The sequence below is a fragment of the Eleutherodactylus coqui genome, chromosome 8 (assembly GCF_035609145.1).
Source record: "Eleutherodactylus coqui strain aEleCoq1 chromosome 8, aEleCoq1.hap1, whole genome shotgun sequence".
Classification (NCBI taxonomy): Eukaryota; Metazoa; Chordata; class Amphibia; order Anura; family Eleutherodactylidae; genus Eleutherodactylus; species Eleutherodactylus coqui.
Genome location: NC_089844.1, coordinates 28276433 through 28348521, shown reverse-complemented (window position 1 = coordinate 28348521; position 72089 = coordinate 28276433). Strand labels below are relative to the sequence as shown.

At 48.4% G+C, this 72089-nt stretch overlaps 1 protein-coding gene across 2 annotated transcripts; it reads left to right on the top strand.

Moving 5' to 3' along the window:
* The first annotated feature begins 15709 nt into the window (after positions 1-15709).
* On the top strand, positions 15710-48402 carry LOC136576242 (putative methyltransferase DDB_G0268948). Of its 2 annotated transcripts, none has more exons than XM_066575361.1 (7): positions 15710-15756; positions 34221-34373; positions 36976-37139; positions 37233-37446; positions 43357-43457; positions 44891-45028; positions 48167-48402. In XM_066575361.1, exons 2-7 carry the CDS (start codon positions 34221-34223, stop codon positions 48252-48254), a joined length of 858 nt encoding a protein of 285 aa, XP_066431458.1. In that variant the 5' UTR covers positions 15710-15756; the 3' UTR covers positions 48255-48402. The 2 variants fall into 2 exon arrangements, with proteins under 2 accessions (XP_066431458.1, XP_066431457.1); XM_066575360.1 differs by lacking the exon at positions 15710-15756 and adding an exon at positions 19847-20003.
* Positions 48403-72089: the final 23687 nt, after the last annotated feature.

Genomic DNA, 72089 nt, shown 5'->3' with positions numbered 1-72089 from the left:
CACCCAAACATGGCAGAGTTTCACCCTGCCAAGAGCCTCAGCCCACATTTCTACCCTAGTCAGTCAGTGTATTTGTGCCAGACAGGTAAAACACCACAATGGGAAGTCTTTGTGCACCCACAGCATAGGCGAGCCCCTGGGACCCAAGGAAAGTATTACACATAAAGAACTTAGAGCGCCCAAACATGGTAGTTTCACCCTGCCAAGGACCTCGGCCCACACCCTCATTAATCGTGGCCATAAAGCAGACTCGGATGCTAGTGCAGCTGTGAGCGTCTCATTAATGCTCCTTTTGTTTGGCCCAAACCACTGTCTCAGTTAACTGTTGTAACACGAGAGAAAATACATGTTGCCCAGCGCTGATCCCCAGACCCCAAGCAGGAGGAGGAGGTGGCATAACAAGGCCAAGAAACCATGACCAAGGTAGGACCCGCAATACTCTGTGTGGGAAGTACATGAACGGGCCCTGGGTCAGGCTTGGTACTAGCCTACACCTTGTGTGACCCAAGGTGCCGTGAGTTACATAGCTATGGGAAATCCATGGGTCCCCACACACTTCATTCTGTGTAGGTGTCAGATAGCTCATCACTGCAATGGGAAGTCTTTGAGTTCCTTGGACTCGCCTATGCTGTGGGTGCACAAAGATGGTATTACACAGGAAGAAATCAAGGTGCCCAAACATGGCAGAGTTTTACCCCGCCACAGACCTCGGCCTTGGACCACATTTCTGCCCAAGTCAGTCAGTGTATTGGTGCCAGATAGGTAAAGCACCACGATGGGAAGTCTTTGTGCACCCACAGCATAGGCAGACCCCAGTAAAATATCTGTAGCAAAAGTATAGGCGGAACCCAGCAACATTTTTTATAGCAAGAGTATAGGCGGACCCCAGTAACATTTCTGCAACAAAAGTATAGGCGGACCCCTCAAACCATTCAGTAGAAACTGCATAGGTGGACCCCTCAAACATTTCTGTAGCAAAAGTATAGGCAGAGCCCAGTAACATTTCTGTAGCAAAAGTATAGGCAGACCCCTGTAACATTTCTGTAGCAAAACTATAGACAGACCCCTGTAATGTTTCTGTAGCAAGGGTATAGGCGGACCCCAGTAAAATTTCTATAGCAATAGTATAGGCAGACCCCAGTTACATTTCTGTAACAAAAGTATAGGCAGACCCCAGTAACTAGAGATGAGCGAGCACCAAAATGCTCGGGTGCTCGTTATTCGGGACGAACTTTTCGCGATGCTCGAGGGTTCATTTCGAGTAACGAACCCCATTGAAGTCAATGGGCGACCCGAGCATTTTTGTATTTCGCCGATGCTCGCTAAGGTTTCCTTGTGTGAAAATCTGGGCAATTCAAGAAAGTGATGGGAACGACACAGCAACGGATAGGGCAGGCGAGGGGCTACATGTTGGGCTGCATCTCAAGTTCACAGGTCCCACTATTAAGCCACAATAGCGGCAAGAGTGGGGCCCCCCCCTCCCAAAAACTTTTACTTCTGAAAAGCCCTCATTAGCATGGCATACCTTAGCTAAGCACCACACTACCTCCAACAAAGCACAATCACTGCCTGCATGACACTCCACTGCCACTTCTCCTGGCTTACATGCTGCCCAACCGCCCCCCCTCCCCCCCACAGCGCACACCAAAGTTTCCCTGTGCAGCCTTCAGCTGCCCTAATGCCTCACCACCCTCATGTCTATTTAGAAGTGCGTCTGCCATGAGGAGGAACCGCAGGCACACACTGCAGAGGGTTGGCACGGCTAGGCAGCGACCCTCTTTAAAAGTGGCGGGGCGATAGCCCACAATGCTGTACAGAAGCAATGAGAAATAGAATCCTGTGCCACCGCCATCAGGAGCTGCACACGTGGGCATAGCAATGGGGAACCTATGTGTCACACACTATTCATTCTGTCAAGGTGTCTCTGCATGCCCCAGTCAGACTGATAATATGTACCTTAACAGTAACCGTGTTGGTGGTAATGTGGTGGTGACTGCAGACCTAGTAGCGCGGTTTTATTTTGTTGGTTTTCGGAATGTGGCCAGGATTAAGTGGGCCGTGGCGGGGGGATGGTGGGGGGTCTCTCTTGTAGTGTCGGTAAAGGTGAATTTCTTGGACTGCCACCAGACGAACCAATGCAAAGGCATTTGCCAAGAATGTTTGTTTTCCCTGTTGGAGGAGGAGGGGGATGTTTTTGAGGCACTACGTGTCCTCTACACGTGTCCGTGGTTATATGCACCTTTACAGTAACCGCGTTGGTGGTAATGTGGTGGTGACTGCAGACCTAGTAGCGCGGTTTTATTTTGTTGGTTTTCGGAATGTGGCCAGGATTAAGTGGGCCGTGGCGGGGGGATGGTGGGGGGTCTCTCTTGTAGTGTCGGTAAAGGTGAAATTCTTGGACTGCCACCAGACGAACCAATGCAAAGGCATTTGCCAAGAATGTTTGTTTTCCCTGTTGGAGGAGGAGGGGGATGTTTTTGAGGCACTACGTGTACTCTACACGTGTCCGTGGTTATATGCACCTTTACAGTAACCGCGTTGGTGGGAAATGGCCTCGCCGCCATCATGTCTTTGGGAAGCCTCTGTTTCCACACCCAGAGACATACCATTAGCAGCGGTATAGGCAGAGCCCATAATTCGTAACATTTCAGCCGTAGCATTAGGACAGGCCCCACTAACATATCACTAGCAGCATTATAGCGGGAGCGCAGTCTTCGTTCCATGTCAGCAATAGTAGCACTCAAGACAGGCCCCAGTAACAATTCCGAAGCAGCATTATAGCGGGAGCGCAGTCTTCGTTCCATGTCAGCAATAGTAGCACTCAAGACAGGCCCCAGTAACAATTCCGAAGCAGCATTATAGCGGGAGCGCAGTCTTCGTTCCATGTCAGCAATAGTAGCACTCAAGACAGGCCCCAGTAACAATTCTGAAGCAGCAGTATAGTGGGAGCGCAGTCTTCGTTCCATTTCAGTAGCTGCAGTATAGCCAAGGCCCAAGTTACATTTATGTAGCTAAAGTGTAGGCCAACCCCACACACCTTTCTGTACCATGAGTGCAGGTGAAGAACATACAAATTGCTATGATTACACTGTAGGTGAGGGCCCCAAAAAATTGGTGTACCAACAGTACTAATGTACCTCAGTAAAAATTGGCCATGCCCAACCAAGATGGCAGGTGAAACCCATTAATCGCTTTGGTTAATGTGGCTTAAGTGGTAACTAGGCCTTGAGGCAGCCCAGTTTAACGAAAAATTGGTTCAAGTTACAGGGGCTGTCCCGCGCCGAAACGGGGTTTTTTTTTTTTTCAACCCCCCCCCCCCGTTCGGCGCGAGACAACCCCGATGCAGGGGTTAAAAAAGATCACTGGACAGCGCTTACCTGAATCCCCGCACTCCGGTGACTTCTTACTTACCCGGTGAAGATGGCCGCCGGCATCCTCTCCCTCCGTGGACCGCAGGGCTTCTGTGCGGTCCATTGCCAATTCCAGCCTCCTGATTGGCTGGAATCGGCACGTGACGGGGCGGAGCTACACGGAGCTACACGGAGCCCCATTGAGAAGATAAGAAGACCCAGACTGCGCAAGCGCGTCTAATTTGGCCATTAGACGGCGAAAATGAGACGGCAACCATGGAGACGAGGACGCCAGCAACGGAGCAGGTAAGTGAAAAACTTTTTATAACTTCTGTATGGCTCATAATTAATGCACAATGTACATTACAAAGTGCATTAATATGGCCATACAGAAGTGTATAGACCCACTTGCTGCCGCGGGACAACCCCTTTAAAGTTTCAACGCTTTCAAGAGCATTGAAACATATAAAAATTGTTTCGAAAAATTAGATGAGTGAGCCTTGTGGCCCTAAGAAAAATTGCCCGTTCAGCGTGATTACCTGAGGTTTCAGGAGGAGGAGCAGGAGGAGGAGGAGGAATATTAGACACAGATTGATGAAGCAGAAATGTCCCCGTTTTGGATGGTGAGAGAGAACGTAGCTTCCATCCGCGGGTGCATAATACGTATTGCTTACGTATCGCTGCTGTCCGCTGGTGGAGAAGAGAAGTCTGGGGAAATCCAGGCTTTGTTCATCTTGATGAGTGTTAGCCTGTCGGCACTGTCGGTTGACAGGCGGGTACGCTTATCTGTGATGATTCCCCCAGCCGCACTAAACACCCTCTCCGACAAGACGCTAGCCGCAGGACAAGCAAGCACCTCCAGGGCATACAGCGCTAGTTCAGGCCACGTGTCCAGCTTCGACACCCAGTAGTTGTAGGGGGCAGAGGCGTCCCCGAGGATGGTCGTGCGATCGGCTACGTACTCCCACACCATCCTTTTACAGTGCTCCCGCCGACTCAGCCTTGACTGGGGAGCGGTGACACAGTCTTGCTGGGGAGCCATAAAGCTGGCCAGGCCCTTAAAGACTGTTGCACTGCCTGGGCTGTACATGCTGCTCAATCTACGCACCTCCCCTGCTACATGGCCCTCGGAACTGCGCCTTCTGCCACTAGCGCTGTCGGATGGGAATTTTACCATCAGCTTGTCCGCCAGGGTCCTGTGGTATAGCAACACTCTCGAACCCCTTTCCTCTTTGGGAATGAGACTGGGAAGGTTCTCCTTATAGCGTGGGTCGAGCAGTGTGTACACCCAGTAATCCGTAGTGGCCAGAATGCGTTGAATGCGAGGGTCACGAGAAAGGCATCCTAACATGAAGTCAGCCATGTGTGCCAGGGTACCTGTACGCAACACATGGCTGTCCGCACTAGGAAGATCACTTTCAGGATCCTCCTCCTCCTCCTCCTCCTCCTCAGGCCATACACGCTGAAATGATGACAGGCAAGCAGCATGGGTACCGTCAGCAGTGGGCCAAGCTGTCTCTTCCCCCTCCTCCTCATCCTCCTCCTCCTGAACGCGCTGAGATATAGACAGGAGGGTGCTCTGACTATCCAGCGACATACTGTCTTCCCCCGGCTCTGTTTCCGAGCGCAAAGCGGCTGCCTTTATGGTTTGCAGGGAACTTCTTAAGATGCATAGCAGAGGAATGGTGACGCTAATGATTGCAGCATTGCCGCTCACCACCTGGGTAGACTGATCAAAGTTTCGAAGGACCTGGCAGATGTCTGCCAACCAGGTCCACTCTTCTGAAAAGAATTGAGGAGGCTGACTCCCACTGCGCCGCCCATGTTGGAGTTGGTACTCCACTATAGCTCTACGCTGCTCATAGAGCCTAGCCAACATGTGGAGCGTAGAGTTCCACCGTGTGGGCACGTCGCACAGCAGTCGGTGCACTGGCAGATTAAAGCGATGTTGCAGGGTGCGCAGGGTGGCAGCGTCCGTGTGGGACTTGCGGAAATGTGCGCAGAGCCAGCGCACCTTTCCGAGCAGGTCTGACAAGCGTGGGTAGCTTTTCAGAAAGCGCTGAACCACCAAATTAAAGACGTGGGCCAGGCATGGCACGTGCGTGAGGCTGCCGAGCTGCAGAGCCGCCACCAGGTTACGGCCGTTGTCACACACGACCATGCCCGGTTGGAGGCTCAGCGGCGCAAGCCAACGGTCCGTCTGCTCTGTCAGACCCTGCAGCAATTCGTGGGCCGTGTGCCTCCTATCTCCTAAGCTGAGTAGTTTCAGCACGGCCTGCTGACGCTTGCCCACCGCTGTGCTGCCACGCCGCACGACACCGACTGCTGGCGACGTCCTGCTGCTGCTGACACATCTAGATTGCGAGACAGAGGTTGAGGAGGAGGAGGAGGAGGAGGAGGGTGCTTTAGTGGAGGAAGCATACACCGCCGAACATACCACCACCGAGCTGGGGCCCGCAATTCTGGGGGTGGGTAGGACGTGAGCGGTCCCAGGCTCTGACTCTGTCCCAGCCTCCACTAAATTCACCCAATGTGCCGTCAGGGAGATGTAGTGGCCCTGCCCGCCTGTGCTTGTCCACGTGTCCGTAGTTAAGTGGACCTTGCCACTAACCGCATTGGTGAGGGCGCGTACAATGTTGCGGGAGACGTGGTCGTGTAGGGCTGGGACGGCACATCGGGAAAAGTAGTGGCGACTGGGAACTGAGTAGCGCGGGGCCGCCGCCGCCATCATAGCTTTGAAGGACTCCGTTTCCACAACCCTATATGGCAGCATCTCAAGGCTGATAAATTTGGCTATGTGGACGGTTAACGATTGAGCGTGCGGGTGCGTGGTGGCGTACTTGCGCTTGCGCTCCAACACTTGCGCTAGCGACGGCTGGACTGTGCGGTGCGAGACATTGGTGGATGGGGCCGAGGACAGCGGAGGTGAGGGTGTGGGTGCAGGCCATGAGACGGTTGTGCCTGTGTCCTGAGAGGGAGGTTGGATCTCAGTGGCAGGTTGGGGCACAGGGGGAGAGGCAGCGGTGCAAACCGGAGGCGGTGAACGGCCTTCGTCCCACCTTGTGGGGTGCTTGGCCATCATATGTCTGCGCATGCTGGTGGTGGTGAGGCTGTTGGTGGTGGCTCCCCGGCTGATCTTGGCGCGACAAAGGTTGCACACCACTGTTCGTCGGTCGTCAGGCGTCTCTGTGAAAAACTGCCAGACCTTAGAGCACCTCGGCCTCTGCAGGGTGGCATGGCGCGAGGGTGTGCTTTGGGAAACACTTGGTGGATTATTCGGTCTGGCCCTGCCTCTACCCCTGGCCACCGCACTGCCTCTTGCAACCTGCCCTGCTGATGCCCTTGCCTCCCCCTCTGAAGACCTGTCCTGAGTAGGCGTTGCACACCAGGTGGGGTCAGTCACCTCATCGTCCTGCTGCTCTTCCTCCGAATCCTCTGTGCGCTGCTCCCTTGGACTTACTGCCCTTACTACTACCTCACTGCAAGACAACTGTGTCTCATCGTCATTGTCCTCCTCACCCACAGAAAGTTCTTGAGACAGTTGGCGGAAGTCCCCAGCCTCTTCCCCCGGACCCCGGGAACTTTCGAATGGTTGGGCATCAGTGACGATAAACTCCTCTGGTGGGAGAGGAACCACTGCTGCCCAATCTAAGCAGGGGCCCGAGAACAGTTCCTGGGAGTGTTCCCGCTCCTGAGCAGGTGTCATTGTAGTGGAGTGAGGAGGCTGGGAGGAAGAAGGAGCAGCAGACAGAGGATTCGGATTTGCAGCACTGGACGGCGCAGAACTGTGGGTGGATGATAGCTTGCTCGAAGCACTTTCTGCCATCCAGGACAGGACCTGCTCACACTGCTCATTTTCTAATAAAGGTCTCCCGCGTGGACCCATTAATTGGGCGATGAATGTGGGGACGCCAGAAACGTGCCTCTCTCCTAATCGCGCAGCAGTCGGCTGCGACACACCTGGATCAGGAGCTCGGCCTGTGCCCACACCCTCACTTGGGCCTACGCGTCCTCGGCCACGTCCACGTCCACGTCCTCTAGGCTTACCCCTACCCCTCAGCATGCTGTATTACCAGTGATTTGATTTCCCAGGCAGGAAATAAATTGGCGCAAGCCTGCAGGCCAAATATAATTTGTTGTCCTTTTTAGCAAAGGGAAGACCCCACTGCATATATTCAATGAACAAGAAGTTTAATATCTGTGGTGTGGCCCTCAAAAAGTGTCACACAACTATAGTGTAGCAGAGTTATTAACTCTAGCAGAGCAGGTATTTGCCAGTCAGGAAAGACAATGGCGCAAGGCTGCACTCAACCGTAGCTGGTTGCGTCTGATTTTTGTACGTTGTCCACGCAGCACACACGTACACGGAGACCTTAGGACTGACACAGGCAGGCCAAATATAATTTCTTTTCCTTTTTTGCAAAGGGAAGCACCCACTGCGTATATTCAATGAACAAGAAGTTTAATATCTGTGGTGTGGCCCTCAAAAAGTGTCACACAACTATAGTGTAGCAGAGTTATTAACTCTAGCAGAGCAGGTATTTGCCAGTCAGGAAAGACAATGGCGCAAGGCTGCACTCAACCGTAGCTGCTTGCGTCTGATTTTTGTACGTTGTCCACGCAGCACACACGTACACGGAGACCTTAGGACTGACACAGGCAGGCCAAATATAATTTCTTTTCCTTTTTTGCAAAGGGAAGCACCCACTGCGTATATTCAGTGAACAAGAAGTTTAATATCTGTGGTGTGGCCCTCAAAAAGTGTCACACAACTATAGTGTAGCAGAGTTATTAACTCTAGCAGAGCAGGTATTTGCCAGTCAGGAAAGACAATGGCGCAAGGCTGCACTCAACCGTAGCTGGTTGCGTCTGATTTTTGTACGTTGTCCACGCAGCACACACGTACACGGAGACCTTAGGACTGACACAGGCAGGCCAAATATAATTTCTTTTCCTTTTTTGCAAAGGGAAGCACCCACTGCGTATATTCAATGAACAAGAAGTTTAATATCTGTGGTGTGGCCCTCAAAAAGTGTCACACAACTATAGTGTAGCAGAGTTATTAACTCTAGCAGAGCAGGTATTTGCCAGTCAGGAAAGACAATGGCGCAAGGCTGCACTCAACCGTAGCTGGTTGCGTCTGATTTTTGTACGTTGTCCACGCAGCACACACGTACACGGAGACCTTAGGACTGACACAGGCAGGCCAAATATAATTTCTTTTCCTTTTTTGCAAAGGGAAGCACCCACTGCATATATTCAATGAACAAGAAGTTTAATATCTGTGGTGTGGCCCTCAAAAAGTGTCACACAACTATAGTGTAGCAGAGTTATTAACTCTAGCAGAGCAGGTATTTGCCAGTCAGGAAAGACAATGGCGCAAGGCTGCACTCAACCGTAGCTGGTTGCGTCTGATTTTTGTACGTTGTCCACGCAGCACACACGTACACGGAGACCTTAGGACTGACACAGGCTGGCCAAATATAATTTTTTGTCCTTTTTAGCAAAGGGAAGGACCCACTGCGTATATTCAATGAACAATAACTGTGTTGTGGCCCTGCCTACACAATTCTGTCCCTGTAGTATCAATGGAGGGTGCAATGCTCTGCACAGACGATTTTTAGAAGAAAAAAAAAATGCAACACTGCTAACAGCAGCCAGCACAGTACTGCACACACTTCAATTTGGCCCTAGAAAGGACCGTTGAGGTTCTTGAAGGCTACACTCACTCCTAACACTCTCCCTGCCTATACACCACTTCTGTCCCTAATGCCGGGTGCAATGCTCTGCACTGCCGATTTTGAGAGAAAAAAAAAAAAAACACTGCTAGCAGCAGCCTGCACACAGGTAGATGTGGCCCTGAGAAGGACCGTTGGGGTTCTTGAAGCCTACACTGACTCCTAACGCTCTCCCTACAGCAGAACCAGCACGATAGTACTTTCCCTCAGCTAACTCACAAGGCATGTGTGGCGAGCCGCGGGAGGGGCCGACTTTTATACTCGGGTGACATCTGATCGCCCCAGCCACTCACAGCAGGGGGGTGGTATAGGGCTTGAACGTCACAGGGGGAAGTTGTAATGCCTTCCCTGTCTTTCAATTGGCCAGAAAAGCGCGCTAACGTCTCAGAGAGGAAACTGAAAGTAACCAGAACACCGCGTGGTACTTGTTACGAGTAACGAGCATCCTGAACACCCTAATATTCGCACGAATATCAAGCTCGGACGAGTACGTTTGCTCATCTCTACCAGTAACATTTCTATAGCAAAAGTATAGGCAGACCCTAGTAACATTTCTGTAGCAAAAGTATAGGCAGACCCCAGTAACATTTCTGTAGCAAAAGTATAGGCGGATCCCAGTAACATTTCTATAGCAAGAGTATAGGCGGACCCCAGAAACATTTCTGTAGCAAGAGTATAGGTGGCCCCCAGTAACATTTCTGTAGTAAAAAGTATAGGCAGACCCCTGTAACACTTCTGTAGCAAGAGTATAGGCGGAACCCAGTAACATTTCTGTAGCAAAAGTATAGGTGAACCCCTCAAACCATTCAGTAGAAACTGTATACGCGGACCCCAGTAACATTTCTTAGCAAAAGTATAGGTGAACCCCTCAAACAATTCGGTAGAAACTGCATAGGCGGACCCCAGTAACATTTCTGCAAGAAAAGTATAGGCAGACCCCTGTTGCATTTCTGTAGCAAGAGTGTAGGCGAACTCCTGAAAACATTTGGTTATCAAGAGTGTAGGCGAAGGCCGGAAAAATTAGTTAGATAACAGTATAGGCGAGGGCCAGAAAAATTGGTGTACCAAGAGTACAAGTGCACCCTTGAAAAATTGCTCAACCCCGACGGCAGGTGAAATCCATAAACATTTTTTAAAGATACAGCTCGCTATTGCTTAATTTGTAACAGAGCCTGGAGGCAGTCCTGTGAAAAAAATTGGTGTCTGTTAAAGTATCAATACTTTTGAAATGTTGAAAAATTCTAAAAATCTTTTAAACAGAGCCTTTTCGGCTGCAGAAAAATTGGCAGTTCAGCGTGATGACATGCTGTTTTAGCAGGACTAGTAGTAGTAGGAGGCGTAGTAATATCCAAAAGTGATTGACAAAACTAATTCCCCCTTTTTTGTGGTGATAGAGGATGCATTTTTCTCCTGTTGCAGCGAAAAGAATCATTTGGTTCCGCTGCCTTCCGCTGGTGGAGAAAAGAAGTCTGGGGAAATCCAGCCTTTGTTCATCTTTATGAATAATAATAATAATCTTTATTTGTATAGCGTCAACATATTCCGCAGCGCTTACATAGACAGGGGGAATACAAAAAGACAAAAGTACAAAAAATTACAGAACCACGGTTACAATCGTAATCAGTTGATGGAAACAATAGGAGTGAGGGTCCTGCTCCAAATGAGCTTACATACTACAAGTAATGGGGAGATACAGAAGGTAAAATGGCTGGTGATGTGCACAGTATGGCAAGGTGAAGAGTGAGGGATGCTATATACAGACAATGGTCAGACATTTCGCCATGTGACGGCAGGATCAGTATGACTGCAGGAGCGGTTTATGACAGCTAGCAGGGATTGCAGTCAGTAGATCAGGGAGCATGTTATTAGGCAGCATATAGAGGAGTTTGTTTAGAGAATGCGGTATGCCTCCCTGAAGAGGTGCACGCCTAAAGTTTTTCAAGTCCTGGATTGCCCGGGTATCCTTTGGTAGTGCATTCCAGAGGACTTGTGCTGCCCTGGAGAAGTCTTGGAGGCGGAAGTGAGAAGTTAGAATTAGAGGGGTGTGCAGTCTAGTTTCGTTTGCCGAGCGGAGAGCCCGGGCTGGGTGATGGATTGAGATGGATTTATGAGTGTAAGCATGTCAGCACTGGCAGTTGACAGGCCGGTACGCTTATTCGTGATGATTCCCCCAGCTGCACTAAACACCCTCTCTGACAAGACACTAGTGGCAAGGCAGCCAGCACCTCCAGGGCGTACAGCGCAAGTTTTTGCCACGTGTCCAGCTTTGACACCCAATAGTTCTATGGAACAGAGGCATCACGGAGGACGGTGGTACGATTGGCTACGTACTCCCTCACCATCTTTTTACAGTGCGCCTTGACTGGGGAGTGGTAACACGGTCTTGCTGGAGAGCCATAAAGCTGACAAAGGCCTTGGAGAGTGTTCCACTGCCTGCGCTGGACATGCTACCTGATCCCTGCTCCTTCCCTGCTACTTGGCCCTCTGAACTGTGCCTTCTGCCACTAGCGCTGTCAGATTGGAACTTTAGCATCACTTTTTCCATCAGGGCCCTGTGGTATTGCATCACTCTCGTACCCCTTTACTCTTCGGGAATGAGAGTGGAATGGTTCTCCTTATACCGTGGGTCGAGAAGGGTGTACACCCAGTAACCGTGTTGGCCAGAATACATCTAATGCGAGGGTCATGGGAAAGGCAGCCTAACATGAAGTCAGCCATGTGTGCCAGGGTACCAGTATGCAAGATATGGCTGTCCTCACTAGGAAGATGACTTTCAGGATCCTCCTCCTCCTCTACAGCCCATACACATTGAACAGATGAGAGGCAATCAGCATGGGTACCCTCTGCAGTGTGGCCAGCTGTCTCTTCTCCCTCCTCCCTCCTCCTCCTTCTCCTCCCCCTCCCCCTTCTCCTCCTCCTCCAAAACGCGCTGAGATATAGACATGAGGGTGGTTTGGCTATCAAGCGACATACTGTCTTTCCCCATCTTCTGTTCCAACCGCAAAGCGTCGGCCTTTATGCTTAGCAGCAAGCTTCTCAGCAGGCAAAGCAGCGGGATGGTAACGTTAATGATTGCCGCATCGCCGCTCACCCTTTGCGTAGACTCCTCAAAGTTTCCGAGGACCTGGAAGATATCTGCCATCCATGCCCACTCCTTAGTAAAGAATTGCGGGGCTGATTACCACTCCGCCGCCCATGTTGCAGCTGGTATTCCACTATTGCTCTACGCTGTTCGTACAGCCTGGCCAACATGTGCAGTGTAGAATTCCAGCATGTAGGCACGTCGCACAGCAGTCAGTGCTCTGGCAGCAGAAACCGACAGGGTGGCAGTGTCCGTGGTGGACTTGCGGAAATGTGCGCAGACGCGGCACACCTTGCCGAGCAGGTCAGACAAGTGGGGGTAGTTTTTCAGAAACCGTTGAACCAGCAGATTGAAGACGTGGGCCAGGCATGGCATGTGTGTGAGGCTGCCGAGCTGCAGAGCCGCCACCAGGTTACAGCCGTTGTCACACACGACCATGCCTGGTTGGAGGCTCAGCAACAAGCCAGAGACTGGTCTGCTCTGTCAGACCCTGCAGCAGCTCGGGGGCCGTGTTCCTCTTGTCACCTAAGCTGACTAGTTTCAGCACGGCTTGCTGATGCTTGCCCACCGCTGTGCTGCCACATCACGCGCTACTGATTGCTGGCGACATGCTCACACTTCTTAATTGAGAGGTAGATGTGGCAGAGGAGGAAGAGGACGGGAAGGGTTTGGAGGAGGTGGCATAAAACGCCGCAGATACCAGCACCGAGGTAGGACCCACTATTCTGGGTGTGGGTAGGACGTGACGGGTCGCAGGCTCTGACTCAGTCCCAGCCTCCACCAAGTTCACCCAATATGCCATCAGGGAGATATAGTGGCACTGCCCACCAGTACTTGTCCACGTGTCTGTGGCTAAGTGGACCTTCTCAGTAACCACGTTGATAAAGGCACGATTAATGTTGTGGGAGATGTACTGGTGTAGGGCTGGGACGGCACACCGGGAAAAATAGTGGTGACTGGGGACTGAGTAGCCTGTACGGCAGCATCTCCAGGCTGCTAATTTGACAATGTGTGGGTGGGTGGCGGCGTATTTGCACTTTCGCTCCAACGCTTGTGTTAGTGACAGCTGAACACTGCGCTCAGAGACATTGCTGGATGGAGTGGAGGACCGTGGAGGTGAGAGTGAGGGAGCAGACCGGGAGGCGCCCATGCCTGTATCCTGGGAGGGGAATTGGATCTTTGTGGCAGGTTGAGGCGCAAGGGAAGAGGCAGTGGTGTGACCCAGAGGGTGTGAATGGCCTTCTTCCCACCTTGTGGGGTGCTTGGCCATCATATGCATGCGCATGCTGGTGGTGCTGAGGCTAGTAGTGGTGGCTCCCCGGCTGATCTTGGTGCGATACAGGTTGCACACCACTGTTCGTCGGTCATCCGCGCTCTCACTAAAAAACATCCACACCTTTGAACACCTAGCCCTCTGCACGGATGCTTGCCACGAAGGGGTGCTTTGGGAAACAGTTGGGGAATTCTTCGATCTGGCTCTGCCTCTACCCCTGGCCACTCCACTGCCTCTTCCAACCTATCCTGCTGCTGCATTTGCCTCCCCCTCTGAAGCCCTGTCCTCAGTAGGCTTAGCAATCCAGGTGGGGTCAGTCCCCCCATGGTCCAGCTTCTCTTCCTCCGAATCCTCTGTGTGCTCCTCCCTTGGATTTACTGCCCTTACTACTACCTCACTGACAGACAACTGTGTCTCATCATCCTAATCCACAAAAATCTCTTGAGACAGTTGCCGGAAGTCCCCAGCCTCATCACCCGGACTCCGGGAACTTTCCAAAGGTTGAGCATCAGTCACGGCAAACTCCTCAGGTGAGAGAGGAACCATTTTTTTCCCACTCATGGCAGGGACCCGAGAACAGTTCCTGGGAGTCTGACTGCTCAAAATATGTAATTTTCATGGAGTGAGAAGGCTGGGAGGAAGGAGAAGCAGCCAGAGAATTCAGAGTTGCAGTCCCTTGGCCGGCGGTAGTCGTTTGCGTAGAAGACTGGGTGGTCGATACATTGCTGGAGGTGTTTTCTGCCATCAACGACAGGACCTGCTCGCACTGCTCTGTTAGTAATAATGGTCTACCACGCGGACCTGTAAATTCTGATATGAAGCTGGGGACCCCAGAAACTTGCCTCTCTCCTAATCCCGCAGCAGCCGGCTGTGATTCACCACGGCCAGGAACTCGGCCTGAGCCCACACCCTCACTTGGACGTCCGCATCCTCAACCTCGACCCTTACCTCTACTCCTCATCATGGCGGATTAAGAATAGAGCATGGCCCAAATAAATTACCCAACTGTACAGCACGGAGAACTGTAGCTTAATTCACTGCACATAGAGACTTGTAGATAGCGGAGGCTCTATGCTGTGACTTGAAAAAATTAACCCGCTGTCTTGAGCTGATACCTAGGGGTAATTTACCGCACGCAGAGACTTGTAGATAGTAGAGGCTGTGTGGAGTGGGAGAAGACTCTAAAGCCAGTGGATAGTGCTGGTAGCTGCGGCTATCTTAACCACACCAAGGAAAGTATATTGTGAGATACTCTGCACAGCGGAAGAGCTGAAATACTTTGCAGTGGACCAGGAAATATTACAGTACTGTTTAGCGGTGAGACCTCTGTCTAATGCACTGCAGACACAGGACAGTATAACTAAAGTAGTTTGCAGTAGTCTAGGAAATGTTAGAGTGCAGTTTCATGGTGAAAGCTGGTTGTACGGCACTGCAGGCTGAGAACGCTATTACGGAAAGGCTGGGAACAGGCCTAGATGCGTAATATAAAAATTGATGCACTACTGCTCCCAGCCAGCCACAACTGTAAAGCACACGGTCAGATGTAGCCCTAAGAAGGACCGTTGGGGTTCTTGCACGGAGGATCAGGACTGTATAACTTTCCGTATAGAAGTGGCTGTGTCCCTAAACTCTGTGTTATGCACAGCACAAACAGAACTGTATAACTGAAGTAGTTTGCAGTAGGCTAGGAAATGTTAGAGTGCAGTTTCATGGTGAGAGCTGGTTGTACGGCACTGAAGGCTGAGAACGCTATTACTGAAAGGCTGGGAATAGGCCTAGATGCGCAATTCAAAAATTGATGCACTACTGCACTACAGGAAAGGTTTTGCCACTGGCTGGCATCTGTTGATCATAATGGTAGTGGGGGGGTCCATGTCTGCCCAGATTGCTCATAGTTTAGATGCTCTGGAGCTCCATGTCACCTGACTGCCCATTGCTTCAGTCCATTTGTTAGTAGGACTGCAGTGCAGATGGGCACTGGCATGGTTAGTCTGCACCTAACCTTTGGAAGTAGACAAAACTATCCCAGTGGTAGGAGCCCCTTTTTTCTTCAGTGAATGGTCTCTCCATTTAATCCCTAGCTGCTGCTGTTTCCTAGCCGCTCTTCTTCTACACAGAAGGTGATTGCCTCTTCCATCCTGTGAATATGTGTACATATGTAAAAAATGTGTGTCAGCATACCTGTGTATGCCTTAGCTGTTATTGGCTGCAGTGCCTGTGACGTCCCGCAAGCAGGGCAGGACCGAAGCTTGTACACAAATAAAGCAGCAGAGGACTGAGAGGTATTGCAGAACATAGCAGAGGTGGAGAAAGGTGCGTATATGCTTGATTATTATGTTAGTGCATAGGGAACAGGGTTTAGAGAAATATTACAACTCAGAAAACACCTTTAACTCTATGTCTACATGGGAAGTCTTCTTTGAGTATCCCCCACAGATTATCCACATACAAGCCAGTAAAAAATCTGCTGGCTCTGTGGATATAAAACCTGCACCGTAGGCCAATTTATGCAGAAGACTTTTCCAGCAGCGCGTGGGTGAGTTTCCTGAAATCTCATGCACATTGCTTACTCTGTAATATGCTGCATATTTTCTATATAGGAAATCCCAATTGGAAAATACACAATGTATATACTGGGCGTAGAAGTACCCTAAAAGCATGTCTGTGTGTTTATAAGATGCTGTGTTGTGTGCTAATACATGTACAGTTAGGGCCAGAAATATTTGGACAGTGACACAAGTTTTGTTATTTTAGCTGTTTACAAAAACATGTTCAGAAATACAATTATATACATAATATGGGCTGAAAGTGCACACTCCCAGCTGCAAAATGAGAGTTTCCACATCCAAATCGGAGAAAGGGTTTAGGAATCATAGCTCTGTAATGCATAGCCTCCTCTTTTTCAAGGGACCAAAAGTAATTGGACAATGGACTCTAAGGGCTGCAATTAACTCAGAAGGCATCTCCCTCGTTAACCTGTAATCAATTAAGTAGTTAAAAGGTCTGGGGTTGATTCCAGGTGTGTGGTTTTGGATTTGGAAGCTGTTGCTGTGACCAGACAACATGCGGTCAAAGGAACTCTCAATTGAGGTGAAGCAGAACATCCTGAGGCTGAAAAAAAAGAAAAAATCCATCAGAGAGATAGCAGACATGCTTGGAGTAGCAAAATCAACAGTCGGGTACATTCTGAGAAAAAAGGAAATCACTGGTGAGCTTGGGAACTCAAAAAGGCCTGGGCGTCCACGGAAGACAACGGTGGTGGATGATCGCCGCATACTTTCTTTGGTGAAGAAGAACCCGTTCACAACATCAACTGAAGTCCAGAACACTCTCAGGGAAGTAGGTGTATCTGTCTCTAAGTCAACAGTAAAGAGAAGACTCCATGAAAGTAAATACAAAGGGTTCACATCTAGATGCAAACCATTCATCAATTCCAAAAATAGACAGGCCAGAGTTAAATTTGCCGAAAAACACCTCAAGAAGCCAGTCCAGTTCTGGAAAAGTATTCTATGGAAGGATGAGACAAAGATCAACCTGTACCAGAATGATGGGAAGAAAAAAGTTTGGAGAAGAAAGGGAACGGCACATGATCCAAGCCACACCACATCCTCTGTAAAACATGGTGGAGGCAATGTGATGGCATGGGCATGCATGGCTTTCAATGGCACTGGGTCACTTGTGTTTATTGATGACATAACAGCAGACAAGAGTAGCCGGATGAATTCTGAAGTGTACCGGGATATACTTTCAGCCCAGATTCAGCCAAATGCTGCAAAGTTGATCGGACGGCGCTTCACAGTACAGATGGACAATGACCCCAAGCATACAGCCAAAGCTACCCAGGAGTTCATGAGTGCAAAAAAGTGGAACATTCTGCAATGGCCAAGTCAATCACCAGATCTTAACCCAATTGAGCATGCATTTCACTTGCTCAAATCCAGACTTCAGACGGAAAGACCCACAAACAAGCAAGACCTGAAGGCTGCGGCTGTAAAGGCTTGGCAAAGCATTAAGAAGGAGGAAACCCAGCATTTGGTGATGTCCATGGGTTCCAGACTTAAGGCAGTGATTGCCTCCAAAGGATTCGCAACAAAATATTGAAAAAAAAATATTTTGTTTGGGTTATGTTTATTTGTCCAATTACTTTTGAGCTCCTAAAATGTGGAGTGTTTGTAAAGAAATGTGTACAATTCCTACATTTTCTATCAGATATTTTTGTTCAACCCTTTAAATTAAACGTTACAATCTGCACTTGAATTCTGTTGTAGAGGCTTCATTTCAAATCCAATGCGGTGGCATGCAGAGCCCAACTCGCGAAAATTGTGTTACTGTCCAAATATTTCTGGCCCTAACTGTATGTAAAAGCACATTGCACACGCATTACAGGAGCATTTTACAAAGGAAAGCAAAAACAATGTTTGCAAAGCTACTGCAAAATGTGTCCGATGTCATAATTCTGCTGTAGTTCTGGCTGATATTGCAGTCTATAGTTGTGCCAAACAGCCTGCACTCCAATTAGACTGAGCACTGCTGAGATCACATGGTCCTGCAGGAACATCCAGCGTAATAGATGTGGCCCTGGCATCCCCATGGTAACAACATTTGTCCAATGCGTAGGATCATTGACAATGAAATGCAGAATAAACAGATATATAAATAAAAGCAAAGGCAGAAAAAAAAATATCTGCTCAGTGCAGGATTCACTAAATCATTCCAGACAGATACTTGTCTAGCCTTTGTTTGAACACTTCCATAGTGGGAGAACTCACCATCTCCCATGGTAACCTGTTCCACTCATTGATCACCCTCACTCTAAGAAAGTTTTTTCTAATATCTAATTTGTGTATCCTCCCTTTCAATTTCATCCAACTGCTTCTATACTTTTCTTGTGCAAATGAGAATAGGCATGATTCCTCTGCACTGTGACAACCTTTCAGCTTTTAGTAGACAGCTATTAAGTCTCCTATCAGCCTCCTTTTTTGCAAGCTAAGCATTCCCAGATCCTTTACCCGTTCCTCATAGGACATGATTTGCAGACCGCTCATCATCTTGGTAACTCTTCTCTGAACTTGCTCCAGTTTCTCTATGTCTTTTTTAAAGTGGGGTGTCCAGAACTGGACACAGTATTCCAGATGAGGTCTGACTAAGGAAGAGTAGAGGGGGATAATTACCTCACGTGATCTAGACTCTATGCTTCTCTTTTTGGCTGCTGCATCACGCTGTTGACTCATGTTCAATATGATCTATTAGTATACCAAAGTCTTTTTCACATGTGCTGCTTAGCCTAATTCCTCCCATTCTGTATGTGCTTTTTTTTATTTTTCTTGCCCAGATGTAGGACTTTGCATTTCTCCTTGTCAAATACCATTCTGTTAGTTGCCGCCCACTGTTCAAGCTTTTCTAGATCTTTTTGAATACTCTCCCTCTCTTAGTGTTACACAGAAGAAATACAACAGAAAAAATTCATCCCACGCTCCTCACAGCAGAAGAGCATAAAATTCTTTCATCAAAAGAAGACTCTATAATGGTGTAGACAAATCCAGAATCCTCGCGGTACTGGTGAATGGCTTAGTCCATATAAGCAACAAACAAAATGACAAACAACAAATAAAACCTTTTGATGGGATAGGTGCAACGCGTTTCAGGGTCCTGACACTCTTTTCTCAAGCTGCCTCTTATTGACAGATCGCTCCTTAAATAACTGTAGTAATCTCCGCCATTAGTGACATCATCACGTCAAAACGTGATGACGCACAACATGACTGCAAAAGCACATTCCATGTATTACGTTCTACAGAGGTTTCATTGCAGTTCAAAGCTAAATGCAGGCACAATCCTAATCTTCTCACAGTCAGGGGGCTGGAGACCCATCAATGGCAAAGGGAGAGGGACAATTAAAGTACAACTCATTTTTAGACCACATAGAGCTCTTCTCCCTAAGATAAAAATTTTATATTCAAACTTGTTTTTGTTACTTAAAAGATTAAAAACACATCTAACGGCAAAACATCTAAAAACATGTCATTATTTTGGAATATGAAAAAAATATATATATATTAAAAAAAAAAAACATTGAATAATTTCAATTCATTATTAAATAGCACATTATTTACTATTTATCAATAAATAGTACTATAGCAGCAGGAAGAGAACATATACTAGTGGCTTACTGCCTTGTCAATTCCATATTTGGTCATTTTTTCAAAAAGTATGCTATGAGATACTTTGTCAAATGCTTTACTAAAGTAAAAAAAAAACTATATCTACCACATTTTCTGATCAACCCAGTCCGTGATTCTGTCATAGAAGGAAATTATACTTTTCTCGCATGACTTGTTTGTTACAAACTCATTCTAGCTCTAGTTAATTACTCCATTCTCATCCAGGTTTTTGCAGATATGCTGTTTAGTAATTTGTTTAAAGATCCCGGTACAGAAGTCAAGCTCACAGGCCTGTAGTTTTCTGGATCCACCTTGCCGGTTTTGAAGATAAGGACAACATTTGCCCTCTTCCAATATTTTGGGATTTCTCCTGTTCTCCAGGAATTTTCAAAGATTATGGCGAGTGGTTCAGCAATTACCTCTGCTGCTTCTTTTAGTATCCTAGGATGTTATTCGTATGGATCTGGAGACTTGAATTAATTACGTTACCTAAGTGTTCCCTCACCATCTCTCTGTTTATAGATAGCTTGCATTCTTTTATTCCCCCAATAGCACAAAAAAAGATCAGTTGATGTTACGTCTGCTTTCTGAGAAAAAAACAGAATTAGGGCGCCCACCCACTGGCGTTTGCGATTTTCGTGCGTGAAAAACGCAGCGTTTTCGGCGCGTTTTTGCTGCGTTTTCCGTGCGTTTTGCGGCGTTTTTTGCGGCGTTTTCGCGGCTTTTTCGTGCCTTTTCCATTAATTTCCATTGACATTCATGGGTGCATTAGGAGAAAAATAAGGACACATATGCAACTGACAGTTCCTATGTTAAAAATCGCAACGCACCGCAAAAAAAAACGCCAGTGGACAGGAGTACATTCAATTCTAATTGCTCTTGAGAAAAAACGCAAAACGCAAAGAAAAAAAAATCGCCAGTGGGTGGGCGCCCTTAGGTCCAAGATAGCAGATCCACTTGTTTTGTCTTCTACCCTTTGCAAAATAAAGTTGTCAGCAAGAGCAGATAAGAATTTGTTGGACTCATTACTTTTGCCTGAGAGAGATTCCCAACAAATATCTGGATAGTTAAAATCTCCAATGATCACTATGTTGTACTTTTTAGAGAACTTGGCCATCTGATGTCGAAAGAGTTCATCCATATCTTCTGCTTCTCCAGGCAGTCTATAGTAAATGCCTATAATGGTGTCCTTTCTGTTATTCTGGTAGTCAACACAAAGGGAGACGTCAGCAGTACAGCCAAAAAATGCCTCAACAGTGGGAAATATATGTTATGGACTCGGACTCCAATTGATCATTGTAGATAATCAAGAGGTTTCAGGTAGCAGCACAATAGGGAAACATAAAGAGTAGAGATGAGCGAGCACCAAAAGGCTCGGGTGCTCGTTGCTCGAGTCGAACTTTCCGCAATGCTCGAGGGTTCATTTTGAGTAAAGAACCCCATTGAAGTCAATGGGCGACTCGAGCATTTTTGTATATCGCCGATGCTCTCGAAGGTTTTCATTGGTAAAAATCTGCAAAACCCAAGAAAGTGATGGAAACGACACAGAAACGGATAGGGCAGGCGAGGGGCAACATGCTGGGCTGCATTTCAGGTTCCCAGGTCCCACTATTAAGCCACAATAGCGGCAAGAGTGGGCTCCCCCCTAACAATTTTTACTTTGGACAAACCCTCATTAGTAAGCCACACATTAGCTAAGCACCACACTACCTCCAACTAAGCACAAGCACTGCCTGCGGGACACACCGCTGCCTCTTTTCCTGGGTTACATGCTGCCCAACCCCCTGCATGACCCAGTGTGCACAGCGCACACCAAAGTGTCCCTGCGCAGCCTTCAGCTGCCCTCATGCCACACTCTGGCCCCATAGCCACACCACCCTCATGTCTATTTATAAGTGCGTCTGCCATGAGGAGGAACTGGAGGCACACACTGCAGAGGGTTGGCAGGGCCAGGCAGCGACCCTCTTTAAAAGGGGCGGGGCGATAGCCCACAATGCTGTACAGAAGCAATGAGAAATCCAATCCTGTGCCACCTCCGTCAGGAGCTGCAAACGTGGGCATAGCAATGGGGAATCCATGTGCCACACACTATTCATTCTGTCAAGGTGTCACATAGCTCAATCAACACTGAAAGGGGAAAGCCGTCTGCGCTCTGCCCCCTACCCAAGTCAGTCAGTGTCTTTGTGCCAGACAGGTCAAACACCGCGATGGGAACTAAGTTTGCACCAACAGCATAGGTGGGTCCTAGGAAACCCAAGAAATGAACAAAAAATTGATCTGAGCGGCCAAACATGGTAGACTTGCACCGCGCCCACAGCATAGGCCTCGGCCCACAGATTCAGCAATCCTAGGCAGGAAGCGGACTTTCACTGCACCCAGGACATAGGCCTCTGCACAAACCCTCAGCAATCGCGGGCCTACAGCGGACTCCAATGCTAGTGTAGCTGTGTACGTCTCATTAGCGCTGTATTGCTCCTTTAGTTGGTCCCAATGCAGTGCCCCGGATAGCAGAGCTAACGTCAGATTAAATACAGGTGGGCTTCGGCCCACACTGGATGCCCCAGTCAGATTGGGGTTTTTTATAAGTATACACAGGCAGGTACAACTCCCTAATGTTAAGTCCGTGTGGTCCAACAGCATCGGTCGGTCCCAGGAAGCCACCGGCGGTACTTAACTAAATCCCATTGCATTGCCCAGCACAGCTGAGGTAACGTCAGATTAAATGCAGGTGGGCTTCGGCCCACACTGCATGCCCCAACCTGACCGGGGTTTTTAATACATAGACACAGGCAGGTACAAATCCCTAATGTGAAGTCCCTGTGGACCCACAGCATGGGTGGCTCCCTGGAACCCACCGGCGGTACATAAATAAATCCCATTGCAGTGCCCAGCACAGCTGAGGTAGCGTCAGATTAAATGCAGGTGGGCTTCGGCCCACACTGCATGCCCCAGTCTGACAGGGGTTTTTAATAACTCAGCATATAAAGGCAGCATCCAAAGTTCAATAAAAGACTTCTTTATTTAGACCAATAAAAAATGGAGGATAAAGCAGGCAGCCTGAGTGGTTCTGAGGATTTGTTGTGGAACTTTGGAGTCAGGTCCCTATCAAAGGCTTTGCATCTTCTAAACAAGCTTCATGCTTATGGCATACAACAAGTGAGTGCTGCTGTTGCGTGCTATATTATTAGGGGTTTTTAATACATACACACAGGCAGGTACAACTCAATAATGTGAAGTCCGTGTGGACCGACAGCATGGATGGCTCCCTGCAACCCACCAGCGGTACATAAATAGATCCCATTGTAGTGCCCTGGACAGCAGAGCTAACGTCAGATTAAATACAGGTGGGCTTCGGCCAAGAATGTTTTCATTGTTGGAGGAGGAGGAGGAAGGGGAAGTTTTTGAGGCAGTACGTGTCCTGTCCCCGTGTCCGTGGTTATATGCACCTTACCAGTAACCGCGTTGGTGGGATAGTGGTCGCGACTGTGCACCTATTAGCGCGGTTTTATTCCGTTGGTTTTCGGAATGTGTCTAGGATTAAGTGGGCCGTGGTGGGGGGCTTTCTTATTATGTCGTTTAAGGTGAAATTCTTGGACTGCCGCCAGACGGACCACTGCGAAAGCATTCGCCAAGAATGTTTTCATTGTTGGAGGAGGAGGACGAGGAAGTTTTTGAGGCAGTACGTGTCCTGTCCCTGTGTCCGTGGTTATATGCACCTTCCCAGTGCCCGCGTCGCTGTAAAGTTGTCGCGCCTGGGGAACCTAGTAGCACGGCCTCGCCACCATCATGTCTTTGGGAAGCCTCCGTTTCCACAACCCTGTAACATTGCAGTAGCAGCAGTATAGGCAGAGCCGAGAATTAGTAACATTTCAGTGGTAAGAGTATGCACAAACCCCTGTAACATTTCATTGGCAGCAGTAACGACAGACCCCACTAACATTTCATTTGCAGCAGTATACACAGACCCCAGTAACATTTTAGTAGTATCTGTATAGACAGAACCCAGTAACAGTTCAGTAGTATAAGTCTAGACAGACCCCAGTAACATTTCAGTAGTATCAGTTGCGACATGCCCCAGTCGCATTTCAGTTCCAGCAGTGCAGACAGACCCCAGTAACAGTAACGTTGAAGCAGTATGGGCAAAGCAGCAGATAAACAATTCCCTGGCAGCAGTGTAGGGAGAGCAAAGTATTTGTAACATTTCAGTAGTAGCAGTATAGTCAGACCCCAGTAACATTTATGTAGAAGCAGTATGGGCAGAGCCCACTATTAGTTACATTTCTGTTATAGCAGTATAGACCTGCCCCAGTAACATTTCCGTTGAAGCATTATGGGCAGAGCCCAGTATTAGTAAAATTACAGTAGTAACAGTGTACACCAAAGAAGATAACATTTCAGGAGCAGAAGTATCGGCAGACCGAAGTAACATTTCTGTTGCTGAAGTATAGTCAGACCCCTGTAGCATTACTGTGGCAGAAGTATAGGTAGGCAGAACAGAGTTACATTTCTGTAGCAAAAGTGTAGGCCAACCCCTGACACAGTGGTGTACCATGAGTGCAGGCGAAGCCCATAAAAATTACTTTGTAGGCGAGGGCCCGAAAAATTGGTGTACCGACAGTACAAATGTACCCCAGAAAAATTGCCCATGCCCAACCCAGAGGGCAGATGAAACCCATTAATCGCTTAGCGTACTGTGGCTTAATTTTTAACTAGGCCTGGAGGCAGCCCAGTCTAAAAAACAATTGGTTCAGGTGGAAGTTTCAATGCTTTAATGAGAATTGAAACAGATAATTATTATTTAGAAAAGTTATATGAGCATTTTGGCCCACAGAAAAATTGCCCATTCGCGGTGATTACGAGAGGTTTCAGAAGGAGGAGTCGGAGGAGGACGAATATCATACACAGATTAACAAAGGTCTTTAGGTAGCACTGCTGTCCGCTGGTGGAGAAGAGAAGTCTGGGGAAATCCAGGCTTTGTTTATCTTTATGAGTGTAAGCCTGTCGGCGCTGTCAGTTGACAGGCGGGTACGCTTGACCGTGATGATTCCCCCAGCTGCACTAAACACCCTCTCTGACAAGACGCTAGCCGCAGGGCAAGCCAAGACCTCCAGGGCATACAGCGTGAGTTCGGGCCACGTGTCCAGCTTTGACACCCAGTAGTTGTACGGAGCAGAGGCGTCACGGAGGACAGTGGTACGATCGGCTACATACTCCCTGACCATCTTCTTACAGTGCTCCCTCCAACTCAGCCTGGACTGGGGAGGTGTGAGACAGTCTTGCTGGGGAGCCAGAAAGCTGGCAAAGGCCTTGGAGAGTGTTCCCCTGCCTGCGCTGAACATGCTGCCTGATCTCCGCGCCTCCCCTTCTACTTGGCCCTCGGAACTGCGCCTTCTGCCACTAGCGCTGTCAGATGGGAAGTTTACCATCAGTTTGTCCACCAGGGCCCTGTTGTATTGCATCACTCTCAAACCCCTTTCCTCTTCGGGAATGAGAGTGGAAAGGTTCTCCTTATACCGTGGGTCAAGCAGTGTGTACACCCAGTAATCGGTAGTGGCCAGAATGCATCTAACACGAGGGTCACGAGAAAGGCATGCTAACATAAAGTCAGCCATGTGTGCCAGGGTACCTGTACGCAACATATGGCTGTCCTTACTAGGAAGAACACTTTGAGTATCCTCCTCCTCCTCCTCCTTAGGCCATACACGCTGAATGGATGAGAGGCAAGCAGCATGGGTACCCTCTGCAGTCGGCCCAGCTGTCTCTTCCTCCTCAGGCTCCTCCCCCTCCTCCTCCTCAACGCGCTGAGATATAGACATGAGGGTGCTCTTACTATCCAGCAACATACTGTCTTCCCCCGCCTCCGTTTCAACAGCAAAGCGTCAGCCTTTATGCTTTGCAGGGAACTTCTCAACAGGCATAGCAGGGGAATGGGGATGCTAATGATTGCAGCATCGACGCTCACCATCTGGGTAGATTCCTCAAAGTTTCCAAGTACCTGGCAGATATCTGCCATCCAGGCCCACTCCTCTGTAAAGAATTGAGGAGGCTGACTCCTACTACGCCGCCCATGTTGGAGTTGGTATTCCACTATAGCTCTATGCTGCTCATACAGCCTGGCAAACATGTGGAGTGTAGAGTTCCACCGTGTGGGCACGTCGCAAAGCAGTCGGTGCACTGGCAGGTTAAACCGATGTTGCAGGGTCCGCAGGGTGGCAGCGTCCGTGTTGGACTTGCGGAAATGTGCGCTGATCCGGCGCACCTTGCCAAGGAGGTCTGACAAGTGTGGGTAGCCTTTCAGAAACCGCTGAACCACCAAATTAAAGAGTGGGCCAGGCATGGCACGTGCGTGAGGCTGCCGAGCTGCAGAGCTGCCACCAGGTTACGGCCCTTGTCACACACGACCATGCCCGGTTGGTGGCTCAGTGGCAAAAGCCAGCGGTCGGTCTGCTCTGTCAGACTGTGCAACAGTTCGTGGGCCGTGTGCCTCTTCTCTCCTAAGCTGAGTAGTTTCAGCCCGGCCTGCTGATGCTTGCCCACCGCTGTGCTGCCGCGCCGCGCAACACCGACTGCTGGTGACGTGCTGCTGACAAGTCTTGATTGCGAGGTAGAGGATGCGTTGGAGGAGGAGGAGGTCAAGGAAGGTTTAGTGGAGGTGGCATACACCGCCGCAGATACCAGCACCGATCTGGGGCCCGCAATTCTGGGGGTGGGTAGTACATGAGCGGTCCCAGGCTCTGAATTTGTCCCAGCCTCCACTAAATTCCCCCAATGTGCCGTCAGGGAGATATAGTGGCCCTGCCCGCCTGTGCTTTTCTACTAATCTGTGGTTAAGTGAACCTTGCCAGTAACCGAATTGGTGAGGGCGCGTACGATGTTGTGTGAGACATGGTCGTGCAGGGCTGGGACGGCACACCGTGAAAAATAGTGGCGACTGGGGACAGAGTAGCGTGGGCTGCCGCCGCCATCATGTTTTTGCACGCCTCAGTTTCCACCAGCCTGTAGGGGAGCATCTCCAGGCTAATCAATTTGGCTATGTGGACATTTAACGCTTTAGCGTGCGGGTACGTGGTGGCGTATTTGCGCTTTCGCTCCAACGATTCTCTTAGCGACAGCTGGACGCTGCACTGAGAGACATTGCCGGATGAGGACAGCGGAGGTGAGGGTGTGGGTCCAGGCCAGGAGATGGTCGTGCCTGTGTCGTGAGAGATGGGTTGGATCTCAGTGGCAGGTTGGGGCCCAGGGGGAGAGGCAGTGGCGCAAGCTGGAGGCGGTGAACGGCCTTTGTCCCATCTTATGGGGTGCTTGGCCTTCATATGCCTGCGCATACTGGTGGTGGTGAGGCTGCTGGTGGTGGCTGCCCGGCTGATCTTGGCGCGACAAAGGTTGCACACCACTGTTCGTCGGTCGTCCGCTGTCTCAGTGAAAAACTGCCACACCTTAGAGCACCTTGGCCTCTGCACGGTGGCTTGGCGTGAGGGGGTGCTTTGGGAAACAGCTGGTGGATTATTCGCTCTTGCCCTGCCTCTACCCCTGGCCACCCCACTGCCTCTTCCAACCTCTCCTGTGGCTGCAATTGCCTCCCCCTCTGAAGACCTGTCCTTAGTTGGCTTATCACACCAGGTGGGGTCAGTCACCTCATCATCCAGCGGCCCTTCCTCCGAATCCTCTGTGCGCTCCTCCCTCGGACTTACTGCCCTCACTACTACCTCACCGATAGACAACTGTGTCTCATCGTCATCGTCCTCCTCACCCACTGAAAGCTCTTGAGACAGTTGCCGGAAGTCCCCAGCCCCACCCCTAGGACCCCGGGAACTTTCCAAAGGTTGGGCATCGGTCACGACAAACTCCTCCGGTGGGAGAGGAACCATTGTTGCCCAATATGGGCAGTGGCCCGAGAACAGTTCCTGGGAGTCTGCCTGCTCCTCAGAATGTGTCATTTTTATGGAGTGAGGAGGCTGGGAGGAAGGAGGAGGAGCAGCCAGAGGATTCAGAGTTGCAGCAGTGGATGGCGTAGAAGACTGGGTGGTTGATAGATTGCTGGATGCACTTTCTGCCATCCACGACAGGACCTGCTCACACTGCTCATTTTTTAATAAAGGTCTATGACGTGGACCCAAAAATTGCGATATGAAGCTGGGGACCCCAGAAACTGTCCTCTCTCTTACTCCCGCAGCAGCCGGCTGCGATTCACCTGGACCAGGAACTCATCCTATGCCCACACTCTCACTTGGGACTCCGCGTGCTCGACCGCGATCGCGTCCACGTCCTCTGCCCCACCCCTCAGCATGCTGGATTAAGAATTGAGCAGAGACAGAGCGGTGTAAAAATGTTTGTGAATTATTGCCGCGCAGTTGGTGGCTGCCAGCGGTAATATAACGCAAAATGAAGCCAGAGATAAATTATAAGGAAGGCTGCACTTAGGCCTAGCTGTGAACTATGCAGTTTGGATGAACATGAAGTCCCACAGGCCACGCAGGAAATGCACTGGGTCTCTGGTTGTAGAAAATGTGTGATTTCTTGGCGTACACTTAGAGGCAGACTGAACTGAGGCAACACACAGTGCGGACAGAAAAATGTTTAAATGAAGGCTGCACTTAGGCCTAGCTGTGAACTATGCAGTTTGGATGGACGTGAAGTTCCACAGGCCACACGGGCAAATGCACTGGGTCTCCGGTAGCCGTATAATTTTTATTTTTTTTTTAAATCTCCTTATTTTTCTATGCAATGCAGGCTGAGGCTATGCAGTGTGTATTGCACTTTCAATCTATGGGCGTCGGGCACACCGTACACTTGTGAGACAGCACATGTATAACACAGAGCGTTGTAGAAAATGTGTGGTTTCTTGGCCTACACTTAGAGGCAGACTGAACTGACGCAATGCATAGTGCGGACAGAAAAATGTTTAAATGAAGGCTGCACGCAGACTCTGCTGTGCAATACAGAGGTACTACAACTCCCAGCTACCACGGAGTTAAATGCACACGGTCACAGTTTGCCCTAAGAAGAACCGTTGGGGTTCTTGTAGACCGGATTCTACACTACCACTGTCCCTGCCTGACCAATACTGCCCCTATACTCAAGTACAGACTGCAGCCTGAGAACGCTACAGCCGGCACGCCCGATATACATAAAAAAAAAATTGTGCAAAACTGCTCACAGCAGCCACAACAGTAATGCACTAGGTGAGCTGTGGCCCTAAGAAGGACCGTTGTGGTTCTTGAAGACGCTAACACTGTCCCTATAGCAGCTCCAGCATCAGCAGCACTTTCCCTGATCTCTCTTAGCGTGTGTCTGTGGCGAGCCGCGGCCGGGGCAGATTTAAATACTCAGGGGTCACTTGATCTCGCCAGCCACTCACTGCAGGGGGGTGGGATAGGGCTGGAACGTCACAGGAGGAAGTTGTAATGCCTTCCCTGTGTTTCTATTGGCCAGAAAAGGGCGCAAATTTCTCAGGGAAGGAAATGTAATGGAGTTGAGTGCCGCATGGTGCTCGTCTCGAGTAACGAGCATCTTGAGCACCCTAATGCTCGAACGAGCATCAAGCTCGGACGAGTGCGCTCGCTCATCTCTAATAAAGAGTCTTCCTAAAGAATTATTTGTCTACTGAAAATGGGCTTTAGGAGCTCTAATTTCCCTTGTTTGCTTCCCATGCTCTATGCATTTGTGTAAAAGCATTTTAGTTTGTGTTTGGTGTCTCTTGCTCCTCTACTTTCCTTCTGATTTTTTTTGTCTTTGTTCTTTCTATCCACTTTTAATACTAAGGTTCTCAATTGTATACATTTGCTGTATATTTTTACCTAATCCAATATGAATGGCAGCAGACACACTTAGGTGCAATAAAACAGGTTTTTTCTTTATTCCATCCTCAGTAGATTACACGAGTCAGCAGACATGCGGATTCTCTATTGGTTTGAATTAGTGCGGAATACCGCTAATCATCCATACAGGAGACCATTGTGGATTCTGCAATTCAAACCTGGCCGTGTCTAGGCGGCCTTAGACTTCTCTTTTTTTCATTTACTTTGCATTTGTTAATTTACAAAAATAAACTATTGGCACCTCTATTTTTGAAAGCATTTATACTTTGCAACATTTTTTACATACCTGTTTAAAACTTTTGCACAGTACTGTAGCATTGTGGTAAATGTAGCCCAATAATGAACAGTTAAAATTGCATAAAGTTGTCCATAAACTTAAGGGCTTATTCACACGGGCATATATGCTGCCCCTCTGATGCATTGGCGTACACGCTGGCAGTGGCAGCTACATAGATTTCTATGGGAGCCTATGTTAGCTGCCAGAGAAGGGAGGTGGGAGAGAGTTTAGCATCGTGACTGCTAAACTCCCTCCCCCTTCTGTTTTCTTCTTCGCCCCTTGACGCTGTTTGCAATGGGAGGGTAAGGGGCGGAGCTAAGCTCTACCCATTCCGCCCCCTCCCATTGCTGGCTGTGGACAAGGGGCAGGGAGAGGCGGAAGCTTAGCTCTGCCCCTGTGTCACTTCCTCCCATTGCAAATGGCCGGAGAGGAGGAGAGAGAAGGTGAGCCAGCTAGGGGGAGGGAAGGGGGGATGTCTTCCCAGACCCCATGGCATTCCGGTTTCTTTATATATGCCCCGGGCCCTTTGCCGGTCAGGCATTTTTACGGTGCCGTCGGGCGCACATAAAACGCTTATGGCTGAGTAAATAGGCACTAAAGGAAAACTTTGTGGAAAAGTCTGCTGACTTTTACATATTTCAAGAATAGTCCATTTTCACAGATTTCATACAAAATATTACTCAAAATCACTATGGTTCTTGTGAATTTGGTTGAATTATTTAGAACGCATCACCAAGATTAATATACTGGAGATCAGAAGGTACAAACAGTATAATTGGGAACACCAGTTCTAAATATAAGGGCCTGCCTTCTGGCAACCACAAAAGCAAATTGGAATAATGGAGCTATTGTACGAGTATCACTAGCTCTTGCAATTTAGATCTAATTGCCAAGCTGCACCTGCATTTGCAAATTCGGCCTGGGTAAAACATGAAGGTTAGCACCCTAGAAAGGGAGACAGCATGCTTCATCAGAGCTAAACTCAGGAAGTGTTTTCATTCACATCATATGAATTTCACGAAGAGGTGCATAAATTCAGAAAGGAAACTTAGATTTCTTAAAGGAAGTAGGAGTATAAATTTATAAAATTCACATAGATTTAACCCCTTGGTGACCAGCCCATAGTGTTTTTATGTCCTAGCTAAGAGGGCTTTAATCCCCAAGGACGTAAAAACATGTATCCTGCGGGGATTACAGCCAAGTGGGCAATGGACATGACAGCTCCATGCTGTCAGCCCCCGGAGGTAGCTGACAAAATGAAGCTATCATGGTGGGCTGCGGGGAACTCCCCCCGGCAAAGGGATCGGCGCTATGCAATCGATAGCGCCGATTGCATTAAAGTGCAAAAAAGTTTTTAAAAAGTCAAACATTCAGCTGCCTTCATGGATCGGATTCATGGAAGCTGCTGAGATTACTCTCCCCAGTCCACTGTGCTGTCTCGTGGTGATCTGCTCTTCCAGGACCTGATGCCAGCCTTCTGTGCATGCGTGCCAGGAGTCATTACGTCAGCCGCATGTGCAGAAGGCCGCTGAGCGGTCCCCGGGCCAGTGATTGCCGTTATCCACTCGATAATGGTGAGGACAGAAAAGTTTTAAAAAAGTTTAAGTTTCATCTCCCCTCATGGATCCGATCCATGAGGGAAGGTGAAAATACTTACCGTGGGGTTGCCACCTTTGTCACAAAAAAATACCGACCATTGTTAAAAAGGGGCGTGGCTTATCATCCGACCATGGTTAAAAGGGGCGTGGCTTATCACAGCATGTCTGTCCATTGGTGATTGTTCATTGCATTACCCACTGTGACAATCCGGCCATGGGTAGGGCAGTGAACACTTTCCATAGTGTTGCTATGGAAAGCACAGACACGGCATCTATCAGTGGAGAATCATTGCGATCATTCAAAATCTTGGCATGCTGTGATTCTCCGCAGTGAGTCTATCTACCAGATAGACTCACCGCAGAGATCGGTTAGCACTCTCCCCCCCCCCCCCCCCCCCCCCCACGCTGGCAATATTCCACCTCAGCCATGGACAGGGGGCCTTATTATTCTACACACTCTCCTCCATCTCTTAATTACTTTCCTTGCACTCTGCTCCCTCTTCTCTCCTCCCCCTCATTACCTTTCACCACAGCAGCAGCTTCCTCTTCTTTCCATAGAACTGCGTTAATGATAAGCCCCGCCTCTTCCAGTGCGGTCAGGTGACCCTTCCTCCTAGTAGCCCATACACTATAGCAGGAGATCAAAGCCGTCCGTCAGCTCTGCAGTCCGGCCATGTACCTGGCCTCCACAGACTGTTCCCTTCAGAAAGCATTCAAAAATACCGGCCTGTAATAGAGCCAGTAAAAAAATACCGTCACCGGCCTGGAGGTAAAAATACCAGCCAGAGAATTACCGGTCAGGTGCCAACCCTAGTCCTCCGTGATTTCCTCCAGCTTTCGGTATCTGCCATGAGCTTCTGCGCATGCACCGATGTGGCGCACATGTGCAGAAGGCCGGAGAGCCCAGCAAATTTAAAATTCCACTGCACCCCACTGTCAAAAGATAGATGTATGCGGTTACCAGTCACATGATCACTGTTATCCACTGGATAGCAGTGATCATGGAAAGTTAAAAAGTGTAAAAAAAGGTTAAAAAAATTTAACAGTTTCATCTACCATTACTGATCGTACCCGTGAGGAGAGTTGAAATTACATACCCAAGGTCCCCGGATTTGTCCCCTGATGGGATCTTTATCCACAAATCACACCCTGGCTTCAGCGCATGCGCCTGTCAGTATTATGGCAGACGCAGGCGCAAAAATCAAGTATTGCCCGGGAAATTTTAAATCTCCCTGCTCCTAGCCACCAAAATTAGCCAAGAGCATGAAGATGTCACGGAGGCCCACGGTATGCACTTCTTAGTCATGTGATCGCTGTTATCCAATGGATAATAGCGATAACATAAAAGTTGTTTTTTTTTAAGTTGAAGTTTCATCTCCCCTCACCGATGTGATCAGTGAGAGATGAAACTTCTTACCGGAGCCCTCCGCATTTGAAACCGCAATCCAATCATCCTCGACGGACCTTCCTCGACTCCTGCGTATGCCCCTGCCGGAAAAAATGCCAGACATATGCACAGAAGCCAGGGAGCCCAGGAAATTTTAAATCTCCTTTCTCCTGGCAATCAACGGTCACCAAGAGCGGTGACCGCTGGCCTGTTGAGCGGTCCCCAGTCATGTGATAAAAAGGTAGCAATCTACCTTGTGCTTTATGGTCGCGGATATACCCGCAGCCCATATGTAACTAGCTGAGCAGCGGTGGGGGTAATATAAATACGAAAAAGGTGTACTGCGCATGACCGCCTGTGTGAGTAAACAGTTATGCGCAGTACATTGCGTGGCCATACGCAGGGCCATGGACGGGCTCACAGCTGAGATCCTCTGTGGGCGTCTACAAGCAAATTCCACATACAGCCGCGTGACCCGAGCGTTATTTAGACTGCTACCTGTAATGCGTAATTTACAAGAAGTCCCCGGGAACACTTGCCTTCCTGCAGTTCCAGGAGCAGCTTGTTGAACACCTTCTGTGTGAGACTGCCACACCTCAGCAAGCTTACAAAGCTTCACAGAGCGTTACTATCTACACCCCATTCCTGCCACTGAGGTCAAGAAATGCCTCCCAAAAAAGCATGGGAGGAGGGATAACTGGTTTTATTGACACCATGTGCCCATACCAACCAGCCCCCCTAATTACCCCCGTCTTCAGACATACCACACAGTTTAGATTATTACTTTTATCTAAGATTTGGGGAACACCAAAAAATTGGGGTGGGGGGTGATTTTTAGGGAGTCCATTTTTTTTAGCGATGGGCCCTGGAATGTATTCAGTTGCAGCGGCTCCATTGAAGAGAATGCCTGCATTTTTATTCTTTTTTACACTAAAATCTTTCTTTTTCAGGTAAGGGCTTATATTTTTAAGCCCTTCCCGAAAATTCATCCCGCGCTCGCTGGCAGCCCATTGCTTTCAATAGAGCCGGCTGTATTGCCGGCTCCATTGAATTCAATGGGCTAACATCGTTCTTCTCTGCCACAGCTGTTACAGCTGTGGCAGAGGAGAACGATCGTTATGCTGACAGTGGGGGGGGAGGGGGGTCTCACTCTTGCCACTATTGTGACTTAATAGTGAGACCTCGGAGCCCGAAGTGCAGCCCTGCATGTTGCTTCTCGCCTGCCCTATCCATTCCTGTGTTTTTTACATGACTTTGGTGATTTGCTAAGATTTTCACAAATGAAAACCTTAGCGGAGCACCAGTCATATACAAAAATGCTCGAGTCGCCCATTGACTTCAATGGGGTTCGTTACTCGAAACGAACTCTCGAGCATCACTGAAAGTTCGACTCGAGTAGCGAGCACTCGAGCATTTTGGTGCTCGCTCATCTCTAATGTGGATGTGATTTTTTTTTCCCAGCGTGCGGATCACTGCCGTCAGGCAGAACAAAGAACAATTCCTACACTGAAAAAATGTTTTCTATTCTTTTGACAGATGAGTAAATTAGAGCTAGCAACAGCCATAGGATGTCTCTTCAAGACAAGCCAAGTGTTCAAGAACCCGACCTTTTCATCAGTTTATCACAAGTATATGATTCCCGTTTCTGAAGAAATTATCAATATGGTTTTATCCTTTGTGCAAGTAAAAGTAAGTATACTAAAAAGACATGTTATTAGGTAAATTATTCCAATCCCGTTTGTATGTAATGATGAAAGAAAACCTGTTGGTTCTCCTGCTATATCTGAGTAAATACTTGCATTCTCTCTAAAACAATAATTCTGGGACATCTTTTATTGAATCTCTGCATTATGTAATTCCCCACCTAGAAATGAATGAATGAATCGACAAGCATGAGTAATCATTCCACTTATCTGAAGAGAATGTCCATGTGAAATCTGATATTGTCAGCACTGATTGGTCAATAGATATCAAACTGTTCCTTTTCCAATTTAAGGGCTTATTCACACGCTTTTCACGGCCAGCCGATATACCATGTGATGCTACCATGCACAGGCTCAGCATATATGAGGTCAGGAAGGAAGAGGGGAGACAGCTTAGCTCTGCTAAACTGTCTTCCCCTTCCCTAACCCCTTGCTGGCTTACCTCCTCTCTCCTCCCCTCCAGTTGTTTGCAATGGGAGGCGCGAGGTGGAGCTAAGCTCCCTTACCCTCCCTGACTCTTATCTGCAGCCAGCAATGGGAGGGGCAGGGTGGAGCTTAGCTCCACCCCCTCCCATTGCGAACAGCCTGGAAGGGAGGAGAGAGAAGGAGAGAAGCGAGAGGGAGTTTAGCATTCATTGGCCGCTGTCATTGGCTCCCATAGGAGTCTATGAAGCGGCCGATGTAGTCCAGCCAGGAAGATAGTTCCAGGACTATCTTTCCTACCCGGCATAAAAGTATTGCGTGATCACACAGGAAAGCCTGTGTGATCTGATGCATTGGAATCCAATGCATCAGATGGTACTGTATATCGCCTTGCCGTGAAAACGGTGGCTGATATACGCTCATGTGAATAAGCCCTAGGGCCACCTTCACACAAACGTATTTGCGCAGTGTGTTATGCAAGAAAAATTTGTGCACATAAAATGCAGTGAATAGAAACCATTGATTTCAGTGGGTTCGTTCACATAAGCATATTTTGTATGCACATTTTATTTGCACAAAAAAATATGCAACACATTCTATTTTCCTGTGTATTTGCGCCCATTTCAGTGGACAGGAGCATGGCTGCAGGTTTTTTTGCGTGCCCTAGAAGTACAGTAAAGCACATGAATATGCCACACCCATTTCACAAAAATGTAGTGCAAATGCGTGCGTAAATACAAAACCTCCTCATTTCACTTCGGGAAAGTAGTAATGCTTTCAGTGGATGAACCTTACCTCGCACTCTCGTATACCAAGCACACGGTGTGATGCTACCGCCTACTCCATTGATGCGATGCAAGGGCACACCCAAAAATAGGATGTGTCGCGATGTGGGGAAAAATAAAAACGCTCATGTATAAGACTCCATTCAAAAGAATGGGTTTCATATTCGTAGGAGATTTCTGCGCCTCACAATGCACAAATTTTGCACGAGAATCTTACCTGTGTGAAGCCGACCTCAGGGAGTTGCAATAGGACTTTTCACATAAGATGGAATTAGGTTGCAGGATGCAACTAAATTCACAGGAATTTCACGCCAAAATCAATAGGTCTAACTGCAGATTTTGATGCAGAATTGCAGGCAGGTTTTAAGCCATTTTCAATTTTGTATTAAAATCAGCAAGTAGCCTGCAGATTTTAGTGTGGAATTTACTGGGCTTGCGTTGCATCATGTGTCTTTTCACAGCAAACACAATAAGGCTGTATTCACACGGCCCATATTCTCATGCCAGCTCTGTCCATGTCTGAGATGGACAGAACCCGCACTGAAAATGTACCCATTCTTTTGAATGAGTTCATTCACGAGCAACTTTTCACTTTGATGGTTCGAGTTAAAAGAAAATCACTCCATGCCCTATTTTTGTGCGAGTCCCACACAAGAATGGGACATGTAATGGGCTGTGCAATGTAAGTTGCACCCGAGGATTTCTGGTGCATTTTCCTTTCATCATCTGAATATGGCCTTAATACCTTGTCTGCACCACATCATATTGTATATTTAGAGGTTAAAGGGCTGGTCCAGGGTTAGAAAAACATGGCTGCTTTCTTCCAAATACAGCACCACCTTTGTCTGTGGGTTGTGTTTGGTATTGCAGTTCAGCTCTTACTCACTTCAATGAAGCTGAGCTGTAATACCACACACAATCGTATGGACAAGGGTGGCGCTGTGTTTGGTAGATAGCCATATTTTTCTAACCCTGGACAATCCCTTTAAAGGTCCAAAAGGATTAGGAGAACATATTGCATTTTTATGTACTATTTCCACTTTTGTCTGTTAGCATTTTGCGGGAGAGGTAAACTGACATCAGTTCTAGGTATGCATGTGGGCAGGGAGGCACCATATTAGATCGTTGGCTCTGGCAATAGCTCATCTCTTCTGAGAAACAGAAAAACAGCTGCAACCTCTCCACAACAAGGATCCCTTCACATATTCAGTGCAGCGAAGAGCGAAGCAACACTGCGAAAAATGAAAATGGAGAAAAAAGGGCCATCTTCTTAAGCGCTAAATGCTGCTCATGTGTAAACAGACAATTCTATAGTAATATACCATATTGTATGTGGAAATAATTTCAGCTTTACTAATTGCATTCTGCACTTCTTCATAGAGAAACGGGCAGCCTCTTGAATTGGCGGTCGATGTTGGATGTGGGACTGGACGATACACTACACCTCTAGCTCCTCACTTCAAGAAGGTCCTGGGAATAGACATCAGTGAATCCCAAATAAATTTGGCTAATCAATATAATTTACTGGACAACGTGTCCTACATGTGAGTATTACACTGGATCTACCAATCCTGCTGATGCTACTGAGGATTAGATGACATTAGTTCCTCTGGCAATCATCTCTGTTCTGTCTACAGGGTGGCGCCAGCTGAGAAGTTACCAATAGAGAATGATTCTGTGGACCTGGTGACTGCCGGTATTGCTGCTCAATTTTTCAGAGTAGATGAATTTGCTAGTGAAGCAACTCGAGTACTAAAGAAAAAAGGATGCTTGGCTCTACATGGTGTTTATCCGGTCTTTGAGATTGAATACAAGGATTTATCACATGACCTGACTGTAGTAATGTCAGAGGTAATGTAAGTAAGGTCTAATAAGTAACTTGAAAATGAACTGCAAAGTCATTTCCAAATGGGGTTGTCTTCTACTGTCTTTGGTCTGCTTTTGTTTCTTGCTATGATAGAGGCTTGGCTTACTGAAAAAGGTACTTATTAGAGATGAGCGAACGTACTCGTCCGAGCTTGATGCTCGTTCGAGATGCTCGTTACTCGTAACGAGTACCACGCGATGTTCGGGTTACTTTCACTTTCATCTCTGAGACGTTAGCGCGCTTTTCTGGCCAATAGAAAGACAGGGAAGGCATTACAACTTCCCCCTGCGATGTTCAAGCCCTATACCACCCCCTGCAGTGAGTGGCTGGCGAGATCAGGTGTCACCCGAGTATAAAAATCAGCCCCTCCCGCGGCTCGGCACAGACTTATTCTGACATACTTTAGGGAAAGTGCTGTCTTGGTGGAGCTGCTATAGGGAGAGCGTTAGGAGTATTTTAGGCTTCAAGAACCCCAACGGTCCTTCTTAGGGCCACATCTAACCGTGTGCAGTACTGTGGAGGCTGCTTTTTGCAGTGTTGCACATTTTTTTTTTTGGTATATCGGCCGTGCAGAGCATTGCGCCCTGCAGTAATTAGATATAGTGCAGGGCCAGTAGTGGTGAGGCAGGGACAGAAGACATATATTGTGAGGCAGGGACAGAACACATATATTGTGAGGCAGGGACAGAAGACATATTGATTGAATATACACAGTGGGTCTTTGCAAAAACATTTGGGGAAAAAAATCTATTTGGGCTGCCTGTGACTGTCCTCAGTGTTCTGGGTCTCTGCTGGGTGTAGTAGTCCTCCTCATTCATACGCAGCCAGCTAAGTGTTACAGCAGGCTTGCGCAAAATTATTTCCTGGCTCTGTCTGGGCTGTTAAATCAGCACTGTATTGCAGTCCACAGTGCAACACTCTGCAGTTCTTTGACATACTCCAGGGCCAGAAGTGGTGACGCAGAGACAGAAGAGATATATTGATTGAATATAGGCAGTGGGCCTTTGCAAAAACAATTGGGGAAAAAAATCTATTTGGGCTGCATGTGACTGTCCTCAGTGTTCTGGGTCTGTGCTGGGTGTAGTAGTCCTCCAAATTCATACGCAGCCAGCTAAGTGTTACAGCAGGCTTGCACAAAATTATTTCCTGGCTCTGTCTGGGCTGTTAAATCACCGCTGTATTGCAGTCCACAGTGCAACACTCTGCAGTTCTTTGACATACTCCAGGGCCAGAAGTGGTGACGCAGAGAGAGAAGAGATATATTGATTGAATATAGGCAGTAGGCCTTTGCAAAAACATTTGGGGAAAAAAATCTATTTGGGCTGCCTGTGACTGTCCTCAGTGTTCTGGGTCTGTGCTGGGTGTAGTAGTCCTCCAAATTCATACGCAGCCAGCTAAGTGTTACAGCAGGCTTGCTCAAAATTATTTCCTGGCGTTCCGTAAGCGAAGTCAGCCTCCAAACACTGGCCAATAAGCGGCACATTTAATTACAGCGTTCTGTTTCTGCATTACTGTTAATACAGCATGCTGAGGGGTAGGGGTAGGCCTAGAGGACGTGGACGCGGCTGAGGATGCGGAGGCCCAAGTCAGGGTGTGGGCACAGGCCGAGCTCCTGATCCAAGTGTATCGCAGCCGACTGCTGCGGGATTAGGAGAGAGGCACGTTTCTGACGTCCCCACATTCATCGCACAATTAATGGGTCCACGCGGTAGACCTTTATTAGAAAATGAGCAGTGTGAGCAGGTCCTGTCGTGGATGGCAGAAAGTGCATCCAGCAATCTATCATCCACCCACAGTTCTGCGCCGTCCACTGCTGCAACTCAGAATCCTCTGGCTGCTGCTCCTCCTTCCTCCCAGCCTCCTCACTCCATTACAATGACACATTCTGAGAAGCGGGCAGACTCCCAGGAACTGTTCCGGGGCCCCTGCCCAGAATGGCCAGCAATGGTTCCTCTCCCACCGGAGCAGTTTATCGTGACCGATGCCCAACCTTTGGAAAGTTCCCGGGGTCCGGGGGATGAGGCTGGAGACTTCCGGCAACTGTCTCAAGAGCTTTCAGTGGGTGAGGAGGATGATGACGATGAGACACAGTTGTCTATCAGTGAGGTAGTAGTAAGGGCAGTAAGTCCGATGGAGGAGCGCACAGAGGATTCGAAGGAAGAGCAGCAGGACAATGAGGTGACTGACCCCACCTGGCTTGCTACGCCTACTGAGGACAGGTCTTCAGAGGGGGAGGCAAGGGCAGCAGCAGGGCAGGTTGCAAGAGGCAGTGCGGTTTCCAGGGGTAGACGCAGGGCCAGACCGAATAATCCACCAACTGTTTCCCAAAGCGCCCCCTCGCGCCATGCCACCCTGCAGAGGCCGAGGTGCTCAAAGGTCTGGCAGTTTTTCACTGAGAGTGCAGATGACCGATGAACAGTGGTGTGCAACCTTTGTTGCTCCAAGATCAGCCCGGGGACCCACCACCACCAGCCTCACCACCACCAGCATGCGCAGACATATGATGGCCAAGCGCCCCACAAGGTGGGACGAAGGCCGTTCACTGCCTCCGGTTTGCACCGCTGCCACTCCCCCTGTGCCCCAACCTGCCACTGATATCCAACCCCCCTCTGAGGACACAGGCACTACCGTCTCCTGGCCTGCACCCACACCCTCACCTCTGCTGTCCTCGGCCCCATCCACCAATGTCTGTCAGCGCACCGTCCAGCCGTCGCTAGCGCAAGTGTTTGAGCGCAAGCGCAAGTACGCCGCCACGCAGCCGCACGCTCAAGCGTTAAACGTGCACATTGCCAAATTTATCAGCCTGGAGATGCTGCCGTATAGGGTTGTGGAAACGGAGTCTTTCAAAAATATGATGGCGGCGGCGGCCCCACGCTACTCAGTTCCCAGTCGCCACTACTTTTCCCGATGTGCTGTCCCAGCCCTGCACGACCACGTCTCCCGCAACATTGTACGCGCCCTCACCAACGCGGTTACTGCCAAGGTCGACTTAACAACGGACACGTGGACAAGCACAGGCGGACAGGGCCACTATATCTCCCTGACGGCACATTGGGTGAATTTAGTGGAGGCTGGGACAGAGTCAGAGCCTGGGACCGCTCACGTCCTACCCACCCCCAGAATTGCGGGCCCCAGCTCGGTGCTGGTATCTGCGGCAGTGTATGCTTCCTCCACTAAACCACCCTCCTCCTCCTCCCCCTCCAACGCAACCTCTGTCTCACAATCAAGATGTGTCAGCAGCAACAGCACGTCGCCGGCAGTCGGTGTCACGCGGCGTGGCAGGACAGCGGTGGGCAAGCGTCAGCAGGCCGTGCTGAAACTACTCAGCTTAGGAGATAAGAGGCACACGGGCCACGAACTGCTGCAGGGTCTGACAGAGCAGACCGACCGCTGGCTTGCGCCGCTGAGCCTCCAACCGGGCATGGTCGTGTGTGACAACGGCCGTAACCTGGTGGCGGCTCTGCAGCTCGGCAGCCTCACGCATGTGCCATGCCTGGTACACATGCTGCTTGCCTGTCATCCTTTCAGCGTGTATGGCCTGAGGAGGAGGAGGAGGAGGATCCTGAAAGTGATCTTCCTAGTGAGGACAGCCATGTATTGCGTACAGGTACCCTGGCACACATGGCTGACTTCATGTTAGGATGCCTTTCTCGTGACCCTCGCATTACACGCATTCTGGCCACTACGGATTACTGGGTGTACACACTGCTTGACCCACGGTATAAGGAGAACCTTTCCACTCTCATACCCGAAGAGGAAAGGGTTTCGAGAGTGATGCTATACCACAGGACCCTGGCGGACAAACTGATGGTAGAATTCCCATCCGACAGCGCTAGTGGCAGAAGGCGCAGTTCCGAGGGCCAGGTAGCAGGGGAGGCGCGGAGATCAGGCAGCATGTACAGCACAGGCAGGGGAACACTCTCTAAGGCCCTGGACAGCTTTATGGCTCCCCAGCAAGACTGTGTCACCGCTCCCCAGTCAAGGCTGAGTCAGCGGGAGCATTGTAAAAGGATGGTGAGGGAGTACTTAGCCGATCGCACGACCGTCCTCCGTGACGCCTCTGCCCCCTACAACTACTGGGTGTCGAAGCTGGACACGTGGCCTGAACTCGCGCTGTATGCCCTGGAGGTGCTTGCTTGTCCTGCGGCTAGCGTCTTGTCAGAGAGGGTGTTTAGTGAGGCTGGTGGAATCATCACAGATAAGCGTACCCGCCTGTCAACCGACAGTGCCGACAGGCTTACACTCATCAAGATGAACAAAGCCTGGATTTCCCCAGACTTCTCTTCTCCACCAGCGGACAGCAGCGATACCTAAGCAATACGTAGGCTGCACCCGCGGATGGAAGCATCGTTCTCTATCCCCATCAAAAACCGGGACCTTTTTGCTTCATCAATCTGTGTATAATATTCCTCCTCTTCCTCCTGCTCCTCCTCCTGAAACCTCACATAATCACGCCGAACGGGCAATTTTTCTTAGGCCCACAAGGCTCAGTCATATAATTTTTGTAAACAATTTTTATACGTTTCAATGCTCTTTAAAGCGTTGAAACTTTCACCTCAACCAATTTTTATTTTAACTGGGCTGCCTCCAGGCCTAGTTACCAATTAAGCCACATTAACCAAAGCGATTAATAGATTTCACCTGCCCTCTTGGTTGGGCATGGGCAATTTTTCTCAGGTACATTAGTACTGTTGGTACACCAATTTTTGGGGGCCCTCGCCTACAGTGTAATCAAATGAATTTTTAGCCCACCTGCATTACGGCTGACGTTACATCAGCTGTGTTGGGCACTGCAATGGGATATATTTATGTACCGCCGGTGGGTTCCAGGGAGCCACCCATGCCGTGGGTCCACAGGGAGTTGTAACTGCATGTGTCCACTTCTAAAGAACCCCAGTCTGACTGGGGCATGCAGTGTGGGCCGAAGCCCACCTGCATTTAATCGGACGTTACCTCAGCTGTGATGGGCACTGCAATGGGATACGTTTATGTACAGCCGGTGGGTTCCAGGGAGCCACCCATGCTGTGGGTGCACACGGAATTCCCATTGCGGAGTTGTACCTGGCTGTGACTATTTATTTATGAAAAACCGCGGTCTGACTGGGGCATGCAGACACCTTGACAGAATGAATAGTGTGTGGCACATAGGTTCCCCATTGCTATGACCACGTGTGCAGCTCCAGATGGAGGTGGCACAGGATTGGATTTCTCATTGCTTCTGTACAGCATTGTGAACTATTGCCCCGCCCTTTTAAAGAGGGTCGCTGCCTAGCCATGCCAACCCTCTGCAGTGTGTGCCTGCTTTTCCTCTTGCAGACGCACTTATAAATAGACATGAGGGTGGCGTGGCATGGGGGCAGCTGAAGGCTGGGCAGGGACAGTTTGGTGTGCCCTGTGGATACTGGGTCATGGGGGGGGGAGTTGGGCAGCATGTAACCCAGGAGAAGTGGCAGCGGAGTGTCATGCAGGCAGTTATTGTGCTTTGTTGGAGGTAGTGTGGTGCTTAGCTAAGGTATGCATTGCTAATGAGGGCTTTTCAGAAGTAAAAATTGTTGGGAGGGGGGGGCCACTCTTGCCGCTATTGTGGCTTAATAGTGGGACCTGGGAACTTGAGATGCAGCCCAACATGTAGCCCCTTGCCTGCCCTATCCGTTGCTGTGTCGTTCCCATCACTTTCTTGAATTGCCCCGATTTTCACAAATGGAAACCTTAGCGAGCATCGGCGATATACAAAAATGCTCGAGTCGCCCATTGACTTCAATGGGGTTCGTTACTCGAAACGAACCCTCGAGCATCGCGAAAAGTTCGTCTCGAGTAACGAGCACCCGAGCATTTTGGTGCTTGCTCATCTCTAGTACTTATTTCTTTCAATAATGATTTTCTATTTTTCATAGGTGTGTGAAATTTTGTACACGTATGCTGAAAAATACATAGAGGATGTTTTTTGTCAGTACAAAAGTATATATGAGGTTATTCCAATAAAAGACAAGCAATGGTAAGTTTTTTTCCCTTATTCCCCCCCCCCCCCAACCCCCCACCCCAACAGTCACATTAAATGAAGAAAAACGATCCTAAAAAATGTAATTTTTAAAATTTTAGATATATTTGGCATAGAACTTAGTTGCTCTAAAGGAAACCTGTCATGTCCCCCACAGCACCATAAACTAAGTTATGGTTCTGTTAGAAGATATGACAGGGTGTCAGGTGATGCATATATTTTTTAACAAATTTTATTTATTTTAAAATTAACAGAGGGCATTTTAAAAAAAGTATACAGAACAAGTGACATTTTTTTTTATACTCCCTGATCCCGCGATACAGCATTGTCCCCTCTGAAATCAGCTCGTGGTATGGATATTCGGAAGCGGGGAACGCAATGAAAACCCCCCCGTGGACAGGCAGTCTAACGGGGTTAGATAGTACCATTGAAAAATATAACTTGTTCCACAATAAACAGGCCCTTAGACATTTACATTGATGGATAAATAAAAGAGTTATGATATTTTAAAAGGGGGAGGGGAGGAAAAAACATCCTTAAGGGGTTAATAATCAAGTCAGAAATCTGGGTAATTTTACAAGCTTCACTTAGTTTTTTTGTGCAATTGTACATACAACAATCACAGCAGCATGCAAAATCAGAATATTGTATAGTGTAAAAGCTGAAATATTTAAATGCTTTACTATATGCAAATTAATGAACAAAAAAATATAGATATTACATTTTTTTGTAACAAAAACCAGATGTAAATACTAAAGAAAGCACTGATCTTGCAGTTATGATGCCTTTTAATGGGTAACTGAAATAAAAGAAATGCTAAACAACAAGCTTTCTAGAATACTTTGATCCCTTCAACTGGCCAACACCGTACAATTTTTTTTTCCTATGACAAATTCCTTTAAAATAAGTAAAACCAAAATTTCACATAATCTGATCAGAGGTAAGCGTACTGTGAGCATTGGGTAAGACGTTAATGGATGGCGCAGGGTGCTGAGAACAAGTGGAAACACTCGGGAAGTACCTTATGAAAAGACGACTGCAGAGAATGCTTTGTCACCTAAGGCAAACATGCTGACCTTCTAGGTACACTCCTTGAGGAGGAACGATACTCTTCATGACCCAAGTCTGTAGGCCTCTCACTAGCCAAGCCAGAAACCTACTGCACACTGATGAGGGGCAATCACCCCGAAACAACTGTCTGTGTATGGTTTCTGGCTTTGGTTTACAATTTCCAGACATTGTTTCAAGACTTGTTTAAATATTATAACATTGAGTTGCTAGGATGCTGCCTTCCAATAGGTGGCACTGAAGAGGTATTTTCCATCTTTCAATTTGTGTTGTTATATTGTGATTATCTGTTAATTAAAATATCTCATTGTGTGTACTTTGTCAGATAAACTATATCCTAAGCACATACCCTTCTGTTGCAGGATCACAGATATACCAGTCAAATTTCAGATGTCCATTCCTAAAATTATGGGATTTATTCAATCCATTATTTTGTATCAGGTATTTCTAGAGAAAGATGTGAAAGGAGCAGAACAACTTCTACAACAGACAGAGAAACGGTATGGTATAAATAGGTTTCTTTTCCATTGTGGTAGTAGACAACCAAAGTGAAATGAAGTGCAAGATCTATCACACAGCTGACACCAATGGTGCTGATGGATCCAGATGAACCTGGAGTAAAAAACATACATGTATTCAGACAAATGTGCTAAATGGGAACACATAATGAGACTAGAAATTGTAAATATATAACGTAAACTATGAAGATCCAAAAAACAGAGAATTATTGCCATTTGCCAACCTGTCTGCATATAATGCCCACATTATTGGACTGTACTGAGAGTTTCGTTCAATCATAGCAGACTTTGTTTTTTTAATGGGATATACAGTTACAGTACACGCTCTCTTTCAAAGTATATAATTGACCAATAACATCTATTCCAGGGGTCATCATTCAGTATTTTACATCCACACTCCTAGTGGCAGTACAGGGTCATTAGTACTATGAAAATAGTAAGTGGTATAAATAAAAATACCAACACACCCCAAAAAGCAACACAAAGGCACTCACAAAAAGCTTCTATCTAAAGCTGTTGTCATGTCCGTACAGCACATGAGCACTAAGGTCAGCACGGACGCAGGGTGATGATAACCACGACTGTAGAAAGTCGACTATTGCACTGAAGTACGTAACCCAGAAGTAGGCCCATGCGACACGAGAATACAACACTCCGCACAAGGACAGGGACTGTACATACGGTAGCAGCCACACACCACGATATGCGGGATGGTAGCACCACTCCAGGGGGAGGGAAGAAAGCCTGACTTTAACCTAGCAGGAAGGGTGATGGATGCCTGCCTAAAGCAGGGACATCGCCTCTATAAAAGCGGCGCAGCGGTCTTCTTTCTGGGCCCTGATTGTCCCTATAGGAATCCCCGGAGAGATGCACCGACATGCAAAGCAAAACAGAAATGAAAAGTAACAAACTGAAAAGGAACCAGCAGCTACTTATCTGCAGGTTGTGAAATGCCCAGCAGAGCAGAGCTCCAAACTCCAAGTTCTCCACAATGGAACGGAATAAGCAGGACTGGTCACTGCAAGTGAGAGTAATCTCTCTTCTTGTTTTTTGTCTGTCCATTTGCACTTGTGTTTGTCTACTGTGGAGGATCTGCAGCCAGAGACTCTGGTGTAATACCCCTCCACAGCTTCTTTCCAATAAGCCCCAAGTGTGTGTGTTTTTTAGTAAGAATTATTAAAGCGTTATGGTTTTTAAAAAGTCTTGTCTGTGAACAGCGATACCAAATATGTGTATTTGTTTTATTATTTAGATACTTTTATTATAAATATGGCAAGGGGTTTTTCTTTTAAACTTGTATTACTTTTTATTTTTTTTTAACAATTATTACATTTTTTAAAACTTATTTTTCCTTTTTTTTTTAGTCCCCAGAGGGGACAAGTATTTGCAATCCTTTGATTGCTCCTGCTGTATGATGTAATGCCATAACATTACATTATACAGTGGTCTGACAGGTATTCTATTAAGCTATGTCATAGGCATGGCTTGATAGGCACTCTGCAATAACAGCCCTGGAGCCTTTCAGAAGGCCCTCAGCTGGAATGACAACCGTACAGCAACCCGCGATCTCATCACGGAGGGTCCGTACAGGACCCCCGTACATTGGCCAGGGCACTTGAATGCTGCTGTCAGAATTGAGATGTGTATGCCTTATCTTTCTGCTTTTGCAGTTTTTTTATCTCCCATGTTTCCCTATGGAGCCTTCTTTTTATCACATCGTAAAGCACAATTTTCGTAGTATGCATTTTTAACCTTAGAAAGTCCTATTAACTTTTGCACAAGCAAATCGCAAATAGCAGCAATGTTTTTGTGAGAAAAAGCAGTGTTGACATTTCAAAATTGCGAGGAAAAAAGTTGCGATTTTCTCGCGGCCATATCGCGATTGCCCGTGTGAATCCACCCTTAGAGAGTACCCCAGGTTCCTGCGTGAGTACGTCCTAATCGGGGTGATACACTCACCATTGAGGTAGGGACGTTCACATTTTAGAGTCCTATGGGAATAGTACCAGCTTACTTTATTTTCTCTTTACCATTAACTATTTGTTTTCCAGGATCTGTGGTGTTAACAGTTTCCGTGCGCTTATTTCAGAAATACAGTTACCACATGTTGGCAGCTGGCATGACATATGGATGGTTCCACAGGCTGCTGTTTTAGTATTTTGGCCGAACAGAACAACACAGTTAACTATGCAATTCTGTCTGAAATTGGAATAGAGACCCACTAAATGGATACCTGAGCTTGCAGCCTGGGTCTCTGCTTCAATAATAGCAGCCTATAGAGCCTTCAGGGTTCCATCTGGATGTAGTTTTCCAGTATTCATCATTGTTTGTAATATTTCTTATGATTTTATTTAGAATTTTTCAATATTTTGGCATATGAACGTTTTTTTTATTGGTTTTGTATCTTCAGATATACTAGTAACCTATAACCATCCTAGACCACAATGATAATGGATATCAATATTAATCCTATTAATCACCCTAAATTACCACAGATACTAGGTAGAGATGAGCGAACGTACTCGGTAAGGGCGATTTCGCAATCGAGCACCGCGATTTTCGAGTACTTCACTACTCGGGTGAAAAGTACTCGGGTGCGCTGTGGGGCGGGGGGTTGCAGAGGGGAGTGGGGGGTAGCAGCGGGGAACAGGGGGGAGCCCTCTCTCTCTCCCTCTCCCCCCCACTCCCCGCTGCAACCCCCCCCCTCACCCACAGCACACCCGAGTACTTTTCACCCGAGTTGTGAAGTACTCGAAAATCGCGGTGCTCGATTGCGAAATCGCCCTTACCGAGTACGTTCGCTCATCTCTAATACTAGGTTAACCGTTAAATCCCTTCAGACCACCAGGGATCTACTGTATAGATATCTCCAACTCCTAAACCACCATATGCAAATCTTCCCATTTTGGGTATAGTAGAATGAGGAGAATATTGCCGTATGTTGCGGAAAAACGGGCAGTAAAAAACATCTGATTGTACAATACTTTGTGTCAGAAACTGTGTAGAGAAGGAGGTTTTTTTAAATGGAAGACTTGTATTACAGTAGGGAGTTTAATAAATGTTTTAACAGTGTTGCAAAATGAAGCTTTATATGTTGTAAAATATCCTTATTTGTTACAGATTTCAAGACATACTTGGAGAGAACGCTGATTCTGCATGGCTGACTATGCATGTGAAACACTACTGTGTCCTTGCTTGCAAAGATTAGGTGGAAGCTCACTTTTCAAACAACTTGTACTTGATACATGATAGCCAGTGTGATAATTAGTAGAACTGCTTTTACTTTTTTTAATCTAAAATGATATTTTTGTGCTGAAAAAAATAAATCACCCTGCAGGGCTGTCTCCTTCCTTCTAGCTTGCTATCCACTGCCTGCTTTCAGTTGATTGACAGGAGACATGCAGACCTCGGAACAGGGGTGGGAGAGGGAGATGAATTTTTATTGAAATATATAGAGAGCAAAGCAGATGGTAGAGGAAAAAAGAGACTCACACAGATGCTGCCTGCAAGCTAATTGTAAGCCACGTTTACTGTGATTTAGCTACAGAAATCATAACTCCAGTGCTCAGTCTTCCTGTACTCTGCAATACAACATGATTCTATGTGTGTTTCTATAGAGAATCTGCAGTTCTCTGTGTACAGTCTATAGAACATAGCGCAGCAGCCAGGAATGTCCTGGGTTCACAAGCCACTGGGTCACCAACACTACCCCCCCACCCCCCCTCACAGGGCGTTTGAAAAGCATCTTCCTCTGTCAGATGCATGACGGTTCCCGAACAGATCCACTGTGGATCTCACTGGTCCAAATGAGACCTCGGACTAGCAGTCTTCCTAGCTCTTTTGAGCCGTTACTTCCTCCTCTGAGTGTGACAGGAACATACTTTTATGCAACTTCCTGTCACACCCATAGGCCTTAACAATTTCACTGCAGTACCAGAAGTTCTGTCTGCAGCCCTCTACAGCCCCTTCTGTGTACTGCACTCGCACATACCTTGCAAAACGTCAAATGTAGAAAAATACAGGATACAAGTCATATAATGGCTAGAAAAAATTTCATACTGTACCAGGCACTGTCAATCTTATTATTTTATAAACCAAACACCTGAGCATCCATGAATGTTCAGATGACTTCACTTACACTTTGTTAGTGCAATAACCTCAATTGATTCATGATTTTAGGATGGGTAGAGGCAGGTTCTTCCATCAGGGGCGAACTCGTGCCCAACATTCACTAGATAACAGTAAAGCAAATGAGCAACCTGTAGGCAGAACTGGCAGACATAATAAACAGCTTGCGTCCAAAGCAACAAATGTGCAAGAAATGTTTCTAATGGAGAGCAGATTAATTATGTAATAGCTGGCATGTAAGGTTATCAGGTACTATACACAATATAGGATTAAAGGGTTTGTGCCAAGATTAGAAATAACTGTTTAATAACTATCTGCTCAATGTTGGTCTAACGTCAATGAATGGAGTGATAATGCACATGCTCAACCACCTCTCCATTCATTTAGTTACCTTTTTGAGCCCTTTGTGATGAGTAGGGGTTCCAGCAGACGCACCCCCCACAATTAGACAGTTCTCTCCCTTGGATAGTGTGTAACTTCTGAGCTTGGGGACGAAAACAAATGCAGAACCTCAATGGCACCATAGGGGAGAATATGTGAGAAGGAATGCTGTCACGTTTAACACTAGATAGAAAAGAGGTCTCCATCTCACATATTGACCCCTATGGTGCCATTCAGGTTCCATCCTGGTTTCTGTATCTATGAATATTTCTGCATAGAGGACAGAAACCAGGATGCCGGCTACTCCATTGAAAACAATGCTCTGCTGACACCCCTGCATTCTTTTTCAGGGAAGGGCTTTTCCTCTCTGCCGCTGCAGTGACCCCCTGCGGGGATAAAGAACACATCTGCCTCATGCAGCAGATGTTTCCTTCACCCCCGCTAGTTAAAAGAATTCCCTGCTGCTACATCTGCCACATCTGTGGCAGATGCAGCAGAGGAATTCTTCAATTCTCTACCGCAGCTGTCACACAGCATGTAGAGAATCCTGCTGCCGGCATCCCCGTCATTGGATTTCAGGAAAGGGCTTTAAACATAAGCCCTTCCCTGAAAATCCAATAAAAGTAGTGTAAAAAAATGTAAAAAAAACATACTCACCTTCCTTCAGCTGCCGGGGCTCAGCAATTGTGCCAACTTAAAAACAGTTTTTTTTGTACAGCACGCATATGGTTGAAGCCCTTTACCCCAAAATGGATAGCCCTGTTTGTCCCGTGTTCAGAAACATACCCATTGTAGCCTCAATTTGCTTACAGGACAATGACTAGGCCTATAATGGAGGGAACACCCGTTGGATTTCAGGGCACAACTGAATAAATTCCAGGCCCAATCGCTCACTTGTGCAAAAAAAATTGACTCCCTAAAAATAATCCCTCGCATCCCCCCTTTTTGGCATTCCCTAAATCTTAGATAAAAGTAATAATGTAAACTGTATGGTATGTCCGAAGACAGGGGTTATTACGGAGGCCTGGTTGGGATGGGCACATGGGGCAATGAAACTGGATATCCCTCCTCCTGAGTGGCACTTTTTAGGGGGTATTTCTTGACCTCAGTGGCAGGTATGGGGTGTAAAAAGTGGCGCTCCATGAGGCTTCGTAAGCTTACTGAGATCTAAAACAGAAGGCGGTCAACAAGCTGCTCCTGGAACTGCAGGAAGGCGATGGTTCCCGGGGACTTCTTGTAAATTACATATTACATATAGCACTCTGAATAATGCCAGGCTCACACGGCCATATGTGGAATCCACTCGCAGAGGCCCGCAGCGGATCCCAGCTGTGAGCCAGACCATGGTCGTGTGTACAGCTGCGTAATGTACTGCACATAACTGTGTACTCACACAGGCGGTCATGTGCAGTACAGCTTTTTTCGTTTACATTACCTGCACCGTCGCTTAGTGAATATGCTGGTATCTGCAGCCTGTACACAATGTAGCTGCCTATGGACTGCGAGTATATCCGCAACCATAGAGTGCAATGGGCTCTATGTTGCGAATATCCGCGGTTAGATAGAACATACTGCATTCTGTTTTCTGCGAGTGGATTGCATAATTATGACCCGATAATGTGACTGGAATTGTGTAATCCAATGCATTTGATTGTGGAATCTGCAATTCCGATCCAGTCGTGTGAGAGCGGCCTAAGGTAGATCGCTAACTTTTTATCATGTGACCAGGGACCGCTCAACGAGGCCACCGGTCACTGCTCCAGGCTCTTGGCTACCTTAGGTAGCTGGGAGCAAGGAGATTTTAAATTTCCCGGGCCCTCCCTGGTTTCTGTGCATGTGTCCGGCACCTTTCCGGTGGGAGATGAGCAGAGGCCGGGGGAAGGTCCGCAAAGTAGGATCGCTTTGGGATTCAAATGAGGAGGCCTTATGTAAGAAGTTTAATTTCCTATAACCAATCGCATCTGTGAAGGGGAGATGAAAATTAAAATTTTATTACTTACTTCAACGTGATCGTTGTTATCCATTGGATAACAGAGGTTACGTGACCAGAAATCGTATACTGCAGCCCCCTTGACATCTTCATGCTCTTGGCTACCTTTGGTAGCTAGCAGCAGGAATATTTTTAATTTTTCGGGCAATCCCTGACTTTTGCGCATGTGTCCACCATTTTGCTGATGGACGCATGCACTGAAGCTGGGAAAAGTCCACGGACAAACATCCCATCGGGAGACAAGTCTGTCGACCTTAGGTATGTAATTTCATCTGCCCTCACAGATATGATCCGTAAGGGTAGATGAAACTTTAACTTTTTAACCTTTTTTTTTAACTTCGCATGATCGTCATTACTAGAGATGAGCTAGCACACTTGTCCGAGCTTGATGCTCGTTCGAGCATTAGCGTACTCGAGATGCTTGTTACTCGAGACGAACACCACATGGTACTCGTGTTAATTGCATTTCCTTCCCCGCATGTTTAGCGCCATCATCTAGCGAATAGACATGCGGGGAAGGCATTACCACTTCCTGATGTGACGTGCCAGCCCTATCCCATCCCCCAGCAGTAAGTGGCTGGCGAGATCAAGTGACCGCCGAATACTTAAAGTGGTCCCGCCCGCGGCTCGCCTCAGACACATGCTGGCAGAGGTTAGGGTAAGTGCTGCTGCTCATTCAAGGAAAGTGTTAGTGTAGGATCCTGTCTTCAAGAGCCCCAACGGCCCTTCTTAGGGCTACATCTGACCGTGTGCATTACTGTTGTGGCTGACTGGGAGCAGTAGTGCACCATTTTTTTTTTTCATCTCGGGCTGTGCAAGCTATTTCATCTATAGTGTTCTCAGTCTGCAGTGTATTATACAGAGTTTAGGGAAAGAGCTGCTGCTGATATAGGGAAAGTGTTAGAGTAGGATCTTCAAAAACCCCAAAGCTCCTTCGTTGGGCTACATCTGACCGGGTGCATTATACTTGTGGCTGGCTGGGAGTTGTAGTGTATCCATTTTTGTATTATGCATCTAGGCCTGTTTCCAGCCTTTCAGTAATAATTTTTTCAGGCTGCAGTGCCGTACAACCAGCTCTCACAGTGAAACTGCACTCAAATATTTCCTAGCCTGCTGCAGACGACTTCATTTGTACTGTTCTCTGTCTGCAGTGCATAACAGTGTGTTGGGGCACAGCCACTTCTATAGGGAAAGTTATATACGCTATACAGTCCGTATCCTACATGCAAAAACCCCAAAGGTCCTTCGTTGGGCTACATCTGACCATGTGAAATGCACTCGAATATTTCCTAGCCTACTGCAAACGATTTCATTTATACTGTACTCTGTCTGCAGTGAATTAGACACAGATTGTTGGGGCACAGCCACCTCTATAGGGAAAGTTATGTACACTATACAGTCCGTATCCTCCATGCAAAAACCCCAAAGCTCCTTCGTTGGGCTACATCTGTGTGCATCTAGGCCTGTTCCCAGCCTTTCAGTAATAGTTTTTTCAGGAAAGTGTTAGAGTGGCATCCTGTCTTCCAAAACCCCAAAGCTCCTTCGTTGGGCTACATCTGACCGTGTGCATTTTAGTTGTGGCCTGCTGGGAGTAGTAGTGCATCCATTTTTGTATTACGCATCTAGGGCTGTTGCCAGCCTTTCAGTAATAGCGTTCTCAGGCTGCAGTGCCGTAAAACCAGCTCTCTCAGTGAAATTGCACTCCACTATATCTCCCTGATGGCACATTGGGTGAATTTGTTGGAGGCTGGGACCGAGTCAGAGCCTGGGACCGCTCACGTCCTACCCACACCCAGAATAGCGGGTCCTACCTCGGTGCTGGTATCTGCGGCGTTTTATACCACCTCCTCCAAACCCTCCCCCTCCTCCGCCACCTCTACCTCTCAATTAAGTAGTGTGAGCATGTCGCCAGCAGTCGGTATCGCGCGGTGGTGGACAAGCGTCAGCAGGCCGTGCTGAAACTAATCAGCTTAGGTGACAAGAGGCACACGGCCCCCAAACTGTTGCAGGGTCTGACAGAGCAGACCAACCTTTGGCTTTCGCCGCTGAGCCTCCAACCGGGCGTGGTCGTGTGTGACAACGGCTGTAACCTGGTGGCGGCTCTGCGGCTCGGCACCCTCAAACACGTGCCATGCCTGGCGCACGTCTTCAATCTGGTGGTTCAGCGGTTTCTGAAAAACTACCCCCACTTGTCTGACCTGCTCGGCAAGGTGCGCCGTGTCTGTGCACATTTCCGTAAGTCCACCACGGACGCTCCCACCCTGAGGACCCTGCAACAACGGTTTCAGCTGCCAGAGCACCGACTGCTGTGCAACGTGCTCACACGCTGGAATTCTACGCTGCACATGTTGGCCAGGCTGTACGAGCAGCGTAGAGCAATAGTGGAATACCAGCTGCAACATGGGCGGCATAGTGGTAGTCAGCCTCCCCAAATCTTTACTGAGGAGTGGGCATGGATGGCAGATATCTGCCAGGTCCTCGTAAACTTTGAGGAGTCTCCCCAGATGGTGAGCGGTGATGCGGCAATCATTAGCGTTACCATCCTGCTGCTTTGTCTGCTAAGAAGTTCACTGCAAAGCATAAAGGCCGACGCTTTGCGGTTGGAACAGGAGATGGGGGAATGCCAGTATGTCACTTGACAGCCAGACCACCCTCATGTCTATATCTCAGCGTGTTTTGAAGGAGGAGGAGGAGGGGGAGGAGCAGGAGGAGGAGGGGAAAGAGACAGCTGGGTTCCCTGCAGAGGGTACCCATGCTGCTTGCCTCCCATCTGTTCAGCGTGTATAGGCTGTAAAGGAGGAGGAGGATCCTAAAAAGTCTTCTTCCTCGTGAGGACAGCGATGTGTTGCATACTGGTACCCTGGCACACATGGCTGACTTCATGTTAGGCTGCCTTTTCCGTGACCCTCGCGTTAAATGCATTCTGGCCAACACGGATTACTGGGTGTACACCCTTCTCGACCCACGGTATAAGGAGAACCTTTCCACTCTCATTCCCGAAGAGGAAAGGGGTATGAGAGTTATGCAATACCACAGGGCCCTGGTGGAAAAAGTGATGCTAAAGTTCCAATCTGACAGCGCTAGTGGCAGAAGACGTAGTTCCGAGGGCCAAGTAGCAGGGGAGGCGCGGGGATCAGACAGCATGTCCAGCGCAGGCAGGGGAACACTCTCCAAGGCCTTTGCCAGCTTTATGGCTCCCCACCAAGACTGTGTCGCCACTCCCCAGTCAAGGCTGAGTCAGATGGAGCACTGTAAAAAGATGGTGAGGGAGTACATAGCAGATCGTACCACCGTCCTCTGTGATGCCTCTGCTCCATACAACTATTGGGTGTCAAAGCTGGACACGTGGCACGAACTTGCGCTGTATGCCCTGGAGGTGCTGGCCTGCTGTCCTGCTAGCGTCTTGTCAGAGAGGGTGTTTAGTGCAGGTGGGGGAATCATCACGGATAAGCGTACCCGCCTGTCAACTGCCAGTGCCGACATGCTTACACTCATAAAGATGAACAAAGGCTGGATTTCCCCAGACTTCTCTTCTCCACTGGCGGAGAGCAGCAGAACCTAATGATTCTGTTCGCTGCAAACGGAGAAAAAAGCATCCTCTATCACCGGAAAAAAGGGGGAATTAGCTTTGTCAATCACTCTCGGATATTATTACTCCTCCTACTCCTACTCCTAAAACAGCATGTCATCACACTTAACTGCCAATTTTTCTGCAGCCGAAAAGGCTCTGCTTACATTTTGTTTTCAATTTTTAAAATTTTCAAAAGTATTGTATGGATACTTTAGCAGAAACCAATTTTTTCATAGGACTGCCTCCAGGCTCTGTTACAAACTAAGCAACAGCGAGCTGTATCTTTAAAAAATGTTTATGGGTTTCACCTGCCCTCGCGGTTGAGCAATTTTTCAGGGGTACACTTGTATTCTTGGTACACAAATTTTTCTGGCCCTCGCCTATAATGTTATCTAACTAATTTTTCCGGCCTTCGCCTACACTCATGGTACACCAATGTTTCAGGGGTTCGCCTATACTCTTGCTACAGGAATGTTACAGTAGTCTGCCTATACTTCTGCTACAGAAATGTTACAGGGGTCTGCCTATACTTTTGCTACAGAAATGTTACTGGGATCCGCCTATACTTTTACTACAGGAATGTTACAGGGGTCTGCCTATTCTTCTGCTACAGAAATGTTACTGGGGTCTGCCTATACCTTTGCTACAGAAATGTTACTGGGGTCTGCCTATACCTTTGCTACAGAAATGTTACTGGGGTCCGCTTATACCTTTGCTACAGAAATGTTACTGGAGTCTGCCTATACTTCTGCTACAGAAATGTTACAGGGGTCTGCCTATGTCTTTGCTACAGAATGTTACAGACGCTCACAGCTGTACTAGCATCAGAGTCCGCTTTATGCCTACGATTGCTGAGGGTGTGAGCAGAGGCCTATGTCCTGGGGGAAATGCAACTGCGCCAGGTTGGGCCTGTGGAACTTCTTCCTGGTTAATCCAGTTTTTGGAGCGGTGTAAGCAACCGTAACTGATTTAAGGAGACATTCACAGCTGTACTAGAATCGAAGTCCGCTTTATGCCCACGATTGCTGAGGGTGTGGGCAGAGGCCTATGTCCTGGGGGAAATGCAACTGCGCCAGGTTGGGCCTGTGGAACTTCTTCCTGGTTAATCCAGTTTTTGGAGCGGTGTAAGCAACCGTAACTGATTTAAGGAGACATTCACAGCTGTACTAGAATCGAAGTCCGCTTTATGCCCACGATTGCTGAGGGTGTGGGCAGAGGCCGAAGTCCTGCGGGAAATGCAACTGCGCCAGATTGGGCCTGTGGAACTTCTTCCTGGTTAATCCAGTCTTTGGTGCGGTGTAAGCAACTGTAACTTATTTAATGAGACGTTTACAGCTGTACTAGCATCGAAGTCGACTTTATGCCCACGATTGCTGAGGGTGTGGGCAGAGGCCAAAGTCCAGCGGGAAATGCAACTGCGCCAGGTTGGGCCTGTGGAACTTCTTCCTGGTTCATCCAGTCTTTGGAGCGATGAAAGCAACCGCAGCTAATTAAATGAGAAGTTCACACCTGTACTAGCATCGGAGTCCGCTTTATGCCACGATTGCTGGGGGTGTGTGCAGAGGCCGAGGTCCTCGGCCGAGTGAAAGTCTGCCATGTTTGGGCACTGTAATTGCTTCATGTTTAATACTTTCCTTGGGTTTCTTTGGCTCGCCTATGCTGTGAGTACACAAGGACTTCCCATAGCGGTGTTTTACCTGTCTGACACAAATACACTGACTGACTAGGGCAGAAAAGTAGGCCGAGGCCCTTAGCAGGGTGAAACTCTGCTATGTTTGGGCACTGTAATTGCTTCATGTTTAATACTTTCCTTGGGTTCCTTTGGCTCGCCTATGCTGTGAGTGCCTCCGGTTCCTCCTCATCCAGTACGCGCTTATAAATAGACATGAGGATGGTGTGGCTATGAAGTGAGCGTGTGGCATGAGGGCAGCTGAACGCTGCACAGGAACACTTTTGTGTGCGCTATGGCGCAGGATCGTGCGCGGGGGGGGGGGGGGGGGGTTGGACAGCAATGCCAGCATGTAACCAAGGAGAAGAGGCAGCGGTGGCCCCCGCAGGCAGTGATTGTCCTTGGCTGCAGGTAGTGTAGTGCTTAGCTAAGGTGTGCATTGCTAATGAGGCTTTGTCCTAATTAAAAATTGTTAGGGGCGGTGACGCCAGACTCTTGCCCCTATTTTAATAGTGGGACCTGGGAGCCTCAAATGCAGCCATGCATGCTGCCCCTGCCCTTCCCTATCTGGTTCTGTGGTGTTTCCATGACTTTCTGAGGTTTTCCAGAGTTTCACAAGTCATGACCTATGCGGAGCTTCAGTCCCATACAAAAGTGCTCGAGTCACCCATTGACTTCAATAGGGTTCGTTACTCGAAACGAGCTCTCAAGCCTTGCGAAAAGTTCGACTCAAGCAATGAGCACCCGAGCATTTTGATGCTCGCTCATCTCTAGTAGGAACCATTGAACTGTATGTTGAAAAATTTGAAAAAGGCGTTGGCTGTAGATTATGGAGTTTCCTTGACACCTTGTAGACTGTAAAATCTGTACTACAACTCCCAACAACCTCTGGTGAGACGTTTGGCTATAACTAAGGTGACTGGATTTTCCCAGGATCAAAGCGTAACAAAGGGGTGCGGTCAGGGGGTGGGGCTTATGTATGATTTTTCCTCTATCGTACAGGGCTATTGAAAAAAAGACAAGTAGCAAATTCTGCAGCATTTCTGCATCGAAAAAACAGTCAAAATCTGTACCATTAGTGCAAATTTTGACTGGAAATCAGCTGCGTAACCGCAGCTAATTTCATAATATGCGGCACCCATCCTCATCTCCTCTAAGGTTCCCTGTTGCAGACATTCTGAAGCATTTCTGCCCCATGTGAACATACCCTAAGTCAGCTTGAGGTCAGCTACCATGTGCAGAGTGCCCTCAGTTGTAATAATGTCCCCCATATTCAGTAGTAATAGTATTCCCTGTATTAGCCTTAATAGTAATCGTGACCGCATAGTGGCCACAATAGTAATAGTATCTCCTGCATTGGTCTAAGTAGTAATAGTTAGTCCTATATTAGCCCCTGTAGTAATAGTGACCTCTATATTAGACCCAGTAGTAATAGTGACCCCCACAGTGGCTTCAGTAGTAACACTAATATTACTGGGTCTGATATAGGGGAAACTATTACTAAGCGATGCTAGGTGACTTATATATTGTGAGGGATTAGCGTCAGGATCAGGTAGCAGCCTGGGCATCCACGGCCAGAGACAGTGACACAAGGAATAAAGTTCATAGTCCAGGCTTCGCCTGGGTTTATTTTAGCAAAACAGGCCTTAACTCCAGGCCAACAGAAATTAACACCTGGTTGTCTGAGCACTCACTATACACAGATCGGTCCTGACTACTCACTGCAAAAACACTGCTTGCTGCTCACAGCCAGTCATTTCCTCAGACCTGCAGAGGTCTCACCACACACCGACCACAAGACCTGCAGGCCCAGGTTTTTATGATGCCTGATACCAGCCTCACCTGGTATGTGGGAGTGGCCATCCCACCCTTTGCTTTGACCACTCAAGGAAAAGCCGGACCGGACTATGCGGCAAGTTTGGCACGAACCGCCGATAGTACCCTACAATTCCTAAAAAGGCTCTCACCTGCCTTTTAGTTGTGGGTTGTGGCCAGTCCTGAACGGCTTCAATTTTATTGACCTGGGGTTTTATAATACTCCTACCTATTATATACCCCAGGTACCGTGCTTCTTCAAGACCTAAGGCACACTTTTTTGGGTTTGCTGTGAGTCCTGCTTTTCTAAGGGAACTCAGTACTGCCTGTACCTTAGGTAGATGTCTGTCCCAGCCTTCACTAAAGATGATGATATCATCTAAATATGCTGACGCATATTGACGATGGGGTTTGAGTATGATATCCATCAATCTTTGAAAGGTTGCTGGAGCTCCATGCAAACCAAAAGGTAGGCAGACGTACTGAAACAGCCCGTCTGGTGTGGCAAACGCAGTCTTTTCTTTCGCTGTCTCTGTAAGGGGAACCTGCCAGTAGCCTTTAGTAAGGTCGAGAGTAGAAAAGTATCTGGCATGACCCAGTCTCTCAATAAACTCGTCCACCCTCGGCACTGGGATGCCTCAAATTTTGACACGTCATTTAGCTTCCGGAAGTCATTACAGAAGCATAAAGAACCATCAGGTTTGGGTATCAGCCAGATAGGGCTGGACCATTCACTTTTCGACTCCTCAATCACCCCAAGGTCTAGCATTTTCTTGATCTCCTCAGATATGGCTTGTCTGCGGGCTTCTTGAACCCTGTACAGTTTCAAATGAACCTTTACCCCTGGTTCAGTTACAATGTTGTGTTTTATGACACCAGTACGCCCTGGTATATCGGAGAACACATCTGAATTACGTTGTCTACATTTCCCAAAACTCTTGCTTTTGGGATTTAGACAGGGACCCTGATACACACACCTCTGGGACCACACTATGGGGGGTGCTCACTGCAGTCAGGGTTTCTCTGTCCTTCCATGGCTTAATTAGATTTACATGGTACAACTGTTCTGGTTTACGCCTACCCGGCTGGTACACCTTATAGTTTACCTCTCCCACTTTTTCGATTATTTCAGGGTGGGCACCAACACTAGTACCCGATCTCTGGGGTTGAAGCTCCTCACCTTGGTGGACCGGTTATATACCCAGCTCTGGGCTTCTTGGGACTGCTGTAAATGTTCCCTAACAATGGGCATAACTGCAGCAATTCGTTCTTGTATGAGGGAGATGTGTTCAATAACACTCCTGTAGGGGTGGACTCGTGCTCGCAGGTCTCCTTGGCTATATCAAGGAGCCCCCGTGGATGTCTACCATAAACTAACTCAAAAGGGGAGAACCCAGTGGAGGGTTGTGGAACTTCGCGGATTGAAAACATTAAATATGGCAGCAGACAGTCCCAGTCCTTCCCATCCTTACTGACTACTAGAGATGAGCGAACGTACTCGTCCAAGCTTGATACTCATTCGAGTATTAGCGTGTTCGAGATGCTCGTTACTGGAGACGAGTACCACGCGATGTTCGAGTTACTTTCACTTTCATCTCTGAGACGTTAGCGTGCTTTTCTGAAAGACAGGGAAGGCATTACAACTTCCCCCTGCGACGTTCAAGCCCTATACCACCCCCCTACAGTGAGTGGCTGGTGAGATCAGGTGTCACCCGAGTATATAAATCGGCCCCTCCCGCGGCTCGCCACAGATGCATTCTGACATAGTTCAGGGACAGTGCTGCTGGTGCCGGAGCTGCTATAGGGAGAGCGTTAGGAGTTATTTTAGGCTTCAAGAGCCCCAACGGTCCTTCTTAGGGCCACATCTAACTGAGTGCAGTAGTGTGGAGGCTGCTTTTTGCAGTGTTGCACTTTTTTTTTTTTTGTATATCGGCTGTGCAGAGCATTGTGTCCTGCAGTAATTTTACATTGTCCAGGGCCAGTAGTGGTGAGGCAGGGACAGAAGACATATTTAGTGTATATAGGCAGTGGGCCTTTCCAAAAACATTTGGGAAGAAAAATCTATTTGGGCTGCCTGTGACCGTCCTCAGTGTACTGGGTCTCTGCTGGGTGTAGTTGTCCTAATTCATACGCAGCCAGCTAAGTGTTACAGCAGGCTTGCGCAAAATTCTTTCCTGCCTCTGTGTTGCCTCTTACATCACCGATGTATTCCTGTCCACAAGTGTACTGGGTCTCTGCTGGGGGTAGTTCTCCTAATTCATACGCAGCCAGCTAAGTGTTACAGCAGGCTTGCGCAAAATTCTTTCCTGCCTCTGTGTTGGCTCTTACATCACCGATGTATTCCTGTTCACAAGTGTACTGGGTCTCTGCTGGGGGTAGTTGTCCTAATTCATACACAGCCAGCTAAGTGTTACAGCAGGCTTGCACAAAATTCTTTCCTGCCTCTGTGTTGCCTCTTACATCACCGCTGTATTCCTGTCCACAAGTGTACTGGGTCTCTGCTGGGGGTAGTTGTCCTAATTCATACGCAGCCAGCTAAGTGTTACAGCAGGCTTGCGCAAAATTCTTTCCTGCCTCTGCTGTGTGTTCCGTAAGCGAAGTCAGCCTCCAACCACAGGCCAATAAGCGGCACATTTAAGTACAGCGTTCTGCTTCTGCACTACTGGTAATACAGCATGCTGATGGGTAGGGGTAGGCCTAGAGGATGTGGACGGGGGCGAGGACGTGGAGGCCCAAGTCAGGGTGTGGGCACAGGCCGAGCCAGTGCGGTGGCCAGGGGTAGAGGCAGGGCCAGACCGAATAATCCACCAACTGTTTCCCAAAGCGCCCCCTCGCGCCATGCCACCCTGCAGAGGCCGAGGTGCTCTAAGGTGTGGCAGTTTTTCACAGAGACGCCTGACGACCGACGAACAGTGGTGTGCAACCTTTGTCGCGCCAAGATCAGCTGGGGAGCCACCACCACCAGCATGCACAGGCATATGATGGCCAAGCACCCCACAAGGGGGGATGAAGGCCGTTCACCGCCTCCGGTTTGCACCACTGCCTCTCCCCCTGTGCCCCAACCTGCTACTGAGATCCAACCCCCCTCTGAGGACACAGGCACGAGTGCCTACCGGCCTGCACCCACACCCTCACCTCCGCTGTCCTCGGCCCCATCCAGCAATGTCTCTCAGCGCAGCGTCCAGACGTTGCTAGCGCAACTGTTTGAGCGCAAACACAAAAACGCCGCCACGCACCCGAACGCTCAAGCATTAAACGTGCACATAGCCAAATTGATCAGCCTGGAGATGCTGCCGTATAGGCTTGTGGAAACGGAGGCTTTCAAAAGCATGATGGCGGCGGCGGCCCCGCGCTACTTAGTTCCCAGTCGCCACTACTTTTTCCGATGTGCCGTCCCAGCCCTGCACGACCACGTCTCCCGCAACATTGTACGCGCCCTCACCAACGCGGTTACTGCCAAGGTCCACTTAACAATGGACACGTGGACAAGCACAGGCGGGCAGGGCCACTATATCTCCCTGACGGCACATTGGGTGAATTTAGTGGAGGCTGGGACAGAGTCAGAGCCTGGGACCGCTCACGTCCTACCCACCCCCAGAATTGCGGGCCCCAGCTCGGTGCTGGTATCTGCGGCGGTGTATGCTTCCTCCCTACAAATTTTTTTAGGAAAAATTATGCAATACATTATGTAAACCCAAAAATGATGCCATCAAAAAGTACAACTTGTCCCGCAAAAACACGCCCTCGTATGGCTGTGTCAATGGAAAAATGAAAAAGTTATGGCTCTTGGAACGCGACTGGAAAATGATTAGACCATTTAAAAACCTGCCCTGGTGGGTCTGACAGGGTGGTAAGAAACCCGCCACTCAAGGGGTTAATATACTTTTTAGAAAGTATTGATAAAAAATGGTAAAATTACCGTATTTTTCGTTCCATTAGACACACCGGTCTATAGGACGCACCCCCGTTTTAGAGCGGGAAAATAGGGGAAAAAAATTTGAACTCACCCAGGGACAGCAGCGCAGGGTTAGTGTCGGGTGACGGAGCAGAATAAGCAGCAGAGGTCTGAAAAACCATCACTCCATGTCACAGCGGCGCTTGTGTGCAGCAGGAGGAAGGAAGGAAGCCGTTTGGTGGAGGCGGGGAGCAGCAGTAGTACCCGCTGGCGCTCACAACCAGTCAGAGATATGTATGGGCGGCAGTGGGGAGGAGACTGGTTGCATATTTGTTCGTGCGATCGTGAGTTTAACACGCAATCGCGCTAACCAAATCACGTTTGTGCGTTAAATTCACGATCGCGCTAAAAATGGCGATCGAAACAAATTTTTGGCACATTCGCTCTATAAGATGCAGCAACTCTCCCCCCCCCCCCCCCCCACCACCCCGCTTTGGAGGGGGAAAAGTGCATCTTATAAAGCGAAAAATACAGTATCTAAAAAATTCAGATCTCAGATGACCAATGGACTGTTCTTAAATGTTGAAAAAACTTTGAGAATTCTAGAAAAGTATTGCATAGGTAGTACATAACTCCTTACACTCTCAATAAAATTTTTCCTCAATTCTTTAGATGCTGCTAAAACTGTGGCTCAAAAAATGGTATTTAATACATTTATTGTGGAATTGTCCATATGTTTCAAATTTCTGGAGTCAGGTTTTTCAACTAATGTCAAACTTTAGTAATATTCAATTTCAACCAAACCCTGCCTTAGCTTTACTAAACATAGATGCTAAACAATTCCCTTCCACCATATGCACTCCCTAAAGACACTGTCATACAGCCGTAGGCGTTTTTACCTGCACCTACTGGTGCCATAAAAGTGTGTGAACGGGCAGACTAATATAACTTTGTGCGCCCGTTCAGACAGCACGGGCCCTGGGGTATATACGCAGAGGCTGCAATGTCGTAACCTCCCCTCCTCCCCCCCCCCTCGCGGTTCACCTCCTCTCTCCTTCCCTCTGGCTGTTTGCAATGAGAGTGAGTGGGAAAAGGTGGCGCTAAAAGCCTGCCCCTTGTCCACAGCCACCAATGAGAGGGAGCATTGCAAACAGCCGGAGGGGAGGAGGAGAGAATTGGGAGGGAGTTTAGCAGTCATGCAGCTAAACTCTCTCCAACCTCCCTTCTCTGGCCACTGTCATTGGCTCCCATAGGAGCCCATGCAGCGGCCAATGTATTCCAGTGGAAAGATATTTCCAGGACTATCCTTTTGGCCCTGCATGAAAGTGGCCACAGCTATATTGGTCCATCCAGGCGCCTTTATGCTGCGGAAATATGGCCATGTGATCTGATGCACTGGAAAAAAATCTATTGTTCAAAAAAAAAAAGTACATTATATGGCATGTTAAATAGTGCAAAACAAAAAATACAACCTGCCCTGCAAAAAACAAGCCCTTATGTAATTATGTAGCCAGTAAAATAAAAGAGATATTGAAAATGGAGAAGCAAAAGAGAAAATGAGAAAACAGACTACAGTGGGAAGGCGTTAAACAATGTTTTTTTTTCTGGCCATTCTTCTTTAAAGCCCAACTCTGTGACATATGCAGCTTATAGAGGTCCTATGAACAGAAGCTTCCATCTTGTTGTAGATCATTGCCCCTTAAGAGTTATTGTTGTTGTTGAGCCTGTTGAGCCACTGACTAATGTACTCCTTGCCAAGTCTGTGCATTTTGGTGGATGGCCTTCTCTAGTGAGGGTTGCAATTGTGCTGTATTCTTTCCATTGTATTATAATGGATGTAAAGGTGCTCTGTGCGATATTCAAAGTTTTGGATATTTTATATAACTTAACCCTGATCTACACTTCCCCACAACTTTGTCTATGTTTGTCTCCAACCTGTTTGGTGAGTTCATTAGTCTTCATGCTGTTTGCACAGTGATGTTGCTAACACAAAGGGGTCTTTCAAAACAGGTGGAATTATTCCTTGGCCCCTTAAGGTCCATTTATACACAACCATTATCACTCAAAATTCGTTCAAACAATGGCTTTTAAGTAGAGATGAGCGAGCAACAAAATACTCGGGTGCTCGTTACTCAGGACGAAATTATCGCGATGCTCGAGGGTTCGTTTCGAGTAACGAACCCCATTGAAGTCAATGGGCGACTCGAGCATTTTTGTATATCGCCGATGATCACTAAGGTTTCCATTTGTGAAAATCGGGGCAATTCAAGAAAGTGATGGGAACGACACAGCAACGGATAGGGCAGGCGAGGGGCTACATGTTGGGCTGCATCTCAAGTTCACAGGTCCCACTATTAAGCCACAATACCGGCAAGAGTGGGCCCCCCCCCCCCTCCCAACAACTTTTACTTCTGAAAAGCCCTCATTAGCATGGCATACCTTAGCTAAGCACCACACTACCTCCAACAAAGCACAATAACTGCCTGCATGACACTCCGCTGCCACTTCTCCTGGGTTACATGCTGCCCCCCCCCCCCCCGCACGACCCAGTGTCCACAGCGCACACCAAATTGTCCCTGCGCAGCCTTCAGCTGCCCTCATGCCACGCCACCCTCATGTCTATTTATAAGTGCATCTGCCATGAGGAGGAACCGCAGGCACACACTGCAGAGGGTTGGCACGGCTAGGCAGCGACCCTCTTTAAAAGGGGCGGGGCGATAGCCCACAATGCTGTACAGAAGCAAAGAGAAATATAATCCTGCGCCACCGCCATCAGGAGCTGCACACGTGGGCATAGCAATGGGGAACCTATGTGCCACACACTATTCATTCTGTCAAGGTGTCTGCATGCCCCAGTCAGACCACGTTTTTTTATAAATAGTCACAGGCAGGTACAACTGGGAATCCCCAACTCCACAATGGGAATTCCGTGTGCACCCATAGCATGGGTGGCTCCCTGGAACCCACCCGCTGTACATAAACGTATCCCATTGCAGTGTCCTGGACAGCAGAGCTAACGTTAGATTAAATGCAGGTGGGCTTCGGCCCAAACTGCATGCCCCAGTCAGACTGGAGTTCTTTAGAAGTGGACACATGTAGTTACAACTCCGTGTGGACCGACAGCATGGGTGGCTCCCTGGAACCCACCGGCAGTACATAAATATATCCCATTGCAGTGCCCAGCACAGCTGATGTAACGTCAGCTGTAATGCAGGTGGGCAAAAAATTAATTGGATTACACTGTAGGCGAGGGCCCCAAAAAATTGGTGTACCAACAGTACTAATGTACATCAGAAAAATTGCCCATGCCCAACCAAGAGGGCAGGTGAAACCCATTAATTGCTTTGGTTAATGTGGCTTAATTTGTAACTAGGCCTGGAGGCAGCCCAGTTAAAATAAAAATTGGTTCAGGTGAAAGTTTCAACGCTTTAATAAGCATTGAAACGTATAAAAATTGTTTACAAAAATTATATGACTGAGCCTTGTGGGCCTAAGAAAAATTGCCCGTTCGGCGTGATTATGTGAGGTTTCAGGAGGAGGAGCAGGAGGAGGAGGAGGAGGAGGAGGAATATTATACACAGATTGATGAAGCTGAAAGGTCCACGTTTTTGATGGTGATAGAGAACAATGCTTCCATCCGCGGGTGCAGCCTACGTATTGTTTAGGTATCGCTGCTGTCCGCTGGTGGAGAAGAGAAGTCTGGTGAAATCCAGGCTTTGTTCATCTTGATGAGTGTAAGCCTGTCGGCACTGTCGGTTGACAGGCGGGTACACTTATCTGTGATGATTCCCCCAGCCGCACGAAACACCCTCTCTGACAAGACGCTAGCCACAGGACAAGCAAGCACCTCCAGGGCATACAGCGTGAGTTCAGGCCACGTGTCCAGCTTCGACACCCAGTAGTTGTAGGGGGCAGAGGCGTCAGGGAGGACGTTCGTGCGATCGGCTACGTACTCCCTCACCATCCTTTTACAGTGCTCCCGCCGACTCAGCCTTGACTGGGGAGCGGTGACACAGTCTTGCTGGGGAGCCAGAAAGCTGTCAAAGGCCTTAGAGAGTATTCCCCTGCCTGTGCTGTACATGCTGCCTGATCTCTGCGCCTGCCCTGCTACCTGGTCCTCGGAACTGCGCCTTCTGCCACTAGCGCTGTCGGATGGGAATTTTACCATCAGTTTGTCCGCCAGGGTCCTGTGATATAGCATCACTCTCGAACCCCTTTCCTCTTCGGGTATGAGAGTGGAAAGGTTCTCCTTATACCGTGGGTCGAGCAGTGTGTACACCCAGTAATCCGTAGTGGACAGAATGCGTGTAACGCGAGGGTCACGAGAAAGGCATCCTAACATGAAGTCCGCCATGTGTGCCAGGGTACCTGTACGCAACACATGGCTGTCCTCACTAGGAAGATCACTTTCAGGATCCTCCTCCTCCTCCTACTCCTCCTCCTCAGGCCATACACGCTGAAAGGATGACAGGCAAGCAGCATAGGTACCCTCAGCAGTGGCCAAGCTGTGTCCTCCCCCTCCTCCTTATGCTCCTCCCCCTCCTCCTCCTCCCCCTCCTCAACACACTGAGATATAGAGATGAGGGTGCTCTGACTATCCAGCGACATACTGTCTTCCCCCGCCTCTGTTTCCGAGCGCAAAGCGTCTGCCTTTATGCTTTGCAGGGAACTTCTCAAGAGGCAAAGCAGAGGAATGGTGACGCTAATGATTGCAGCATCGCCGCTCACCATCTGGGTAGACTCCTCAAAGTTTCCAAGGACCTGGCAGCCAACCAGGCCCACTGTTCTGTAAAGAATTGAGGAAGCTGACTCCCACTACGCCGCCCATGTTGGAGTTGGTATTCCACTATAGCTCTATGCTGCTCAAAGAGCCTGGCCAACATGTGGAGCGTAGAGTTCCACCGTGTGGGCACGTCGCACAGCAGTCGGTGCACTGGCAGATTAAACCGATGTTGCAGGGTGCGCAGAGTGGCAGCGTCCTTCTTGGACTTGCGGAAATGTGCGCTGAGCCGGCGCACCTTTCCGAGCAGGTCTGACAAGCGAGGGTAGCTTTTCAGAAAGCGCTGCACAACCAAATTAAAGACGTGGGCCAGGCATGGCACATGCGTGAGGCTGCCGAGCTGCAGAGCCGCCACCAGGTTACGGCCGTTGTCACATACGACCATGCCCAGTTGTAGGCTCAGCGGCGCAAGCCAGCGGTCGGTCTGCTCTGTCAGACCCTGCAGCAGTTCGTGGGCCGTGTGCCTCTTCTCTCCTAAGCTGAGTAGTTTCAGCACAGCCTGCTGGTGCTTGCCCACTGCTGTGCTGCCACCCCACGCGACACTGACTGCTGGCGACGTGCTGCTGCTGACACATCTTGATTGCGAGACAAAGGTTGCGTAGGAGGAGGAGGAGGGTGTTTTAGTGGAGGAAGCATGCACCGCCGCAGATACCAGCACCGAGCTGGGGCCAGCAATTCTGGGGGGTGGGTAGGACGTGAGCGGTCCCAGGCTCTGACTCTCTCCCAGCCTCCACTAAATTCACCCAATGTGCCATCAGGGAGATATAGTGGCCCTGTCCGCCTGTGCTTGTCCACGTGTCCTTTGTTAAGTGGACCTTGGCAGTAACCGCGTTGGTGAGGGCGCGTACAATGTTGCGGGAGACGTGGTCGTGCAGGGCTGGGACGGCACATCGGGGAAAGTAGTGGCGACTGGGAACTGAGCAGCGCGGGGCCGCTGCTGCCATCATGTTTTTCAAAGCCTCTGTTTCCACAACCCTATACGGCAGCATCTCCAGGCTGATCAATTTGGCTATGTGTACGTTTAACGCTTGAGCGTGTGGGTGCGTGGCGGCGTACTTGCGCTTGCGCTCAAACAGTTGCGCTAGCGACGGCTGGACGCTGTGCTGAGAGACATTGCTGGATGGGGCCGAGGATAGCGGAGGTGAGGGTGTGGGTGCAGCCCGGGAGACGATAGTGCCTGTGTCCTGAGAGGGGGGTTGGATCTCAGTGGCAGGTTGGGGCACAGGGGGAGAGGCAGTGGTGCAAACCGGAGGTGGTGAACGGCCTTCGTCCCACCTTGTGGGGTGCTTGGCTATCATATGCCTGCGCATGCTGGTGGTGATGAGGCTGGTGGTGGTGGCTCCCCGGCTGATCTTGGCGCGACAAACCTTGCATACCACAGTTCGTCGGTCGTCTGCACTCTCAGTGAAAAACTACCAGACCTTTGAGCACCTCGGCCTCTTCAGGGTGGCATGGCGCGAGGGGGCGCTTTGGGAAACAGTTGGTGGATTATTCGGTCTGGCCCTATCTCTACCCCTGGCCACCGCACTGCCTCTTCCAACCTGCCCTGCTGCTGCACTTGCCTCCCCCTCTGAAGACCTGTCATCAGTAGGCTTAGCAAACCAGGTGGGGTCAGTCACCTCATCGTCCAGCTGCTCTTCCTCCGAATCCTCTGTGCGCTCCTCCCTCGGACTTACTGCAATTACTACTATCTGAGTGATAGACAACTGTGTCTCATCGTCATCGTCCTCCTCACCCACTGAAAGCTCTTGAGACAGTTGCCGGAAGTCCCCAGCCTCATCCCCCGGACCCCGGGAACTTTCCAAAGGTTGGGCATCGGTCACGACAAACTCCTGCGGTGGGAGAGGAACCATTGCTGCCCATTTTGGGCAGGGGCCCGAGAACAGTTCCTGGGAATCTGCCTGCTCCTCAGAATGTGTCATTGTAATGGAGTGAGGAGGCTGGGAGGAAGGAGGAGCAGCAGCCAGAGGATTCAGAGTTGCAGCAGTGGACGGCGTAGAAGTCAGTGTGGTCGATAGATTGCTGGATGCACTTTCTGCCATCCACGACAGGACCTGCTCACACTGCTCATTTTCTAATAAAGGTCTACCGCGTGGACCCATTAATTGTGAGATGAATCTGGGGACCGCTGAAATTTGCCTCTCTCCTAATCCCCCAGCAGTCGGCTGTGATACACATGCATCAGGAGCTCGGCCTGTGCCCACACCCTGACTTGGGCCTCCGCGTTCTCGCCCGCGTCCACATCCTCTAGGCCTACCCCATAGTATAGACAGACCCCTGTAACATTCCTGTAGCAAAGGTATAAGCAGACCCCTGTAACATTTCCGTAGCAGAAGTATAGGCAGACTCCTGTAACATTTTTTGTAGGGGAAGTATAGGCAGACCCCTGTAACATTTCTGTAGCAGACGTACAGGCAGACCCCTGTAACATTTCTGTAGCTGAAGTATAGGCAGACTCCAGTAACATTTCTGTTGTAAAAGTATAGGCACACCCCTGTAACATTTTTGTAGCAGAAGTATAGGTAGAGCCCAGTAACATTTCTGTAGCAGAAGTATAGGCAGACCCCTGTAACATTTATGTGGCAGGAGTATAGGCAGACCCCTGTAACATTTATGTGGCAGACGTATAGGCAGACACCAGTGACATTTCTGTAGCAGAAGTACAGGCAGACCCCTGTAACATTTATGTAGCAGAAGTATAGGCAGAGCACAGTAACATTTCCGTATCACAAGTATAGGCAGACCCCAGTAACATTTCTGTAGTAGAAGTATAGGCAGACCCCTGTAACATTTCTGTAGCACAAGTATAGGCAGACCCCTGTAACATTTCTGTACAGAACTATAGGCAGACCCCTGTAACATTTCTGTTACACAAGGATAGGCAGACCCCTGTAACATTTATGTGGCAGGAGTATAGGCAGACCCCTGTAACATGTCTGTAGCAGAAGTATAGGCAGACCCCTGTAACATTTATGTAGCAGAAGTATAGGCAGACCCCAGTGACATTTCTGTAGTAGAAATATAGGCAGACTCCAGTAACATTTCTGTGGCAGAAGAAAAGGCAGACCCCTGTAACATTTCTGTAGCACAAGTATAGGCAGACCCCTGTAACATTTCTGTAGCACAAATATAGGCAGACCCCTGTAACATTTCTGTAGCAGAAGAATAGGCAGACCCCTGTAACATTTCTGTAGTAGAAGTATAGGCACACCTCTGTAACATTTTTCTAGCAGAAGTATAGGCAGAGCCCAGTAACATTTCTGTAGCAGAAGTATAGGCAGACCCCAGTGACATTTCTGTAGTAGAAATATAGGCAGACCCCAGTAACATTTCTGTGGCAGAAGTTAAGGCAGACCCCTGTAACATTTCTGTAGCAGAAGTATAGGCAGACCCCTGTAACATTTCTGTACAGAACTATAGGCAGACCCCTGTAACATTTCTGTAGCACAAGGATAGGCAGACCCCTGTAACATTTATGTGGCAGGAGTATAGGCAGACCCCTGTAACATGTCTGTAGGAGTATAGGCAGACCCCTGTAACATTTATGTAGCAGAAGTATAGGCAGAGCCCAGTAACATTTCTGTAGCAGAAGTATAGGCAGACCCCTGTAACATTTATGTGGCAGAAGTTAAGGCAGACCCCTGTAACATTTATGTAGCAGAAGTATAGGCAGAGCACAGTAACATTTCCGTATCACAAGTATAGGCAGACCCCAGTAACATTTCTGTAGTAGAAGTATAGGCAGACCCCTGTAACATTTCTGTAGCACAAGTATAGGCAGACCCCTGTAACATTTCTGTACAGAACTATAGGCAGACCCCTGTAACATTTCTGTAGCACAAGGATAGGCAGACCCCAGTGACATTTCTGTAGCAGAAGTATAGGCAGACCCCTGTAACATTTCTGTAGCACAAATATAGGCAGACCCCAGTAACATTTCTGTAGCAGAAGTATAGGCAGACCCCTGTAACATTTCTGTAGCAGAAGTATAGGCAGAGCACAGTAACATTTCTGTAGCAGAAGTATAGGCAGACCCCTGTAACAGTTCTGTAGCAGAAGTATGGACTGTGACGTAGGTGCGTATGACTCAGCTAGTGGATTTCACAGCGCAGAAGCAGTCAAGCCTGCTGTAACGCTTAGTTGCGTATTAATTTGTACTACTACCCCAGCAGACACGCAATACACAGAAGACGGTCACAGGCAGCCCAAATATACTATTTTTCCCCAATTTTTTTGAAAAAGCCCACTGCCTATATAGCCTGTATATCTCTTTCCCTGTACCACTGTCCCTGCCTCACCAGTACTGGCCCTATACTCTGTGCAATGACTGCAGACTGAGGACGCAATGCTCTGCAAGCCCGATCTACAAAAAAAAAAAAAGTGCAACACTACTCACAGCAGCCTCAACACTACTGCACATGGTCAGATGTGGCCCTAAGAAGGACCGTTGGGATTCTTGAAGCCTAATATAACTCCCAACACTCTCCCTATAGCAGCAGCAGCATCAGCAGCACTGTCCCTGATCTCTGTCAGAATGCATCTGTGGCGAGCCGCAGGCGGGGCAGATTTTAATACTTGGGTGTCACCTGATCTCCCCAGCCACTCACTGCAGGGGGGTGGTATAGGGCTGGAACATCACAGGAGGAAGTTGTTATGTCTTCCATGTCTTTCTATTGGCCAGAAAAGCGCGCTATTGTCTCAGAGACGAAAGTGAAAGTAACTCGAACATCACGTGGTGTTCATCTCGAGTAACGAGCATCTCGAACACCCTAATACTAGAAAGAGCATCAAGCTCGGACGAGTGCGCTCGCTCA

What these genes read in the sequence shown, in the direction of transcription:
- LOC136576242 (XM_066575360.1), top strand. An exon ending in TATCCTTTGTGCAAGTAAAA is followed by an intron (nt 34,374 to 36,975) that starts GTAAGTATACTA and finishes ACTTCTTCATAG; the next exon opens with AGAAACGGGCAGCCTCTTGA. An exon ending in TGACTGTAGTAATGTCAGAG is followed by an intron (nt 37,447 to 43,356) that starts GTAATGTAAGTA and finishes TATTTTTCATAG; the next exon opens with GTGTGTGAAATTTTGTACAC.